This window comes from Callorhinchus milii, unplaced genomic scaffold, assembly GCF_018977255.1.
Source record: "Callorhinchus milii isolate IMCB2004 unplaced genomic scaffold, IMCB_Cmil_1.0 Scaffold17, whole genome shotgun sequence".
In the NCBI taxonomy this organism is placed as follows: domain Eukaryota; kingdom Metazoa; phylum Chordata; class Chondrichthyes; order Chimaeriformes; family Callorhinchidae; genus Callorhinchus; species Callorhinchus milii.
The window spans coordinates 3,540,519-3,610,623 of record NW_024704758.1 but is presented as its reverse complement, the minus strand read 5'-3'; the positions used below and the strand labels follow the sequence as shown (position 1 = coordinate 3,610,623).

The following is a 70,105-nucleotide window of genomic DNA, read 5'->3' as shown; positions in this document are numbered from 1 at the left end:
GGATTTAGTGAAGGAAATCAGTGTTTTGACACCACAAACGATGTGGGTGCTGGATTCTGCTGCAATATGTACTTGACTTGGGTATAATTTTATGATGTGACTGAGAGCAATTTCCATACAGTAGAATTTGATAGTAACAACAAGCTGAATTATTAATTTGTCCGCAGTCTCTCCTTCATGTCTCCACTTTGGCTTCACCTTCAGCTCACGAGTGCTCAGTTCACTCCTTCCCCTCTCTGTTTAAAGGGACATCCCCAACCCCACACATACGTAATGTCCTGGCCAACAATGCCTAGAATAAAATTGGTCACTCACTCTGAAGCTGTTTATGGAACAAACTATGCACAAACTGACTGGGACGTTTCACCCGCAAAATACACAGTCACTACAATTTACATGTATCCTGTGAAGCACTTTGAGACGTCTCGATGACATGATAAGGCGCTGCATGAAATGCAGGAATTGTTATAGAAGGTGTACAATGTTTGGTTTCACTTGTTTGGGGAGCAGGCCAGTAGTTACATCCGTGTCACACACATCATAGAATCATAGAATTATACAGAACAGCAGGAGGCCATTTGGCCCATCATATCAGTGCCGGCTCTTTGAAAAGAGCTATCCAAATCAATCCCACTCCCCCGCGCTCTCCCCATTGCCCTGCAAACTTGTCCTCCCCAAACTTCTCTCTTAAAAATTGTTATCGAATCGGCTTCCACTATCCTTTCAGACAATACATTCCAGATCCGAACAACTAGCTGTGTAAAAAAAAATCTCACCTACACATGTCATGTCTTCCATGTAGCTGATGTCATTCTGTGTTTACCAGAAGCCGAGATAGGATGTCCCTTTAACACCCATACATCCTCCTCAGCATAGTCCTGACGTTTGTCAGGCTCATCCCAGGATTAAGCACAAAATATACTTTGATCTAGCGCCTGTAACGTCAAAAAGCTCTTCACTGGGAATAACTATCAAGCGTAACTCTTATAGGTAAAACAATTTGCACCCTTCCCCATTCCCACCCTAGGATTCACAAACAGCCATGAAGTGAGTGAGTGATTTTATTTTGGGGGGATTGTTGGTCAGGACAGTGGGAGAGAAAAACTCCCTTCTCTTTTCGAACAGTGCCATAGGATCTTTAAGGGCCACCTGAAAAAGCAGACAGCACTCCCTGGTGGGCAACACAACTCAGCATGAAATGCATGAGAGCATTGCCACCATCTTCCTGCCACAGCTCGGACACACATCCCTTCCCAATGAGTGCTGGTTCCACCAATTGGAGTTGCGGAGCTTGAGAAGAGGCTGCTTGTCTCTCCGCAAACCAATCAATGTGGATTCCAGGCACTGGATGTACGAACATGTATTCACAAATTCACTCCAAGTAACGCCTTCCAGTAGCTGTCGCCCCAAGCCTCAGAGTTTTCTCATCAGCCGTATGGCTGACATCTGCCTTCAGCATGGTGGGAGGACCCCTCCAGGACAGCTTGTGACATGCTAGCCACCTTGATGTTCTCGAGGTTCAAGTCCAGTGCTGTGTATCAGGTTTCCTCAGCACCAGCTGCTTAATCCATGTCCTCATGTGAGGGGCTTTGGCAAATAGACGAGCCCACTGTGAAGCCAACTCCACCTCCAGAGTGCTTAGTGACAGACCAATGTAGGCCTCCCTTTCTGTACCCGCTTCTCGAGTTTGCCACAAATCCACCTCACTGCTTGATCCTGGACTTTGCAAATGGGTCGGAGGAAGCCTCTCCATTGCAACCCCAGGAGCTCAGATCGATAAAGGAGGACTGTTTGCACAAAGGTCTAAATGCTCCATTGTGCCCTTGCTGTCTTTGAAGAGAGACGAGCATGACCAGAGTGCCCTTCTCAACCCGGTCCTTCAGGACAGTGCCTGGGTGTCGACCACAACACCCAGGTACTGATAGGAATCAACAATTGGAACTGATGCCCCTTGTATTTTCCAATCAATACCCTCTATGTCTTCTATTGAGCTGTATAGAACCATGATTCCACACCTGGAGGCATCCACCACCATGTCATGTTGGCCCAATGTTCAAGATAGTGAATACATTGCAAAAGGTCTCCAGGTGAGTCTGCCAGCAATACAATATCATCAGCAAACAGAAGTGCTGCAATCCTGTCAGAGAGGCCTGGAACATGTCTCAAAGCTCTTTCTAAGAAATTATCATGTGAAATGACTGTGTGCTTTGTATGCAAACCGGCAAGTAATTTTCACAATGATCCACAAACAGCCATGGTGTGAGTGATTAACTTTATTTGGGTGAACGTTGTCCAGGACACTGGGAGAGAGAAATTCCCTTCTCTTTTGCAATGGCATCTTTAACAGGCATAGATGGGCCCTTGGTTTAATGTTTCGTCTGAAGGATAGCATCTCTGGCAATGCACTACTTTGGAGTGTCAGTCTGGACTGTGAGCTCCAAGACACCACTGTGGGGAGTGAACCCCAAAACAAAGAATGATTCCAATTGAGCCACAAACTCAGACCTGATGTCAGTGCTGTTTGCACTCAAACAATTGAAACCAAACCAATAAAATACTATCACCAATGTGTGTTTCTCTCTCTTCCTCCATCTCCCTCTTTCTTCCCACCTGTCTCTATATATGTGCCTCTCTCTCTCTATCTCTTCACCAGATCAGTCTCTTCATTTGTCCTTCAAAGGCTCCACATTCATGGAATGCACCGCCACCTAGTGGGTCTGTCTCGACTCGACACATGGACATTTCTCTGTCTTTACTGCTTTTTCCTTCCACCCACCACCTCCCCACCTCCCCCCAGGTGCTGGCCTACGTGCTGCCACACACTGGCCTCCAGGGCCTCTCTCATGTGATCATTCTTCATCTCTGATCCATATTGACAATCAGGAGACAGCAAAGTCCCCCAAACAGCCCTGAGGTGAATGAGCAATTTTACCTGGAGGATTATCGGCCGGCAAACTGGGAGAAACCCCCTTCTCTTTTCCAATAATGACGCAGGATCTTTACCATTCACCGGAACACACTGTTGGCAGCTCGGACAATGCAGAGCTTTGTCTCTAACCCATGCTGTGGCTGACCTGGGAGTGTGGCCGGACAGTGAAGAAGGAGCTTTACTCTGTTTCTGACAGTGGAGTGGGAGTTTTACCCTGTCTCTAACCTGTGCAGTTGTTGACCTGGGAGTGTGGATGGAATGAGAAAATATTCAATTTCTCAGCACTAACACACCTCAGTTTAGGATCAAAGTAATTTATAAAAACAAGGAAATAGAGAGGTACATTTACAAAGAATATGTTCAAAGTCCGCTTGCTTTAATGCGGATTTGCTGTTAAAATGACAGCTGTAACCATCTAGAACATAATGTCTCCTCTTGTCCTACGATGGTTACCCGCTGTGTTTGAAGTCACATTCACTGACCCAGTTTCTGTGTTGTAGTGTAAGATTGCTGGAAGCATGTTAAGCTGGTGCTGCAGAGAACCCTCACACTGCGGAACCACTGAGTGCCAGCAATGTGTGCCGTGCTTTCACAATGGTTTGCCTGATCAGGACTGGGACTGGGAGCAGGAGGCAGCCAGCAAGATGGTGATGAAGCCTGTGAGATGCTTATCACACTCCCCAGAGCTCTTCTTCAACAATTCCAGCATTGACTTCATTCAGGCTTAACATGTTCAACCGGCAAATATCTCCCACATTGCAGAGCAAATAGATCATTGAGTGCTTGAGAAATTAAAGGAATACAGCAAGGTTTCAGTTGTGATCTATTGGAATTCCTCTCTCTGGGGTGAAATGGTTTGGGCATTGAAATTCTAAACAATGGGAATGGGTTTGGGCCATTGGGAGTGTGTGTGCAGTGGGAGTGAGTGGGAAGAGGTTTGGGCCAACAAATCGCAAAATAATTTATTTGACCGAATGTTTGTGATTTCCTGATGCTGTAATCATTTAGTTCTGAAGCTTCTAAAGGATTGCTGACTAACAGGATATAACTATAACCTGGTGGTTCTAAGAGTTCAAGATGAGATGTGTTTAGACCAGCTCAACAACACAACAAGATTCCATTTGTAGAGCGCCTTTCACGTCGGGAGGACGTCCCAAGGCGCTGTACAGTTGGGCCAGGACACGAGCAGGGGGAAAATGTTCAGGGTAAGCGGACGGAAGAGATGGAGTGAGGAGGGAATCGAGAGTCGAGAGGGGAGCTGAAGACACGGTCAAAGAGAAAGGTCATCAGACCGACCTTGAAGGAAGAAAGGGAGGAAGCAAGGCGAAGGCACTGGGGCATAGAGTTCCAAAGCCGAGGGCCTGAGAGGCTGAAGGCCCGGCCACCGATGGTAGGGCGGTTGGGGCGGGGATGTGGACAGACCGGAGCCAGAGGAACGGAGGGTATGGGCAGGTAAGTAGGGGGATAGTATGTCAGAGAGGTAGGAGGGAGCAAGGCCGTAATGGCCTTGTAGGCGAGGATGAGAATCTTGAATTCGATTCTCTGGGGAATGGGGAGCCAGTGGAGACGAGCGAGGGTGGGAGTGATGTGGTCACGAAGCCTGGTGCGGGACAGTACACGAGTTGCTGAGTTCTGAATGACCTGCAGCTTGTGGAGGGAGGTGCCGGGAAGGCCGGCGAGGAGAGATTTCCCATAGTCCAGCCTTGAGGTGATGAAGGCGTGGGCAGAGTTGAGGCGGCGTGAGGGGTGAGGCAGTGCCGTAGTCTGGCGATGTTTCGGAGGTGATGGAAGGCGGTGCCAGTTGTGGCGCGGATATGAGGAAGAAAGGACAGCTCAGGGTCGAAAAGAACACCGAGGTTCCTGACCGGCTTTGAGAGGTGGAGAGTGCAGCCATGGATGCTCATGGTGTCAGCGCCAGAGGTGCGGAGGCGCTGACGTGAGCCAATCGGGAGGGCCTCAGTTTTACGCATGTTGAGCTGAAGAAAGTTGTCTCTCGTCCAGGACTCGATGTACGAACAGGCAGGATATCAGGACATCGGGGGTCGTGGAGTTGAGTGTAGAGGAGGAAATGTAGAGTTGGGTGTCATCCGCATAAATGTGTAAGTTATCCACATGTCTGCGGATGATGTCACCAAGGTGATCATATAGAGGGTGAAGAGGAAGGGACCGAGGACAGAGCCCTGAGGGACACCGCACGAGACAATGCGGGGGCTGGAGGAAAAGCCGTTCGTGGAAACAACGTGAAGACGCTTGGAGAGGTACGACCTAAACCACTCAAGGACAGGGCCTTGAAAGTTGAGGTAGGAGGACAAGCGGTGGAGGAGGATAGCGTGATCGACCGTATCGAATGCTGCCGATAGGTCGAGGAGGACGAGGAGGCACAGGGAGCCCTGGTCGCAGATAGTCAGGATGTCATTGGTGACCTTAACCAGGGCGGTTTCTGTGCTATGGGCAGCACGTAAACACGACTGAAGGGGTTCGAATAATGAATGGGTGCAGAGGAAAGAGCGCAGCTGGGAGGCGACAACTCTTTCAAGGACCTTGGACAGGAAGGGGAGTTTGGAGATGGGCCGGTAGCTTGATAGCTTCGAAGCATCAAGGGGTGGGGGTTTCACAGTGGGAGTGTTGTTTGCACTATTTAAGGGAATGGGAACAGAGACAGAGTTGAGGGATAGGTTGATGATGTCTGTGAGATGTGGGGCAAGGAGGTGGAGCTGAGAGGTAAGGAGTGGAGTGGGGATGTTGTCAAGGGAGCAGGTGGTGGTTTTCAGGGACAGGATGAGTTTCGTGACAGAGGTTGGGGAAACGGGTTCGAAGTTGTGCAGAGCAGGATGGGTAGGAGTCGGAGTGTGGGAGGGAAGGGTTGGGAGATGGGTGGAAGTTGGAGCGGGAGTGACGGCGGAGCGGATTCCCTTGATTTTGGATTCAAGGAAATCCAGTATCTCCTCGCAGTGATAGTTGGAGGAGATGACCTGCGCGTGGTGGCGGGGGGGACGGAGAAGTCGGGTTGTGGTAGAAAACAGAAGCCTGGGGTTGTTCTTCGCCTCCAGGATTATCCTTGAGAAGAACGACGACTTGGCCGAGGCTGGAGTGGAGCGGTAGATTTTGAGGAGGTCCAGCCAGATTTGTCGGTGGACCGTTAGGCCAGATTTGAGCGCTATCTCAGCCCTTGTGGGCATGCACCTATCTTCACACAGCACTCACACGGCACTCACTGGCTATCTTACTCTGGCTGAGAAAAAAGTCCTTCAATTGCCCTTCAATTGCCCTGATACATGACAATGATGAACTTGACAATATATCTGATTGGAAACGTAGCACGACAGAGCCATTGAAAGGCATATTTCACTCAAAACTATTACCGCCCTGTACTGGACCCTTGATTTCCTTAATTATTAAATTGACATTTACAAATGTAATTTTGTTATTGTTGTTGACAAGTAATACAAAAGAGAGCCTCAATACACATGATTTACACTTGGTCTACCTATAGCTTACCTATGGTTTACCCCACAGAATGCGTTTGGCCACTGGCTGCAGTGAGGGTGGCAGAGAGGCTCAACCTAGCCCATGGCATCAGCAAGGATTGATCACAAGCAGCAAACACCAGCTGATTACTAACAGACTTGTGCCCCCTGAGTTCACAGCACGTTACAAATGATCAGCCACAAGCCAAGTAATCAGACATCTGCTCAGCAAACACCCTGCTGGTCTTTCATCACTGCCAACCGTGCAGAGCTGCACCAACATAGCGTCACAACACACAGCCAGACAGATACCCAGCCAGACATCCAGGAAGACATCCAGCTAGCCAGACAGACACCCAGACAGACAGACGGACAGCACTAACCAGAAGACGCTCAAACCACACAGCTAGATAGACAGACACCCAGACAGACAGGCAGCAGCCAGAGAGACTCTCAGATACCAGACAGACGGTAGAATGGAGTAAAGGGCTCCAGTGATGGGAGCGAGCATCAGCACAGACATGATGGAGAGAGCAGGGAATGGGATTAGAGAGCTCCAGTGGGCAGGGAGCCCAGGGTGCCCTGATTGCCGTTCCCGGTTGATGTGGTTTGTTTACAGTGTTAACGCCCAGTGCCGGCCTGCTCCGCTCTCACAGAACGGAAACCATGGCAACAGGAGTTAGAGACTTTGATGCATGAGTGTGGCAGAGAATTGGGTATGTTTACATCACAGGCATGCAGAGAGTGAGCAGTGAGAGAGAGAGCATGTGTGAGAGAAAGAAAGGGAAAATCGAGTGAAAGGGGGAGAGATAGTCAACAGAGAGTGAGCGTGATTGTGTATGTGTGAGAGAGAGAGACAGTGAGCAACAGAGAGGAGAGGAAGGGTAATCGAGGGAAAGAGGGAGGAAGATTGCAGAGTGGCAGGAGAGAGAGGGGGGATATTGAGAGATTGCGAGTGCAGAGGCGAGGCAAATGATCCCATTTTAGGTGAAATAACAACAACAACAAAATTACATTTGTATAGTACCTTTCACGTCGGAAGGACGTCTCAAGGCCTGGACTAACAGAGTTTTGGACCCGAGCATGGGGGTCGGAATTGGGGAGGGTGGAGGGCAGGGGGTGAAGCTGGGAGATCAAAAGCATGGTCGAAGAGGAGGGTCTTGAGGAGGCAAGGGAGGGGGGTGAGGCCAAGGGCCTGCAGGATGGAGTTCCAGAGGGTGGAAACAGAGTGGGTATGAAGGCCCGCCCACCAATAGTGGGGCAAGTGAGGTGGGGACGTGAAGCAGGCAGAGCCCGCTGAGCGAAGGGAGCGAGCAGGATGGTAGAGGGTTAGGAGGTCACAGAGGTTGGGGGAGCAAGACTGTGGAGGGCTTTGAAGGTGAGGACCAGGATCTTGAACTGTATACTCTGTGTGATGGGACACCAGTGGAGTCGGGCGGGATGGGGGTGATAGGTCACCGAGCCTAGTGAGGGAGAGGACACAGGCTGCAGAGTTCTGGATGATCTGCAACCTATGGAGGGAGGAATTGGGGAGGCCGACAAGCAATGAGTTTGCATAGTCAAGACTCAATGTAATGAAAGCATATGTGAGGGTTTTGGTGGCCTGTGGTGTGAGACAGTGGTGGAGCCGGGCGATGTTGTGGAGGTGGGGGAAGGCAGAGCGGGTTATGGCATAGATGTGGGGTAGAAAGGATAGTTGAGGGTCAAACAAGATGCCAAGGACTGGCTTAGCAAGGTGGAGTGTGCAACCATGGATGGTGATGCTGTCAGCCCCTAAGGTGAGGAGCCGTGATGGAATAGAGAACAAAACAGGTGTTTCTTAACTTGGATAAAATAATAAATAAAAATAGTGACTTTCGTGTCAGGAGGATATCTTGAAACACTTCAATAGATAAACTGTAAAGTGTAATGACTGTGTATTTTGTAGACAAATACAGCAGCCAATTTGCACACAATTTTTTTTTGAGGATTAGTTCCCCCGGGAAAGTGATCCAACAATCGACCATCGACTGGGCTCTTACTTACAGCTAGGCAAAGAGAGGCGTGTGGAGTAAGGAAATTTGCCAAAGGTTTTGCCCCGCCCAGGAATTGAACCTGGGTCCTCTCGCTTGCGAGGCGAGTTCTCTAACCATTACACTTCAGGACTCCACATATTGTTACTATACCCTTATTGTTACCATGATATGCTCTTGATCGTACAGTTCATTGACTTATTTTGTAATCACTTGACACCCAAAAATATTGAGCGCAAACAATCTATCCTTTATATCACAAGCTGCTGTTCTTGTCACCTATTAATAATAATAATCCTTACATTTGATATAGGGCTTTTCACGTCTTCTAGAGTCTCAAAGCGCCTCACAGAATAGACTGTAAAGTGAATAGCACTTTACAGTCTCAATACCGTGATGTGATTGTGGTTCTTCACTTAGTTCTTCACTCACAAGCAATTTGTTTAGCACACGTAAACAATAAGCAATAACATTTGCAATGATCACAATCCTTTAGAGTCTCGAAACCAAACTGAAGAGCTCCACAGATGGAAATTCCCGTTTATTGGGGGCATTTATTGGAATGGAATGCACACTCTCATCTTGCTTAGCTAATTCTAGACAGTATTAGGCACAGGTTGGCAAGAGCCAAGCCTTGAGGACTCCAGAGTGTGCCTTGGGGTAAATGCTGGAGTCTAACCAGCTAAAACTGCATAGCTTGCCATTGATGTCACCGTCTGGCAAGCTTTCCCGTTGCTTGCCAGCTAGGACTACACTACCCGTCAGAGCTTTGGCTTGCAGGGTTAACAGTAGTGTAGTGGGAAGAATCTCTATCCCCAGTGACTGGTCTGTCCCTCCTAGTTCCGCCGATGAGCCAAGAAGGTCCTTCGGCCCATGCACACCACAGCGCTAGTTCAGCTCCAAGGAAACTCTCTTATCTCTCCTCCAATAAGGCGGTTTGATATAGTCAATTAGAATAAATGATTTCCATTGGTCGGTAATTAGAGGGTATGAATTTAGAATGGTTAGAAAGTGAGAGAAGGTGGAGATTAGGAGAAATGTTTAACATGGAGTTAGGATGGCCAAAGCTCTGCTAGGTGTGATGGTATAGACAGGATCCAGATTAGCTTTCAAGAGGGAGCGAGATAGACATCCAGAGAGGAACCATCTCCGGGGGGGGGCGGAAATGGGGAAACACGGATAAATAGAACTGAATGGATTCCTCTTTGAAAGAGCATCCCAAATGCGATGGGCCAAACAGCTGTCTTCGGTACTGTAAATGTCTACGGTTCCGTACTAGGGCAGAGAGGGGAACGTGCTGTACTCATCATTCCCTTGGTCAAGCTCAGACACTCAACTGCTCCTCCTGGGACTCAGTCCTGCGAGAGGCGGTTGTCAGCATCAAGCCTCGCCACCTGCTGGCAAGTCCCGGCATCACCTCAGTCTAGAGCTGCTTACTCCAGACTGAGAACATCATTCTTCCCACTCAGCTCCTGTTAACCCCGTTAGCCAAAGCCCTACCAGATAGGGTGGCCCTAGCCAGACAAGTAGCGGGAAAGCTAGCGATATCAATGGCAAAGCTGTGTGGTTTTAAACTGATTAGACTCCAGCACACTCTGGCGTCCCCAAGCCTTGGCGTTTGCCAATCTGCACCTGATACGCTCCGGAATTAGGTCAGCAAGGTGCGTCCCAACAGTGAGAGAGTGCAAGTTCTCCATTTGGTATTGGATATTCTTAAACGTGGTGATGGGTTTCCGCATGTGTCAGACCACCCGGCTGGCCAAGCAGTATCAACAGTGGGACGGGGGTGTTAGTGGAATTGGTGGGTTGGGGGAGGGGGGGGGTGCGCAGTGGAGTGGGGATGTCAGTAGAGCAGGGGTCAGTGCAGCTGGTGGGATGGGGGGCAGTGGAGCCGACGGCTTCAGTGGTCCGGGGGCTCACAGTAAGGATGGTGTTAATCTCACAGTGAGGTCTCCTCGGCTGTATTCACTGACAGCCTTGCCCTGCCCTGTCTTTGATGTGTTTGTTGTTGTTTCTCCTATAAATATCTGTAATGACTTTTATATTTTTACTTTATAACAGACTGTTTTTATGTAGTTTATGTAATTAAGTTGGGCCTGACTGGATTAGCACCCAGTGACTGGCTAGAGCAGGGCTTGGCTGGGAGTGAGTGTTAGTTTGGGCTGGGGGTGACAGGTTGGGCTGGGGTTGACAGGCTGGGCTGGGGGGTGACAGGCTGGGTGGGGGGTGACAGGCTGGGCTGGGGTGACAGGTTGGGCTGGGGGTGACAGGCTGGGCTGGGGTGACAGGCTGGGCTGGGGGTGACAGGTTGGGCTGGGGGTGACAGGCTGGGCTGGGGGTGACAGGCTGGGCTGGGGGTGACAGGCTGGGCTGGGGGTGACAGGCTGGGCTGGGGGTGACAGGCTGGGTTGTGGGTGACAGGCTGGGCTGGGGGTGCAGGCTGGGCTGGGGGTGACAGGCTGGGCTGGGGGTGACAGGCTGGGCTGGGGGGTGACAGGCTGGGCTGGGGGTGACAGGCTGGGCTGGGGTGACAGGCTGGGCTGGGGGTGACAGGCTGGGCTGGGGGGTGACAGGCTGGGCTGGGGGTGACAGGCTGGGCTGGGGGGTGACAGGCTGGGCTGGGGGTGACAGGCTGGGGGGGGTGACGGGCTGGGCTGGGGTGACAAGCTGGGCTGGGATGGGGGTGACAGGTTGGGTTGGGGGTGACAGGTTGGGCTGGGTGGGGTGACAGGCTGGGTTGGGGGTGACAGGCTGGGTGGGATGGGGTGACAGGTTGGGCTGGGGGGGGTGACAGGCTGGGGTGGGATGACAGGATGGGCTGGGGATGACAGGCTGGGGTGGGTTGACAGGGTGGGGCGGGGTGCCAGGCTGGGGTGGGGGTGACTGGTTGGGGGTGACAGGCTGGGGTTGGGGGTGCCAGGCTGGTTTGGGGTGCCAGGGTGGGGGTGACAGGCTGGGGTGGGGTGCCAGGGTGGGTGGGGTGACAGGGTGGGGGTGACAGGCTGGGGTGCGGAGCCAGGCTGGGGTGGGGGGGGGGGTGCCAGGCTGGGGTGGGGGTGCCAGGCTGGGGTGCGGAGCCAGGCTGGGGTGGGTGACAGGCTGGGGTGGGGTGACAGGGTGGGGCGGGGTGCCAGGCTGGGGTGGGGTGACTGGTTGGGGTGACAGGCTGGGGGTGGGGGTGACAGGCTGGTTTGGGGTGCCAGGGTGGGGTGACAGGGTGGGGTGGGGTGACAGAGTGGGGGTGCCAGGGTGGGGGTGCCAGGCTGGGGTGCGGAGCCAGGCTGGGGTGGGGTGACAGGCTGGGGTGGGGTGACAGGGTGGGGCGGGGTGCCAGGCTGGGTGGGGGTGACTGGTTGGGGTGACAGGCTGGGGGTGGGGGTGACAGGCTGGTTTGGGGTGCCAGGGTGGGGGTGACGGGTGGGGTGGGGTGACAGAGTGGGGGTGCAGGGTGGGGTGCCAGGCTGGGGTGCGGAGCCAGGCTGGGGTGGGGTGCCGGGGTGGGGTGCGGAGCCAGGCTGGGGTGGGGTGACAGGCTGGGGTGGGGTGCCGGGGGTGGGGTGCCGGGGTGGGTGGGGTGGGTGCCGGGCCGGGGGTGGGTGGGCTGAGAGGGAGGGACGGACAGACTGACAGAGTGACCTCGGGCTGAGTCACTCCACAAAGCGCAGTGAGCAGTAGCCATGAGGAGCTGCAGTTTGCTCACAGCCACTAAGTGCCAACTGCTGGGCACCAGCGCCGGGGTGTCGGTAAGTGCATCAGGACACGGCCTCACCGGGAGACACCGGGAGCTGCCGGTGGGCGTCATGTCTCGGGAGGAAACGGGTGATTACCGACAAACCATCGCGAGTCACTGCCCGTGTTTCACGCAGTTATTCTCCTGCCTCTGTGCGGGAAGTTGCAGAAGGTTTAATGTGTTTAATGTTCCGCGGAAGTTTGAAGTTTGTGAGATGTTTAATGACCATTATTTGGGTGTACAGTGGCTAACACCCCATACAGTGCTGGGGTGGGGGGGGTGGGGGGGTGGGGTGGGGTGTGTGTGGGGGTGGGGGGTGTGGGGTGGGTGTGTGTGGGGGTGGGGGGTGTGGGGTGGGTGTGGGGGTGGGGGGGGTGGGGGGGAGTGGGGTGGGTGTGGGGAGTGTGGGGGTCGGGGGGGGGGGGTTAAGGAGTTAGATCCTTTGGATGAGATGTTGACCCTTCGCCCCATTTGCCCTCTTCAGGTGGATGTTAAAGGTCCCATGGCTTATAGGAAAAGACACGGAAGTTTCTCTCCCCGGGAGTCCCGGCCAACAGTCCTCCCAAATAAAATTGGCCGCTCGCTCCACGGCTGTTTTTGGAACGCTGCTTAATTATGAGATCTCAAAAGAACCTGCAAGAAACCGCTGACTTGTGGACGGGTCTCGGAGGAGCAGACTGGGTCCATTCAGCTCCCGTTCACCCTCCAAGCCAAAGCCCTAGCAGGGAGGCAAGTCCTAGCTGCCCAAGCAGCGGGCAAGCTCGCCAGACAGTGCTGTCAACGAGAAGCTTTAGTTTTAGCTTGAAGTTGTTGGCCAGGACACAGGGAGAGAGGAACTCGCTTCTCTTTTCGAACAGCGCCATGAGATCTTTAACGTTGGTTAAACTCCCCGTTGAACACTCTGGAGTCTCCCCAAGCCTTGGCTCTTGCCAACCACCGCCTAGTATTCTCTGGGATGAGGTGAGAGATTGTGCATTCAGCCACAGGGAAACCAGACACGTGGGAGACCTCGGTAGTTTGGTTTGGAGACTGATGCACAGTGCTGGGTTTCCTCGCATGTCAGACACCTGTTGTACTGCTCCCCTATCGCGTTGAAATGTGTCAAAGTGCTTCACAGGGAAGTGTTGTCCAGTGAAGTGACTGTGTTTAGAGTCCTGTGTGAACACATTGCCCGATGACTACACTGCATTTTTCTTTCATGTACTAACTATTTCAGGAACGTGATGTATTAATATCCTCGGTATATGTTAAAAGATACATTTAGATGGTTCATTTCACAGACGTCTCCAGGAATTAGTCAGAGAAATGGTCGCAAGGACCTAAACTAGTCCTCAATCCCAATTGGAGCCGGGGAAGGGGGGGTGAACAGTGTGTAGTTTTGTGGTGGAGCGGGATTGAGTTCTAATCATGAATCCTGTTAAGAAATAATGCAAATTGGGGGCAGTTGTGTGACTGCTGATGTAAATGCTGAGGTATGGCACTATTATATTATTATTTATTATGTTGGTGGTGGTCTCTGGAGTTAGCAGCTGAAGCCCCCCCCACACTCACCTCATCGCTCTCCTCTGTCACAGAGTCTGGGCGTTAGTCTGGTCGTGGTCTCCTTGTGGATCTCCTTCAGCACCGAGTTCAGCGCCATCCGCAACGTGAACATAGAATACAACAAATACCCAGCCATTCACGACTTAGGTGAGTAACCACAGAGCACTGTAATATCACAGTGTCAGTCTGGCTCACTCACTCACACGCTCACCTCTGAGTCAGAAGATTGTGAGTTCAAACCCCACATCTCATGGGGGTTTTGAGCTCACAGTCTAAGATGATTCTTCAGCGCATTACTGTGGGTGTGCTGTGTTGTAGGAAGGGTCAGCCTTCGGATGAGACATTAAACCGAGGTCCCGTCTGCCTGTCCAGGTGGACTTTAAAGATCCCGTGGCACTGTTAGAAAAGAGAAGGGAGTTTCTGTTTTCCGATGTCCTGGTCAACAATCCCCCAGTTAAAATTTGGTCGCTCATTCCACAGCTATTGGACACATTCAACAAGAACAACAAAATTACATTTCGCCCACAAGTATACAGTCGATTCACTTTACAGTATAGTCTGTGAAACGCTTTGAGACGTCTAGAAGACATGAAAAGCGCTATGTCAAATGCAAGGATTATTAATATTATGACATTTGTTTAGCGCCTTTCACGTTGGGAGGACATCCCAAAGCGCTGGACAGACAGAGTTACGAACCCGAGCTGAGGGTCGGGGTGGGGGAAGGGTGAAGGCAGTGGGGGAAGCGGGGAGGGCCGGGGGGGAAGCGGGGAGGGCTGGGAGGGAAGCGGAGAGGGCAGGGGGGGAAGCGGGGAAATTGAAAGCACGGTCGAAGGGTCCAGGGAGGGTTTTTTAAGGATAGGAGTGGGGTGTAGGGATGGGTTCCAGGGAGCAGGTGGTGGGTTTCACACACATACATGAGAATTTCCATGGGTAGGTGGGATGCATCGAACTCTATCTGGTTTTGTTTTGCTGGCTAAAAAACGTATTGTCCCTGTGAATCCAAGGGGCCCCTCTCCACAGCCCTGACTGTGCCCTGATAACTGCAGTGGACTATGCTACAGGAAACAGTTTCCTCACAACTCGAACAGGCTGTTTGCTTCATCCAGGCTATCCAGAGTCACCGACTCTCCATTTCCCTTCCGCTGTGTCAGCCTGGCTCAGGCAACAGCACTCTCACCTCGGAGATGAAAGGTTGTGAGTTCAAGCCCCAGTTTGGGATTTTGACTTCAGGCTAAACCGACACTCCAGTGCAGTGCTGGGGGGAGCTGTATTGTGGGACTTTACAGTAAATCGTGCGAAGCGATTTGGAACGTCCTCCTAATGTGAGAGGCGCTGTACCAAACGTGATCCCTCTGCTATCCCGAGTCCTGGGTTAGGGCTCAGGATCGCAGGAGCTGTGGAGAAGTGGGTTGAGCGCGAGCGGCGCAGAGCAGGAAGTGAGTTATGCTAATCCAGCAGCTGCCTGCTGATAACCCTGAGCTGTCCGTGATAGGAAGTGCACCTCCCCCCCACTGCCGCAGGCCGGTTAGGCTGTTTATTCCTCACTCCCCACCTCCCCAGCCGAGGCCTCTGTCACTTGTCTCCACACCCTGTCACACTGTAATACTAGGGTTGCAGTGAAGCAGATCCTGGCCTCCCGGTGATCACAGCCTCTGGGCCAGTGTCTTAGATTATATAATAAAGAAATTAGATTCTATTTGAGGGGAAAATACAGGGTGGAGTGGGGGAAGGACAGACAGACATCTGTCCCACATTGCCCTGGCCGAGTCTCGCTGTGCCCAGTGTCTGGTGCGCAGTATATACAAGCCTGAGGCAAAATACTGCAGATGCTGGAAATCAGGAAATAAAACCGAAATGGCTGGGAATACTCAGCAGGTCAAGCAGCATCTATCGAGAGAGGAAAGCGAGTTAACGTTTCAGGTCAATGACTGACCTTTCGTCAGAACTCCTATGCAAACCTGTGCTGAGTTATTGAATTACACACACGCACAGAGCTGTGTGGGGGGAGAGGAGAGGTTGTGAACTGAATACCTTTAATGGAATAAAATTGATGCTGGAGTAAAATGACTCTCACATGTGGGGGGAGAGCGAGGGGTGTCAGCCAGGAGGTGAGCACTAGCAGAGACCTGTCTGTCTGTCTGTCTGTCTGGGTGGATGGGTGGCTATCTGTCTTGGGGAGATTACAGGTTAATCAGCCTGTCACAGCAAGCACGAGGCTTTCCTGAGTGAGTGTCCACTACTGTGAGACCATGGTGAGGGGGTGATAATAATAATCTTTGCATCCTTGCATTTGATATAGCGCCTTATCATGTCTCAAAGTGCTTCACAGAATACACTGTAAAGTGAATTGACTGTATTTTGTGGCAGCCAATTGCACGCAGCAGTGTTCCACAAACAGTCGTGGATTGAAGTGACCAATTTATTAGTGGTATTATTTTTTGAAGCAATTATTACCCCCGGAAAAGCGATCCGCCAATTTGGTTGGGGCTCTCACAAGCCAGCTTCCAGTCAGCTCATAGCACACATCTTGTGCATGTATAGAGGACTGTGTGAACAATGTGTGTAATTCTGTTGTGTTACAGGTGTGTAACACCTGTGTGGCTGTGTGTTACAGGTGTCTGACTGTGTGTTACAGATGTGTACAGGTGTCTGACTGTTGTAACAGGGGTGTGACTGCGTAACCGGTGTGTACAAGTGTGTGAATGTGTCACACCTGTGACTGTGTGTGACTGTGTTACAGGTGTGTACAGTGCATGACTGTGTGTTATAAACATGTGACTGTGTTGTATACAGGTGAGTGACTGTGTTGTATACAGGTGAGTAATTGTGTTGTACAGAGGTGTGTGACTTTGTGTTACAGGTGTGTACAGTTGTATCTCGGCCAGCGCATTCCTAATCCTGGTGGGGCTGCTGTGTGCGGTCGGTACCCTGAAGGAGTCGGAATATTTGCTTGGTATTGTGAGTATCGTGTGGGACAGAGCACTGTTCACCCTGACTGTGTGTCTATGCCCATCTCTCTCTCTCCCAGTGTGTGTGTGCATTTCTCCCCGTGTCTCTCTGGCTCACCGTGTCTCTCTCTCTCTGCTCATGTCTCCCTATCTACCTCTCCGTCTCTCTCGCTCCACATCTCTCTATCTATCTCTCCATCTCTCTCTCTCTCCCCTCATGTCTCTCTCTTTCTCCTTGTCTCTCTCTCTCTCTCTGTCTCTCTGTATCACACTGTTCCCGCCTCAGGCTTTGATCTGCCTGAATTGAGAGACTGTGCGATCTCCATTACTGTTAAACACAAACATCTCCTGTGTCACTGAGTGCTGGCAGTGAGTGGCAGAGGGCGACATGGCCGGGCTCAGTGACTCACTAACACAGCGTGCTAGGCAGTGGCAAACACCCACTGCCTCCGGCTCCTACTGCAGTGAAGCCAGTAGCCGCCAGGGGATGACAGAGGGCTGCAGTCTGTGTCCATGCTCCGAGCCTGACCCTGCCAGTCACCACTCACACAATGGTACAGTGCAGCAGTGTGATGCTGCCACTCTGAGATCACAGCCCGGGGCACGGTGCCAGCACCCATCCACACTCTGCTGCTGGCACCCCCGCACAGGGCGCCTCATGAACACATTTTATATTTTAGCTTCCAGAGATGCAGTGACTGGCCTTGCCCTGGGACAGAGGCTGCATCTCTCAAACTCAACAACATCAATTTACATTTACACGGCGCGTTTCACGTCGGGAAGACCTCTGAAGGCACTGGACAAACAAGGATTTGCACCCAAGCTGTGGGTTGCGATCAGGAGGGGTGGAGGACAGGGGTGGGGCGGGGTGGGGAGGGTGACCGAATGCGCGGTCAAAGAGGAAGCTCTTGAGATGGGCTTTGAAGGAGCTAAGGGAGGGGGCAAAGTCAAGAGAGTTCTAGAGAGTGGGGCAGAAAGACAGAAGGCCCTATTGCTGATGGTGGGGGAGGAAGTCATCCCACTCAGCTCCTGTTAACCAAAGCTCTAATGGATAGGGTGGACAAGCAGCAGGAAAGCTTTCCAGATAGCAATATCCATGGTAGGCTGTGCGGTTTTAGCTGGTTAGACTCCAGCAGTTACCCCAATCCACACTCCGGGCTCCCCAAGTCTTGGCTCTTACCAACCTGCACCTAATACTTTCCGGAATTGGGTAAACAGGGTGCGTCCCTCCAGGGAGAGAGCGCGCATTCCATTTCAATAATCTATCTGTGGGATTTCGATGTGTAGGTGGGATGCATTGAAATCTCAGCTTGGTTTGGATACGCTCAAGCATGGTGATGGGTTTCCACATGTGTTAGACACCTGTCTCTCATGTGAGAAACAAAACTGTCTCTCACTCACTTTCTCAACCTCTCGACCTCTCTGTTACTCTTGCACTCTTTGCCTCAGTTTACCTCGCTCCTTTTCTCACTCACTCTCTCTGTCTTTCTCACTCACACACTCTCTGACTCTATCTCTTACCTTCTTTCTCTCTCTCTCACTCTATCTCTGTCTTTCTCACTCACACACTCTGTCTCTCACTGACTTTCTCTGTCTCACTCTCTCGCACACTTTGTTACTCGCTCTCTCAAACTCTGCCTGTCTCTCACCCTCTCTGTTTCATTCTCTATCACAGAAACGTAATTCCCTATCTCTCTGTCCCACGTTCTCTCATACACACTCTCCCTGTCTCACACTCTCTGTCTCACTCCCTCACACAAACACACTCTCCCTGTCTCTCCCCCAGGTTTTCTTCTGTTTTGCTCTCCAGTTCTGTGGGGTAGTGCAGTTGATATATTGGAGATACACGTCTAAGGAGCTGGTAAGTTTCTGGGTGTAACAGTTCTGATCCTTGTGGTGGGACAGGGGGAAGGACAGAGGGGGTGGGAGAGTGGAGGGGCCTGGAGGCTGGAGGGGGTGGAGGGGGCTGGGGGAGAAGGAGGAGGGGGCTAGGCAGAGGGAGAAGGGGGCTGGGGGAGAGGGAGGAAGAGCTAGGGGAGACGGCGGAGGGGGCTGGGGGAGGATGGAAGGGGCTATGGGGGGGGGGAAGGGGCTGTGGGGGGAAGGGGCTGCAGGGGGAGGATGGTGATGGCTGTGGGGGAGGGCTGAGGGGGCTGGGGCTGGTAGGGGGAGTGTAGAGGGGGCTGGTAGAGTGGGGCGAAGAGGGCTGTGGGTGGCAGTACATTTCCTGTACACGGTTGGTGTCTCCACATTAAGGCAGTATAAAGGTGAGCATTGGCTATCTGGGGAATGTCTTAGGTCAACGATGTACTGTACATGGTGAGCTCTCTCTCTCTCCTCTATATCTCTCTTTTTGTGTCTCTCTCTCTCCGTCTCCCACCCTCTCTCTCTCTCTCTCTCTCTCTCTTTCTCTCTTCAGGTGGAGAATGCTGTTAAAGATGTCTATGATTTCCTTTATGAAGATTACATGAGGAACACGTCCAGCCCATCAAAACACCACTTGACATCACTTCACTCAACTGTAAGTACTGCCCTCCACCCCATCCACACACACACACACACACCGCGCACTCAATGATCCCTACTCCAGTGTCAGTCTGACGTCTCTCTGGTTTTCGCTCCAACACTTCAGACCATTCCAAATTATAATCAATTGTTACAGAGCCAGAGTTTGAAATCGATTTTGGATCCGTCTGGCGGAATCTGGCTAAATGTTCCTGAATTCAACCTGAATTCCTCAGATGAGATGTTAAGCCCAGGTCCTGTGCAGGTGGCCATTAAAATTCCTGCGACTCTATTTGAAAAGGGAACTAGGTTTCCCCACTGTCTTGGCCAACAGGCTAAGTGATTGACTGGTGGAGTATGATTTGTAAGGTGCTGCGGTAGTGAAGCAGGAGAGTGCTATTCTCTCTCTCCTCTCTCTCCTATCATCTCTCTCTGCTCCTGTAGTTTTCATGCTGCGGGAAAACCTCAGTGTTCAGCCTGTACAGTATCGTGGAGAATGAGACCTGCTTCACAGAAGGTGCGGCTTTCGTGGGTGAGCCTCAAAAGGTAAGGAATTGGTGTTCAATCCGGGGTACAGGTGGCACGGTGTGTCCGGAGTACAGGCGGCACGGTGTCCCGGGTACAGGCGGCACGGTGTCCGGGGTACAGACGGAGCGGATGGGAGCGCAATACCTTCTGACCCTATGTTTAACCCACCCTCCCCTCACCAGGACTGTCTGCGGGCGCTGGAGGAGCTGATCAACAGCCTCATGGTGATTCTCAGAAGCCTGACCCTGTGGATCGGGATCACCACGGTAACCACAGCTACTGTCAATGTCAGCCCAGCTCAGGCTCTCACACTCTTGCCTCTGAGTCAGAAGCTGGGGATTGAAGCCCTCTGTTAAGGACTTGGAACTCACATAGTCCCGGCCAGTGATCGCACTGAAAGCCCAAGACCGGTTGGAGACCCCTGGTCTCGGCTGACGCCCCAGTTCAGTGATGGAGGAGTGCCACATTGTCAGAGACAATAACCCTTGCATTTGATACAGCGCATTATCACATGGTTGAGTTATCTCAAAGTGCTTCGCAGAATATACTGTAAAGTGGATTGAATGTGTATTTTGTGGGCGAAACGCAAACAGCAACAACAATAATAACAAGATTACATTTGTATAGAGCCTTTCATGTCGGGAGGACGTCCCAAGGCGCTGAAAGGACATCCCAAGGACGTCCCAAGGCGTAAAACACCTGTGAGGCACTTTGAGATGTCCTCCTGATGTGAAAGGTACCAAATGTAAGGATCATTAATAATAATAATTGGCTAAATATCCTACAACTTGCTAACCAGCTGTGAACATGGGGCGGGGGGGAATCTCTCACACATACACACGGTGGGGGAGGTAGGGCGCTCAGTGATGAGAGCGTGAATATATCCAAATTGCCAGCCCCAATGACTGGCTGGCATTAACCACCAATTCTGAATAATACTCTTACTGTTCTGATTATGCTGATTGTACTCAGGTTATCATGATTATTACTCTGGTTGTAATGATGATGATTACTCTGGTGATGACTCCAGACTGGGTTGTGTATCTCTCCGCAGATCTATGGGATGATCCTGACCTCCTTCTTCTGTTTTGCTGCCTGTCTGAATGAGTCCTGGTACAAGAAAGGCAAGTACACACTGCCCAAAGCATAACTGCCCCCCCGGCTTTGACCACAGCCCCCCCACCCCCAGCACAGCACGACGCCAGCAAAGCCCTGAAAATCTCAGGTGGACGATGTGCCCATGGTCTCAGGCTGGAGGCTGGATCAAGATTTTCCCACTCGGCGTGTGTTTAAGTGTTAAAGTGATGGATACTGTACATTGTTGATGGGGAAACAGCACTGTACAGTTTGTGGAGCGGGTGGCGGGGGAGGGGAGGGCCATTACAGTGAAACCATTGTTTTTGTATATAATTACAATAAAAGCTGGAATCGTTTAAAGTAAGCCTGTGTAACTGACCTCACCAACACTGAGAGTTATACACAAACAGTGTGCCCTGACAGTGTTATACACACAGCAACAATAACAACTTGCAATTATATAGCGCCCTTCATGCAGGATAGCGTCCCAGAGCCCTTACCACCAGTCCTCACCTACCTGATAGCTGTTTACAGGCTGCTCTAAACAAGCTGGGATCCTCCTTGTGCAATTGTTCTAAACACATTTCTGACTTCTGAACCAATTTAACTCTTCAAGGTACACATACTATAATTTTCTCCTCACAATTTACCTAAATGAGTACCAACTTCCCCGTAACATATGTCACCCTTAGACATAAACTCTAGAGTTTAGCTGAATCTGATTAGCCTTATAAGTGTCTACAAACCATTTCAATAGGCACTGGCATGTGATAAACAACTTTCTCCTGATCACACAACCAATTTATTATCAAGATTGTCATTCCACTAAATAGCTAATAAACAAGCAATTCCAACCCACGCACAATAATATTTTAAGCAATAACATATTTCTGATTCCAACAGAGTGTCCGTAGTACTCCAGGGCACAGCCCAGACTGGCTCATCAGCAGGACTTGGAAGGGTAGACCAGTCACTAGGGATAAGGATTCTTCCTACTCTGCTCCTGTTAACCCTGCAATTCATAGCCCTTATTAACAGAATAGTCCTAGCTGGACAAGCAGTGAGAAAGCTTGCCAGACAATGCTTTCATTGGAAAGCTACATGGTTTTAACTGGTTAAACTTCAGCAATACCCCAACACACACGTCAATAAGGAAACTTTGTAAGGAAACTTTACTTTAATTATAAAGTAGTGTGCACACAATTTGGATGTTAAACAATTATTTCCTTTCTTATGGTTCCACAGTCAACGATTAGACAAAGAGCAGAGACCGACTACCACAAGAATGGGAATGATCAGGTTATTAGAGAATTCAGTATTGATCCTTTATCTATCCCTAGGAGTGCAGCAGGAAGTTGTCTGATCTGCATCTCACTAACACAGCTAAAACACCCTCAATTATACTCAAAATCTCAATCACATTTGCGCATGGGTTAGCAATGTTCCCACCACAGGAATAGTCCAAACCTGCAGATACATTAGAATATACAGCACAGAAACAGGGCGCGTTTCGCCCACAAATATACAGTCAATTCACTTTACAGTATATTCTGTGAAGCGCTTTTAGACGTCTAGAAGGCTTGAAAAGCGCTATATCAAATGCAAGGATTATTATTATTATGTTATTATATTCGGCCCAACTGGTCTATGCCGGTGTTTATGCTCCACATGAACCTCCTCCTGCCCTTCCTCAACTAAGCCTTCAAGCATAAACCTTCTATTCCTTTTTCCCTCATGTACCTATCTAGATTTCCCTTAAATACATTTATGCTATTTGCCTCAACAACTCCTTGTGGTTCAGGATGTTCCACATTCCCACTACTCTCTGTGTGAAGAAATTTCTTCTAACTTCCCTATTTGATCTATTTGGGACTATTTTATATTGATGGCCCCTGGTTTTGGTCTCCCCCACAAGTGGAAACACCTTCCCTACGTTTACCCTATCAAAACCTTTCATAATTTTAAAGACCTCTATCAGGTCACCCCTTACCCTCCTCTTTTCAAGAGAAAAGAGTCCCAAGCATGTTCAGCCTTTCCTGATAGATATAACCTCTCAGTTCTGGGATCATCCTTGTGAATCTCCTTTGCACCCTCTCCAGTGCCTCTACATCCCTTCTGTAATGTGGGGACCAGAACTGCACACAGTATTAGATGATAAGGGGGAGCAAGCCACATTCCTGTCCTGGTTCTATTGCTTTGTACAATAACAAGTGGTACGTAGCCACCCTATGTAATTCCAGTTTCTTATTTTTATCGCTTTACATGGTTGGCATTAACTCTTTCCTTACGGGATCCCCAAGCTTTGGCTCTTGCCAGTTTGCACCTAATACTTTGCAGAACTAGATAAGCAGGATGTGCGATTCCAGGGAAAAAGTGTGTATTCCATTCCAATACATGGGAATGGGTGACACCCAGGACACAGGTGGGAGATAGATTTGTGGTAAACAGAGAAGATGGCTGCATGAGGCAGAGGTCTTTCCCAAGGCGTCATTCCACATGGTGGGGGTAGGCTCAGATGCATTTTTATTGGAGCTTCTGGATCAAGCAGTTGTTATCCCAACAAGCCAGGTGGGTGACATGAGATGTGGATCCCTTCTGTCTCATGAGATGCTCTGCCTCATCGCTTCACTACACTGAAGGCAGATCTGATAAAGACTGATGAGGAGATTCTGAGGCAGCGATTTGGATGGCCTGATCACGCTGAGGGGCCAGGATTGGCTTGCAATGTGTCATAGAGGGCCTGACTGTGCTTGGGTTGGTTGTGGTCCATATGGGCAGCGCTCGCTGTGTCAGAATTGGCTATACTTGTGCTTGTATTGACTGAGCTGTGTGGTAAGGTGGGGGATGGGATTGACTTGTCCCACACATTGGCTGTGGGCATTGGGCAACTTGGTGTGGGCTGGGCAGGGCTGTGGGCAGAGCCAGGGCAGGGGTTGTGGGCAGAGCCAGGGCAGGGGTTGTGGGCAGGGGATTGCAGTGACTCAGGATCGAGTGTCACCATTGGCTGCCTCAAAGCACCCAACTAAGGTGTGAAGAGGCGGGCTCTGATTGGCTGGGCTTGGGTTGAGTGTGATTGCACTGATGATAAGGGAGTGACATTTGTGGGGCACTGCTGTGCGCAATTGGCTGCCGCGTTTCGCCCCCAAAATATACAGTCATTTCACTTTACAGCATATTCTGTGAAGCGCTTTAAGGCGTCTCGAAGACGTGATAAGGCGCTGTATCAAATGCGAGGATTATTGTTATTATTATTGGCTTGGGGCGGGAAGAGCTGGGATTGGCTGAGGTGGGAGGAGCTGTGATTGGCTGGGGGGGGACGGGAGGAGCTGCGATTGGCTGAGGGCGGGAGGAGCTGCGATTGGCTGGGGGGAAAGGAGCTGTGATTGGCTGGGAGGGCGAGAAGAGCTGCGGTTGGTTGAGGGCGGGAGGAGCTATGATTGGCTGGGGCGCGGGAGGAGCTATGATTGGCTGGGGGGCGGGAGGAGCTGCGATTGGTTGAGGGCGGGAGGAGCTATGATTGGCTGGGGCGCGGGAGGAGCTGTGATTGGTTGAGGGCGGGGGAGCTGTGATTGGTTGAGGGCGGGAGGAGCTGTGATTGGCTGGGGGCGGGGCTGGTTTTGGCGGGATGGTCGCTGCGCGCGGCGTCGCCAGCAGCAGTTGGTGTCGCGAGCGGCCGGAGTCAGTCAGTCAGTCAGTCAGTGAGGAGACCGCTGCACAGCCAGAACTTCAGCCACAGCCACACAGCGCCTCAGACACCACACACCCAGAGCTACAGCCATGGGAATTCAGGGCGGCATGAAGTGCATCAAATACCTGCTCTTCGTCTTCAACTTCCTCTTCTGGGTAAGTGGCCGCTCACAGCGCCCCGACACCCGCCTCACCCCGACACCCGCCTCACCCCGACACCCGCCTCACCCCGACACCCGCCTCACAGCGCCCCGACACCCGCCTCACCCCGACACCGGCCTCACCCCGACACCCGCCTCACAGCGCCCCGACACCCGCCTCACCCCGACACCCGCCTCACCCCGACACCCGCCTCACAGCGCCCCGACACCGGCCTCACCCCGACACCCGCCTCACCCCGACACCCGCCTCACCCCGACAGCCCGAGCCCTCGCTCTGACATTTAACAGTGTCTCCCCCTCTCTCTATAACAGTCTCTCTCTCTGACACTGTAACAGTCTCTCCCTCTCTCTCTGACACTATAACAGTCTCTCTCTCTCTCTCTGTCACTGTAACAGTCTCTCCCTCTCTCTCTGACACTATAACAGTCTCTCCCTCTCTCTCTGTCACTGTAACAGTCTCTCCCTCTCTCTCTATAACAGTCTCTCTCTCTCTCTCTGACACTGTAACAGTCTCTCTCTCTGACACTGTAACAGTCTCTCCCTCTCTCTCTGACACTATAACAGTCTCTCCCCCTCTCTCTATAACAGTCTCTCTCTCTCTGACACTATAACAGTCTCTCCCTCTCTCTCTGACACTATAACAGTCTCTCTCTCTGACACTATAACAGTCTCTCTCTCTCTGACACTATAAAAGTCTCTCTCTCTCTGACACTATAACAGTCTCTCTCTCTCTGACACTATAACAGTCTCTCCCTCTCTCTCTGACACTATAATAGTCTCTCCCTCTCTCTGACACAAAACCAGTCTCTCCCTCTCTCTGACACTATAACAGTCTCTCTCGCTCTGTCACGCAGGTTAGTGTCTGGTTCCAGTGGAGTAATAGCTTCTCTCCCTGTTTCCTGACACAGAGCAGCTTGAGGGTTTATAAATAATAATAATCCTTGCATTTGATATAGCGCCTTATCACGTCTTTGAGACATCTCAAAGCGCTTCACAGATTATACTGTAAAGTGAATTAACTGTATAATTGTGGGCGGAACACAACAGTCAGTTGTGCATATTGGCTTACTGTTAGCCCCTGTTTCTCTTGTTGTTGAGATCCAGCGATTTACAGCAATGCTCAAGCAGCTCAGCAAAGGAAATGAGGATTTACGAGCACAGGGTGGGGGGGCCATACTAGGGGTGTTTCTCTTGCAATGTGGAGAGTTTTAGGAATCTGGGTAGAAAGTGAACCAGAACTGGTAAATCCCCTTAGCTTCAACAAAGTTGATTGGAAATGATTCCCCTTTAATAAGGATTTACTAGAAATGTGCATGTGCCCCTGACCCTGGCAAAATGGGCTGGGAGGGGCTTGTACCTTGGGTGCTTGCCTGAATCACTCTGTTGTTAGCCCAGCCTTCGCTCTTCACCTTCTCCCTGTTCTAAGCAGCTTGGTGCTGCACTAGCACTGAGATAGCATGCTCGCCCTTTACTGAGCTACAATCCAGCTCTGGTTCCTGATCAACAATCCTCCAGATAAAATTAGACATTTAACTTGTAGCTGTTTATTCACATTGCAATGCACAAATTGTCTGCCATGTTAAGTACAGTGACCGCAATTTACAGTAAATCTTATGAACTGCTTTGAGACATCCTTGCTGTTATGTTATGTCAAATATAAGGATTATTTATTTAAAACTCCCTCTGCCCTGTCCACTCAGCAATGGCATAGGTTAGAAACAGTAAAGCTCCCCCTACCCTATCTGTCCACACTCCCAGGTCAGCAACATACTGGAAATAATATAGTGTTTGTGCTGTTATCTAACTGTAGTGTAAAGTCTGTCCAGTGGGTGTGGATCTGAACCAAGCTTTAGTTTGAGCTGCTGTGGAAGTTGGAGTTGTGTTAATCTCTGGGATGCTCATGCTCAGGTGTCAGTCACTCTCACTTTTACCTGTGCATCAGAAGTCTGAATGTCCAATATTTGATACTTTGAACTCACAATCTAGACTGGCACCCCAGGGCAGTATTGGCGGAGCTCCAGTGCTGCTTTGTCGGTGGTGCTGTGCTTCGGATGAGACGTTAATCCTTGCTCCCAACTGTCTGTTCAGGTGGACTTTAAAGATCTTGTGACACTATTGAAAAAGAAGTGTTAATTTCTCACAATCCTGGCCACCAATCCTCCAGATAAATTTTGTCTAAATAAATACTGCACTTGGCAGTAATAACTCTAAAGCATTTTGTTACATTTCAACCAAATGGGGTAATATTTAAGGTTCAAGGGATTTTTTTTTTTTGCAATTAGCGGTTTGGAGTGGGCTAGTGTGGGCTGGGTGAGCAGTGGGTAACGTGTGTTTTTCTCCCCTGGTAGCTTGCAGGAGGAGTGGTTCTGGGCGTAGCTCTCTGGCTTCGACATGACCACCAGACAACTAGCGTTCTGGAGCTGCATCTCGAGAACCGGGCTGCCCCCACCACCTTCTATGTAGGTAAGAACCCAGGACAAACATACACCCACTCCCGGTGTCACCACCCACCCCCCCCCCCCCCCGCTTTACACAGCTGGCGTGGAAAATGGAAGAATGCGCTTGAGACATTTACACACCACAAATGGTTGTGTTGTGAAGTGAAAGAATGTCTGAAACGCTCACCTGAACACATTCGGTACCTTTATAACCATTGGGTCCAGTATTCCATGATGGAACAGCTCTGTTGGCTTCAGGATTGATTCCAAAATAATGTTAATGCTGATGTGAGGGAGCCAGACCATGGCTATTAAAATAAAACCTTTCAAGGTGACTTATGTGAAGAGCAAAGCAGGTTGTTTAGACAGACTCAATCTCAAGCCCCAGACTTTGTTGTCGTATACTCTATATAAAGTAGTTTCCTCCATTACCTGGGAGCCCCAGCTGGGGTCTGGTTGTTTGGGAAGATAAATATGAAAGGCAGAAAGATCAACCCGGATGTTGTCGGAAATGTTTACGTAAAAAAGCCATGTTCCCCACTGCAAATCCTTTGCTAGAAGTGAAGTACTCCAAGACACTGCCCTCCGTGAAGGGCAGTATTTAAATGCCATTCATTGTTTTGGCGACGAGACAGATGATGGTGTGTTGAGACAAAAAGATCTAGCAATCCTTTGCCTTTACATCCAGAGGAATAGAGTACAGAAGTAGGAAAGTAATGTTAAATTATTTAAAACCTCAGTTAGGCAACATTTAGAATTTTTTTTGGTCATTCACGTATCCGACAAATGTGGAAACCCATCACCATGCTTAGGAGTATTCATGCCAAATTGAGAATTCCACACATCCCACCTACACATGTAAATCCCAGTGATAGATTGTTAGAATGAAATTTGCACTCTGTCCCTGAATCCTGCTCACCTAATTCCGGAAATTATTACTTTCTAATTACGGAAAATGCTCCTCCCATGGTCTCAGCTGACAACAGCCTGTAACATGGGCTATTCAGGAGACTCAGCTACCCCCGATCTGTCCCCTTCAGGTACCAAGGCACTGAGACTCCACTCCTCCCATGCTCTCTACTCATTCCTCGCAAGAGCCAAGGCTTGGGGACCCCAGAGTGTGCGTTGGGGTACTGGTGAAGTCTAACCAGCTAAAACCGCATAGCTTGCCATTGACAATGCTGTCCGGCAAGCTTTCCCGCTGCTTGTCCAGAGATTCCAGAGCTGTTCATTGGAATGGAATGTGCACTTTCTTTCTAGTGTGCAGCTGACTGGAAAGAGAGCGAACTGGATAGAGCATCAGTCACAGAAAGTGCCACCAACCATCCACTGGGCTGTGGTCTGACCCCACCTGGATTACTGGGTATAGTCCTGGTTACTGTGTAAACTTGTTTTCTCCATTATCTGGAAGTCTCCCAGCCTTGGCATTGGCAAGAGTACAGAGTAGGAAAAATAGATTGACAGTGGGAAGAAATGACCTGAGTAATGAAGAGAGGCTCAGGGAAGGCTCCGTTCAGGGGAGATGTTTTTAGAATCCCAAAAGGTGTAGGTCACGTGAACCTTAATAATATCTGTAACTTGTTAACTATCTGTACAAGGTGGACTCGGTCAGGGGTATGGGATGGTCAGTCCCATGGAGGCAGATTGTTAGCGCATTCAAGAGAGCGAACTGTAGGGGTATTTAGTGAAGAAATTGATTGAGAGATAGTCTTTGATCACAATTATTTATGATTTGCATTTTGTAATAAGCCTTTTCATAAGCTCCTTATCACAAATGTTTCTTCAAGCATTTCACATTTTAATTGCTGACAAGTGAAGTGACTGTTTTGACTAAAAACAAAGTGAGATTTGCCTTTAATAGGGATTTCAAAGTGGGAAAGAGGAGCCGAGGTGGAGTGCCTGAAGGATCTTGGCGAGGAGCTCTGATTGTGTTGAGGCCTCTTAGGGGAAGGGGTGGAGGCTGTTGAGATGCCTTTCTCAAACTCTTTAAGACATTGCTACTTCCAAATAAAAGGCCTCTAGCCCTAGGCTTCCTGCTGCAGTGTTAACAAAATGCTCCACAAGAGCCTTCTTCCTGAACAGGATGCAGGATGTCAGGGGAACAGCGAGGTCACAGTCCCAGACTTTGGCACACAAATAGGCCGGAAGGGCTCAGGAAGGACACTGCGATTTGTCCTGACCTATCTGGGATTGATCTCAGCTGCCAACAGGATACAGCCTGTAACATGGGCTATTCAGGGGTCTCAGCTACCCTCATTCGGTCCCCATCAGGTAGCCAAGGCACTGAGACTCCACTCCTCCCATGGTCTCTACTCATTCCTCGCTCCCTTTATCTGTTCATTAGCTCCTGTGCGTTGAGCCACCACCCCCACTCCTAGAAATAAATAACCCCATTCTAGGATCTTGGCTTTTGCCAACTCTCTGGAATAAGGTAAGCAGGGATGCGTCCATCCAGGGACAGCGTGCTATTTCCATTCCAGGCGCACAAAAATATCCATTTGTAAATAGCAGCACATGTTACTTGCGTGGGTATTCAGGAGGGATGTGGGTTGAAGGGCTTTCTTCATCCAAGACCACTCAAAATCTCAAATGGAATGGAATTATGGGCTGGAGTTTACAAGCTGATGGAGTCCAACGAACAATCCCTTAGTTTGGTCAGTGGGTGAGGAGGGACTGGGGTTAGGAAATCTCAGGATTGTCAGAATTTCAGGGGGAGGTTGTTGTTGTTGTTTGGAATTCCTCACCACAAATGGCTATTGAGGCTGGATTAATAAAATCATTTAAAAGGGAACTGGATAAGCACCTCAAATGTCAGTGCTCAAATGTACTGAGGTCCTTATCCTACGAGAGAGAGCTGTAAAAATAGATGATTTAGATGAATAGGAAGCAATGACTCGAGCACAATGGGCTAAAAGGCTTTGTACTATGCAAGAAAAGTGGAGTTTCTATCTTTTGGTCCTTTGGATCAAATGTTGAACTGAGGTCCTGTCAGCCTCTTCAAGAGAGGCTAAAGATCCCAGGACAGTGTTGGGAAAGAGAAGAGTTTCCCCTAGTATCCTGGCCAACAATTCTCCAGATAAATTAATCATTCACTTCATAGCTGTGCGCAAATTAGCTGCTTTGTTCACAAAGGCACTCACACTACTGCGGAATTCCTATTAAAACACTTTGAAACATTTCATAATTATAGGTGTTCTATCAAGCGCAAGGATTAATGTAAAGGAGAACTGCTGTGCTGGGGGCGGTGAGGAATGTCCTGTTTACAGCGCTCAGAGCAGGGCTGTTTTCATTGCTCACTGCTCTCATCAAAGCACAAGCGGAGACCCATCCCCTCTGTGTGTTTGAGGTTGTGTGGAGCTGTCTCCAGCTTCTGTGAGTGCTGTTCTGTTCCCCTCTGTTGCCAGCAATTAATTCATAACAGACAAAAGGGAATTGAGCTGAGAGCTGATCACGCAAACCACTGGTGTTTGCAGCATCGCAATGCAGGGCCATGAATTCACCATTCACACCCCCCACCCACCCACCCCCTCTCTTGCCCTCCCCCCCTCCTCACTTGCTCTCTCTCTCCCTCCCTGCTTCATTGTTTTTCTCTCCTCATTGACTTTCCTCTTTTATCGGGGTAGAGGGGGAAGGTAATTAGGGTATGCGTATAGCTGAACTGACTCTGGGAAGACAGGCTAGGCAACGAATGGTTGAAATCAAGGCTCTGGCAGTTCCGAACCCGTGTGGGTCTGTAGTACTCCAAGGCTCGGCTGATGTCAAACCAACCAGCCTGGCTCACTGGGGTTGGGGATTCTTCCCACTCAGCTCCCATTAACCCTGCAAGCTAAAGCCCTAACAGTGGACAAGTAGCTTGCCAGATAGTGCTCTCAATGGCACACTACTTGGCTCTAGCTAGTAGTTACTCCAACACATATATTAGGCACAGGTTGGTGGGAGACCACAAGCTTGGCCTCCCACCAACTGTGCCTAATACTCAACAACAACAACTTGCATTTATATATTGCACTTCATGTGAGGTAGAGTCTCAGAGCGTTACTCCCTGGAAATGAGTAGACAGAGAAGCTTCCTCCAGGGAGAGGGTGCACATTCCATTCCAGACACAGGGAAATTTCCATGTGTAAGTGGGATATAGGAATATCTAACTGGTTTGGATACTCTTAAGCACAGTGATGAGTTTCTGTGTGTGTCAGATAGCCGGCCGACCAACATAAATCTCTGAATCTCTTTGAGATGGACTTAAAAGTGCTTTTCTTTCTATGAAAAGCGCTCTTAAGTCCAGTTTTTTGTGTGTCAGATTGATCTTGGCATCGCTCAATGCTTGCTTATTATGGTACAATGCAAAACAATAATATTACCAGTTTAAATTCCCCCACTCATTCCCTCTTGAGACCTCCCGAAATCCCACCCATTCACTGAGACGCTCTGAGATGTTTTGATGTTCTGGCGATAACAGTTGCAAGGATTATTATTCCCTAAAGGTCTCAGAAAAAGATCGGCTCCAGCCACCAGTGAGGGCTTATCATGGGCTCAGAGGCTTGTGAATCTCCCCATTCCCTCCCTATCCAAACAGCCAGCTTCATTCAGACACTGGCTCCGCTGGGAGTTGTTACGGGAAACATTGGATTGCATCACTGGCTCCTCGTGCACCTTTCTGTCTCTGCTCCTTCCCCCCCAGTTGCATACACATTTAGATATGGACAGGAAATTATATTAAGTGGAAAGTATTTACTCTGTGCTGTGTCTGAGCAAGGGAGCCGTGCTGAGAGAGGAAAATAGTGTGTGAGTGAAGGCAGCCCTGTATCTGAGCCCTGCTCAGCACAACACTGGTGGTGGGTGGGGACTTGGTGGGGAGGGACTTTTCCTGGGTCAGGCTGCCAATTCAGGCCTCCCAAAGGTCCTGTGCTCCTTCACAAACATTCTTAGCCATTTCAATATGTTAGAATTTTTAAAATTTGTTGTGGCCCTCACCCCCTCCCCGTTTCCTCCCCCCCGCCCTCACAAGGCACCCACCAACCCCCGTTTTAGCGTATTACGGGTCACTTGCCAACTAGAAAGCACGCAGATAGCTGCCTGGCTGTTTGTGCGTGGTTTGGCTTCCTTCACTGCTTCCTTCATTATTTGATCTTCAGGTTAATGCTGTGCTTTTGATGTAGAGCACAATAACGTCACAGCAAGTCACAGGGTACTGTTTTCAAGTATATCTGTAGGCACATATCTGGTCCACTAGACTCTGCACTGCATTAGTAATAAACTTTGCATTTGATATAGGACACCCAAACTATCAAAGCAAGTCATAGGGAATTACTGTCCATCCATTACATGTTCTTCGTACTCCGATTACTCCAGTCCTTGTGAAACTCTACTGGCTCCCTGTCACAAAGCGGATCGACTTCAGGATCCTCACTCTAGTGTTTTAATCCCTCCATTCCTTGGCACCTCCCTGTCTCTCTAACCTCTCTCCCCACAGCAGTATACGCTGACTCTGCTCTACTGGGTCCAGCCTCCTCCGCGTCCCCCAAATCCTCCGCTCCACCATTGGTGGCCATGCCTTCAGCCACTACGCCCCAAAACTTTGGAACTCCCTCATTCAACCCCTTCGCCTCGCCCCCTCCTTCCCCATCCTCAGGTCGCATCTGAAGACCTTCCTTTTCGACCAAGCCCACGGTCACTTTCCCTCTCTCCCTGGCTCAACCTTGGGCTCCACCATTGTTAAGCGCTCTGAGACACCACCCGGACTGGAGAGTGCTATATAAGTGCAAATTGTTGTTCTCCTGCGCTTCCATTCCCTCTCCTGTGTGACTGAAACCAGCAGCCTCAGTCAGAGCCAGCTCCCCGCCACTTCCGCCTGGGGCCCCAGGACTGTGCATCCTGCTCTCTCAGCCCCACCCTCAGCTCCCAGGTTGTATTGTCACAGGATTTTCAGGACAAATGAGTAGAGGCTGACTTACTTCCCCTTACGTTTACTGGCTGTGCACTGGGTCTCCACTCAACAGACAGCCTTTCAGAGATATCTGAAACTCGGCGAGAGAGCCTTGAGAATGTGGAATTAACTACCCAAAAAAGAAGTGGAGAATTTGGGATTAAGGCGTATAGAGCATTGTTTTTGGTCAACTGGGTGTCTGACACATGTGGAAACCCATTACTGTGTTTAAGAGTGAGACTCGAGTTTCACATATGCATTGAAGTTTCCGTTGCTATGGAGTCTCCCAAGAGTGACGCATCCTGTTCACGGAATGCCGGAAAATATTTAGAACAGGTTAGCGAGAGCCAAGGCTTTGGGTTCTGGCGCCTGGTATTTTCACGTTAGTTGTTGGAAGTATAATAAATTCAGCTGTGTGTTGGCTGACTTGCTGAGTAGGCGTTCGTTCGTTCCTGAAATAACTTGCTTGGAATCATTAAAGAAAGCAGCCCTAGCTGGGCTCAGAGCACAGCGTGCTTCACTGCCAATCGAGCCTGCAAGCCAGGGCACACATGGAATTAGTGAATCATTGGCTCCACCAAACTTAGCCACAGAGGCTGGTGTGGCTGTAGTCCTACACAGAGCAAATCCTGACACACCATTACAGTTACCTCACAAATACATTCGGGAGAGACCCTGTGCTCTGGCTTTCTGCTGGCTCATTGCAGCTCCTCCAGTTCTCCCCAGCCTCTGGGATTATCTGGAATTTCCTGTCTTCTGGCTAACGTCCAAACACCAGGTGTTGGAATCGCACCAAGATATCAGTTTGGCTCCGTTCGTAGCTCTTGCCCATAAATCAGCCCTTGAGCATCAACTTAAACTGAGCTCGAGTCCAGTGCTGGGGGAAGCGCTGCAGGAAACTCACAGATCAATAGAACCATAAGGTATTGATAGATATCTTATAGATATCTGTAAAAGCAGACAGAGCTTTTGTTTAAGGTCTCATCTGAAGACGAACAATGCAGTGACGTATAACGTGAATCTGTTATCTTCTGTTATAGAGATGAGCAACTGAGGCAGCCTGACACCCAAGGGCTGTCACTGAGGGGCTAGTAGCTGGTAGCTAGCCCTGGACAGTACTGAGATTGCTTGTGTTTTGATTGTGCCTGTGACTCTGAGATATTGTGTCCCGTTACAAAAGGTTTATTGTGCTCCCCCGCATCCAAACACATGTCTATTGTGTCCTCCACACACCCTGCCGTGGCGTGACAGAACTTGGTGACTGCTCCCTTCTTCTCTGTGCAGTGGTGACATTCTCTCCACTCGCACAGTCCGTGCCTTGTCGCAGTCTCTCCCTCTACCACCATTGTTGGAATTCTAATGCTCAAAGTCCTTTAAACTCCCAATACTGAATCATTTTTTACAGGATCCGAGGTGGATTCCAAGTCTTAGTGGAGTCCAGTAACATAGTGGTTAGCGCACTCGGCTCACAAGCGACAAGACTTGGGTTCGATTTCCAGGCAGGGTGACAACGTAGACAAGTTTCCTTACTCCACGCAGTAAGAAGGAACCTGGTGTTTAATCGATTCGTGGATCGTTTTCCTGGAATAATAGTAGTCACTAAATCCACAGCTGTTTGTGGGACATTGCTGTGCGCAATTGGCTGCTGTGTTTCACCCATAAAATACAAAGTCAATCCACTTTCCAATATGAAGTGTAGTGCTTTGACACGTCTCAATGACGTGTTAAGGCGCTGTTTCAAATATAAGGATTATTATTATATTACATTAGAGACCACCTGCCTCTGAGTGCCAGGAATGTGGGTGGTAAATGCCATTAAAGAGATAATAATATTTCTTGCATTTGGTAGAGCGCCTTATGTTGTTGAGACATCTCGAGGCGCTTCACAAGATATATTGTAAATTGGTGTGCCTGTATGTTTTGTGGTTGGACCGAGCCAGCCAATTTGTGGTTGTTTTTCTCTTCATTGCAATATTTAGTGGGGGGGGGTTCCCCATCTCTCAAGCCTTATCTATCGAAACTACATTGTTTCCTGCCTCTGCACACATTAACCACTGTCTAAGTAGGGTTACATAATGTAGCCTGAACTGGCCGTTCGCTCTCCCTTTCCGAGTTTCAGCCCGTGACGCCTCATAGCAGATCCCTTGATTTCCTGAGGTGTGTCCCAGAGCGTGTGGGATCTGCTGTAACCTTGTTCTCTCCTCCCGCAGGAGTCTACATCCTGGTTGGTGTGGGAGCGGTGATGATGATAGTGGGATTTCTCGGATGCTATGGAGCCATTCAAGAATCCCAGTGCATGCTGGGCACGGTAAGAACAAAACTGCGTGACTCTGCATTGTACCCTGTGTCACCACACCAGCTGCACTGGCACACTTGTCACTGTGCCAGCCTGCTCCTCCCTCCTCAACCCTTCCAGCCTCTATTTCTATCACAGTTCTCTCTCCAGGAACCTGCATTCTCCATTTACATTCCATCTGCCTTCCCTGTGTCTTTCTCCGAGTTCATCCCCTCCCACTTTTATATTCACCTCCTCGTCCCAAATTTGTCCCCAGCTCATAGGAACAGGAGTGTGCACTCGGCCCATCGAGCCTGTCCCAACACAAGATCATGACAGACCCACAACTCCATTCCCACTCCCGCCCTCTCTCCATATCCCCGATACCGTGTCTATCAAACATTTATCTATTTGCCTTTTAAATTCTTCAAGTGACTCTGCCTCCAGTGCCCTCTGGGAGAGTGAATTCCACAGTCACACCACCCTCTGTGAAAAATGTTCCCTTACTTCACTTTTAAACGGTTTAGCCTCAAGTTTAAAACAATGACCTCTATTCCTTAATTCTCTCGTTTTAGCAACTAAAACAGATGATCGTTATTCAGCTTGACAAACGCTTCAGAATTTTAAACACCTCGATCAGGTCACCACTCGAACTTCCCGAACTCGAGAGAATTCAATTCAAACTTTTCCATCCTTTCATCCTAATTTAGGCCCTTGACACGAGGAATCATTCTAGTAAATCCACATTGCACACTCTCTGAGGCCAATATATCCTTCCTACGGTTTGGTACTCAAAACGGCACAGAAAACTCCAAATGGGGTCTGACCAGTGTTTTGTACAAGCTGTAACCCCACTTGTTGACTTTTGCATTCCAGCCCCTTGTGATCAATGCATTAGCCTTTTTGATAAACTCTGCACTTTTTTTGTAATGATCTATGAGGCTGAACGCCTGCTTTGCTCATTTCCCCCGGCTACTTAGCTCATCATTTGTGGCATTTCCCTGATCTAGATCCGCTCCCGTGTTTCCCTCCATCATTCACTTCAATTCTAATCGATTCTATTTTGTAATATGAAGAATGCTGTATATATTCGGGTTGTTATTGTGCCCATCCTCCCATTGTCTCCTTGCAAGTCAAAAATGTAACAGCAGTAAGATTGCATTGGGAGTGAGCCGAACCAGTGAAGTACATTCTCTCGTGTACGTGCTGAGTGACAGTGGGTCTGGCTCATTTTTACCCTCTGCCTCCATTATCTGTGGGTTTTATAGTGCCGCATAGCATCAAATCAGCTTGAAGCCCTCCACAGATAATTACTGAACAGTCAGTACACTAGGCAGGAATTACACTTTGAGAATGTTCACAGATGAGCTGTAAAACTGCAAGGTCTTTGGTCCTGTCGAGTATAGTGACTGTGTGTTTGTAGGTGAACCCATCAGCCATTTTATCCACTGTAAAATCCTGTAATCTGGGGGATTGTTGTTTTGGACACTGGGAGAGAGAATGGATCAATTTCAAGATCCTCAAACTCATCTTCAAATCCCTTCATGCCCTGGCACCTCCCTACCTCTCCAACCTGATTACTTCCCAACCTACTACCCGCTGCCACCACTCGACTGGCTCCAGCCTCCTACTTGTCCCTCGTGCCCTCCGTTTCACCATCGGTGGCTGAGCTTTCAGCCATTAAGCTCCGAAACTGGAACGCTCTTCCTCGATCCCTCCACCTTGCTCACTCCTTCCCCCTTCCTCTTCGATTATGCCTACAGTCACCCCTCCCTCCCTGGCTCGGCATTGTGCTCCTCTCTGAGACGCTACCCTGCGTGAGGGGCACTATATAAATGCAGGTTATTGTTGTGACCTTTTTGATAAAGATTAAAAGTTGTCTAAAATGTAATGCTGCTGCTGTTATACCCAGGCCAGAAGTGCAGTGAGCCTTAGAGTAAAGGGGTGGCTGTGGGCATACTCCTATAAAAACTGTTCATCATCCCTCTTCCAGTTAATCTAATGTAGTGACTGTGTGCCTTATCTTGCAGTTCTTCATCTGCCTGATTATCCTGTTTGCCTGTGAAGTGGCTGCTGGCATCTGGGGATTTGTGTACAGAGAAGAGGTACGCTTGCCTCACTTCCCCACACACACACACACACCCTGTCCCGCACTCATTCACCTCCTCTGCAGGGACTGGGGGTAGATGTTGGTATGGCTTTTTTAGACGGTGTGGAGTGGGGACTTAGTGTGGCTCATGTTGGGGGGGGTGTGGGGGGGCAGTGTGTCTGTTGTGGGGGGAAGGGGGTCAGTTAATGCTCTGGGATATTCCGGTTGTTGGGACAGAGGGTAGATTCAGAGTTGGAAGGGTTGACTCTGATTGATGCTCTGCTCCTTTCTCAGATCTCGGACCAGGTGAAGGATTTCTACGACTCCTCGCTGACCACGTATAAGACCTCGATGCTGTTGTCAGACCGCCGAGCCCGGGCCAAGGCCGTGCTGCTCACCATGCACGAAGCGGTGAGTGCACAGACCAAGACGAGGGACGGGAATGCGGGGAGTGGGAGGGGGGGGGCAATCATGTTTGTGGTTCATGTTGGAAGGCTTTCAGCCTCTTTGCCCCCCACACTCTGGAACTCCATCCCACAGTCCCTTTGCCTCGCTTCCTCCCTCGCCTCCTTCAAAGTCTCGAGATCCTCCTCTTCGATCGTGCCTTCGGTCGCCCTCCCACCTCTCTGCCTTTCCTCACCCCTACCCCACCCCTCCACCATGCTCGGGTCCTGATCCCTGATTGTTCAGCGCCTTGGGACGTCCTCCCGAAGTGAAAGGCGCACTATAAATTTAATTTTGTTGTTGAAGGTCGGGTCAGTGGATGTCAAGCGTTTGTGGGGTGAGGGGGGAAGTCGCTGGGTATCTTGGGTGGGGGTTGTGTCATGGGTGTTTGTGGGGGGTCTCGGGGTGGGGGGGGTGAGTGTCTCGGTTGTTTTGTGGGATTGTGGGGGTCTCTGTTGTGAGGCTGGGCTGCTGTTAACTCTAACCCTCGCTGTGGCCCTTTTAGCTGGACTGCTGTGATACCAGTGTGTTCCGGTCAGACGCCTGCCCCAAGAGAGATCCCACCACATTGAGTATGGTGAGTGAATACTTCAGTCCATCAGCTCAGGCACTTTGCCATCCTCTCAGGAAGGATTTACCGGCTGTTCTGTACGGCTGAAAGCGCTGGGGCTGAGCTCGGCTGCTTTCCCCGCACTGCTCGAGGGCGCCCTCTGGTGTCAGGCTGGCAGAATCCTGGGAGCAGGTAGGAAGGCCCTTGTGGAGCACAACTTGTGGAGTCCCGTAGCGTAGTGGTTAGAGCGCTCGCTTCACAAGCAAGGCGACCCGGGTTCGATTCCCAGGCTGGACGAGACCTTAGGCAAGTCTCCTTGCTCCTCACGTCTCTGTTTCCCCAGCAGCAAGTAGGAACCCAGTTGGGAGCAATTGCCGGATTGCTCTCTGGGGGATAATAATTCCTCAAAAATAAGTTTGTCCACTCAATCCATGACTGTTTGAGGGACATTGCGGTGCGCAATTGACTACTGCGTTTCACGCGCAAAATACACTTTACAGTATATTCTGTGAAGCGCTTTGAGAAATGATAATGCACTGTATCAAATACAAGGATTATTATTAATACCTTACTTCACATGTGGCTTTCTTCACATAATTCCTCTAAAATACTCCCAATCAACTCTGCTCCATTAGCCACCTGGCATTTCATTCCACATCCTGACATAGAGGAAGATAAGCTTCCTACCTTTTCTTTCACACTCACGTATAATCCTACATTCAAACTCTCTTGTCCTCGCATCACCTACTCACCATTTATTCTCCAAGCCTTCCATTCTCTTCGCATCCTCCTGATGTGAAAGGCACTTTTTGTTGTCATCTTAAACACATAAATCACATGGCCTCTTTCTCCATTATGTCCGTGCCACTGGAGCCCTTTCCTTTAACCCTGCACTCTCTCCATTGTGTTTATTGTTGTGAGGTGTGTCACTCAGTGTTGTGAGATTGTGTGTGTGTCACTGGGGTGTTGTGAGGTGTGTGTGTGTCACTCTGGTTTTCCCGCTTTACCCACAGGATTGTCATAGGAAGATCAACGAGCTTTTCTTTGGGAAGCTGTACATCATTGGGATCGCTGCCATCGTCGTCGCAATCATCATGGTAGGAACTTTAGGACCTATCCCACATCCCTGACTGGGTGTAGATGGGGGATGGCCGCCTAGACTATGGGGGGGTAGGGGAGGTGGGGGTAGTTGCCAGGTGGTGTGTGTGGGGAGTTGCCAAGCTGTTGGGTGGAGACTGCATGGCAGTGGTGGGGTGTGGGTGGGGGCATAGACAGGGGTATGTCTCTCACTCACGGTGGGGGCTTTCTTGTTGCAGATTTTCGAGATGATTTTCAGCATGGTCCTGTGCTGTGGGATCCGGAGCAGCAGTGTGTACTAACCTCACTGCCTGCCGCTGCCCTCAACTGGCTCCCAGCACAGCAGCAAAAGCAGCTTTGTTGTGGAACAGCCCGACCCACTTATAAAATAACCCCTCCCCTCCCAACTAACCTCAATGATGGTGCTTCTCACAATGTTTTGTATACCCCCCCACCTCGCCCAACCCCCAACCCCCGACCTCACCAACACTGACAGTCGATGTAACAGCAACTGTTTAACCAAAGGACAGTGTGCGGGGAAAGGGAAATGGATCGCATTGCCCACCCCCACCCTATGCTGGTTTTTGACGCCTCCTCATCTCCTGAACGGGCATCAGTTGCTGCCCAGGTGTCACAGTGAAGCCTGGTGTGAGTTACCAGCTCAATTCAGATTTGAAGCCATTCTTCAGTGAGGGAGATGGGGGTGGGGGGGCGCGCGGAGGAAACTGCCAGTGGGGTGGGGGGAGTGGAGGGGAATGTCTTTCTGAGATTTTTTTTATATAATTGAACAATGCTGTGTTGGGGAGCACGCTGACACAGTTCCAGAGCTGATTTACTGATGATGATATAATGCTGTCTGTCTCGCTGGCCTGGCCAGTGCTTATCATGTGTATAATAATGAAATGTAACAGTAGCCTGCTGATGCCAGGCCAGTAACCAGTTAATGCACCGCCCCTGCCCCCTGTGCCACCCTGTAAGGTGGTGTGTCATCGCCCGCTGGCATTCCTCTAGGCTGCATTTATATAGCCCCCTTCACGCGGGGCAGTGTCTCGGCTCTGCCACTGTTAAGTGCTCTGAGACGCCGCCCCGCGTAAAGGGCGCTATATAAACGCAAGTTGTTGTCTCTGTGCAAGCAACAACATCTTCCTGGGTTTAGTTCAAACCTACCAGGGTGGGCTACGCTTCCTCCTGCCCTGTGCACAAGCCCAGCCAGAGCTGGTTACACTCACAGCCCGCAGCTCACCATACAGTGGACTGACTGCACACATGTTATCCAGACAGCAGTCTGCGCTGAGCTTGGGGGAGATGAGCGTTGTGTGGTCACTTGCGGACGGGGACGGGGGTGATTCCTAGCCTGATGAAGCTCCGATCACCCTGCTCCAACATGCTGCCTCGTTCCAGCAGCGCTAATGAAGGCTTCTGTATTTGGAGCTGTGTGCGCGCTGGTGCCTGCTTTCAACTGTCTCTGAAGTGCTTGTTATGTGAATATGTAACAATAAAGACCACTTTCTTTAACACAGCTTTGCCCCGCACTGAGTCCCTTGTGTGTGTGTGTGTGTGTGCGTGCGCGTGCTCACTCATGTCATCAGCTGTAATATGAAGATCCAAGTTTCATGCCATCGAGACCCTCATTCACGAATTCATTACATCTTGGTTCCACTACGCTAAGTAGCCTGTGATTTGTGGGCAAAACGTGGCATGGAGTAGATTTGTTTGTGTTTTGTGAAATTAAATATATTGCTTATAAAATGAGAAACAAACAGATTAAAAACCTATATTTCACTTTAACAAAAATCAACAAAATCTGGAATCAATTGTCACTATTTACACTTAAAAAAATGTAAAAAAAATTAATATTTCATTTCACTGCAATTAAGATTCAAGCATGTTATCGTCAACAGTACATAGTCTTCCCCCCCCCCCATCTCCAAGCTGGCCAGAGCTCCAGGTCCCGTCAGCCTTTTCAGATGGATGTTAAAGATCCCATAGCACTATATGAAAAGAGAAGAGTTTCTCCCGCTGTCGTGGCCAACAACCCCCCAGATAAAATTGCTTAGCTACTCCATGGCTGTTTGTGGCAACAAAGTTTTTGAAACAAACTGGATGAACATTTGAAGCAAATCAATACAAAAGGGTACAGGGAATGGGATTAGAGTAGAGAGCTCCAGTGTGGAAGCGAGCACCAGCACAGACACGATGGGGAATGGCCTCTTGTGTTGCAATTTCCATGGTTGCCATAGATTAGCAATTTCTGACCTTTACCGTGTCGAAGCTGCAATCACATGAGGTTCATTTCCTGTGGTCGAGGGAAACCATTCCCCCGTTTCCTCTGTATGTAACCAGCCCTCTGATACCTGGGCTTTCGAATGCTCGGAGCTGGTGCTCATTGCTGCAAGTGCTCCTTGTGTCTGCATTGATCCGGAACAAACCCAGAACTGATTTGCTGTGAGACATATTCTCTGGCGTTGCTGTGCTGCTGTGATCGGAGGCATTCTGTGGCGGAGAGTCCAGTGCCGTGATGGGAATCTCGAGACGTCACCTCAGCACACATCACACACGCCTCACACATCAGTGGATCGCACGTCACTATGCAAGTTAACCAACAGGGGCCGCTGATTCTCATTCAGCAAATGCCTGCAAGATACAACACAGAATACGCTGCTCAGCTGATACACTCACAATCAATGGTTTTCACTTGAGCCAGACTATTTTCCAGTGTTCAGTGAGTCAGTCACACAAGAGGCCACACACCTAGGGACAGGTTAGAGACCTGGGTTTACACAGAGCAATCTTGCAGCATAGTGCTTCACTCCAAATAGCTCTTAATAGTCGTTCAAAAGGAATTGGATAAATACTTGGGGGAATGGGGTTAGATAAGAGAACGCCTGTGGGGAGCGAGCACCAGCACAGACACGATCGGGAGAGCAGGGAATGAGATTAGAGTAAAGAGCTTCAGTTGGGGAGCGAGCACCAGCACAGACATGAGGGAGAGAAAGCAGGGAATGGGATTAGAGCAGAGAGCTCCAGTCCTGTGTGGAGCCACAAGGGTGTGTGTTTATATGAGTAAAGTGCGCCCTGGCATGTGGACGAGGAGTGCTGTCTCCCACTTACTTGTGTCTCTCCTCCAAACGACTGTTGGTCCGTGTCAGATATTGATTTTTCACCGTAATGGGAACATCAGGCACATACCACGCAGCAATGTACTTAACACACAAAGCCACGTTCTGAGGGGACATGAGCAGAGACAGACTAGGTCACTGAGCAGCGACAACCCAAACCAGGCTACATTGACACACACACCTACACCGACACTGACACACACACACCTACACTGACACACACACCAACAATGCCACTCGACTACACTGACACACACCAACACTGACGCGACGCACACCAACACCGACATTGACACACACCGACACTGACAGTGACACACACCGACACTGACAGTGACACACACTGACACTGACAGTGACACACACTGACACTGACAGTGACACACTGACACTAACTTACACTGACACTGACAGTGACACACACTGACACTGACTCACACTGACAGTGACACACACTGACACTGACCCACACCGATACTGAGTGACCCACACCGATACCGACAGTGACACACACCGACACCGACATTGACACACTCTGACACTGACACACACCGACACTGACACACACCTACACTGACACACAATGTACAAATTCCCAATGTGAGGAATGGACACACATTCCCGGTGTGGGGATGAGGGAGCATAACCAACCTCAAATAAGACGAGGAACGCCAAGCGAGCTGCCAGAATGTGCCAGAACTGCACTGTGTAACCATAATCCTGGGAGTTCCTGTAATCCCGATACCTGCAGGACATACAAAGTGAGAGCGCAGCAACATCAACAACAGCAACACCAATAACAGCAACAACAACAGAACAACAATTCTCCCAGAGCAGCACACGTCCCAGCGTTCTCTCTCCCTCTTGCCAGGTCCCCGTCTAATTTACTGATGGCTGCTAATCCAGTTCCCTGTGGGATGCGTCTGTTGACCAGGCCTCAGTAACCAGACGTAGGAATGAATTCCAGCCACTGACAAGCCTCAAAATGAAGAGATTCCCTCTAACCTCTCCCTGATTTGTCTGCTAACAGACCTAAGCCAAAGTCACTCACCACTAAAGACATTGTTTGCCCTCTGTCCCCTGCTGACACTCACTGTCAAGGCTCAGACATGGCAAAGTAGCAACAGCAACAACAACTTCCATTTATACAGCGCTCTTCATGCAGGTATTGTTTCGGAGTGCTTACTAGAGGCAGATCCTGATGCCAAGCTGTGGGGGGTGACCATAAGCATGATTGAAGAGGAAGATCTTCAGTCATGATTTGAAGAGGCAAGGTGGAGAGATCGAGGCATGGAGTTCCGGAGTCTGGGGCGTAGTGGCTGAAAGCACGGACACTGATGGTAGGGTAGAGGGGATAAGGGACAAGCAGGAAGCCAGAGCCCGCCAAGCAGAGGCGGTGGAGTGGGGAGAAAGCAGATTGGAGAGGTTGGGAGGTGCCAGGGGGTGAAGGGATTTGTAGATGAGTGTGAGGATCTTGAAAACGATCCGTTCTGTGCAAGTGTAGCCTGGTGAGGACTGGGGTGATGGGATTACAGGTGATGAGTTTAATGTGGGTGAACATACGTGTGGCAGGGTTTTGAATTAATTAGATTTTATGAATGGTGGAGCTGGAGAGACCGGTGAGCAGGGCATTGGAATATCCAGCCAGGCTGTGCTGTCATCAGCAGTGCCCTGGAGTATTGTAGATCCACATGGCTCAGGAACTGGACTAGAGACCGACATAGATGTTGGGCTCGATTATGACAGCCCACTGCCGGGAATGTCCTGCCCTGTCCTACCTGCAGTACGTGATCTCCAGCTCGGAGTTGGTGATCCTCGGCTGTGTTTTGTTGTCCATCTTGTTCAAGTAGAACACAGACAGGCTGTTGTTAATGTAGCCCGTCAGACAGCTGCAAACACACCACACCAAGCACAGGTCAATACAGAACAGCACTAAAGCAGGATAGAGCAAGTGAGCGAAGGAGGGAATGAGGGAGAAGGTGAGTGAGGAAGGAAGCGAGTGAAGGATGAAGCAAACTGGGGGGAGGGAGAGGAGAAGCGAGGGAGGGAAGGAGCGGGGGGCAGACACGGAGGGAAGGGGGGAGAGAGAGAGAAGCTGTGTACATGAAGGGTTGGTGTCTGGTTGCTGGGACACTTACTCTTCTGTGCTGTGTCCTCTTGCACACGGCCCATACTGATACTTGTAAACGAGGCGAGGGATGAAATCGGATGTGATGGAGATCACCAGCCCGTTGCCAATCACAGCCAGAACGCCGATGGCCTCCAGCACTGGCAGCCAGATCCCTGCAGGACAGAGCAGCTCATCACTGCCCGTTCCCCCCATCACGATCTATCTCCCCTTCTCACTACCTGTTTCCCTGTCATTGCCCGTCTCCCCATCACTGTCTATCTCCCCGTCACTGCCCGTCTCTCCCCATCACTGCCCGTCTCCCCCCGTCACTGCCCGTCTATCCCCGTCACTGCCCGTCTACCCCCGCCCCCGGCACTGCCCGTCTACCCCCCGTCACTGCCCGTCTACCCCCGTCACTGCCCGTCTACCCCCGTCACTGCCCGTCTAGCCCCGTCATGCCCTACCACCTCCCTACCTCTCCAACCTGCTTACTTCCCACTCCACAACCCGCTGCCTCCACTTGGCTAGCTCTGGCCTCCTGTTTGTCCCTTGTGTCCACCGTTCCACTATCGGCATTTGTAATTTCAGCCACTACCCCGCAGCTCCATGACCCAATCCCTCACTTTAATAATATAAAAATGGGGCTCAGGGTGGGGGGGGGGGCGGGGTCAGGGCGGGCTGGATCAGGGTGGTGGGGGCGTCAGGGTGCCACTCACCGATGTCGTTAGCTTTGCGTGGCACGGCCCGTTTCTGCAGCACCAGCATCTTGCGAGCGTCCAGCCTGATCTCCAGCAGGTTGTTGATCAAAGCCAGTAATGGAGCGAGCGGGAATGCCGCCACGAAGATGGTGGTGAAACCGTACTGGATCACTGTCACCGAGAGAGTGAAACTGTCAGACATGCCAACAGGCAGCAAGATGGGAGGCACGACAGGCGGTGAAACAGGAGGAAAGTCAAACGGAGAGACAGGCAGCAGGAAGGGGGAGGCAGTGAAAGACAGCGAGGTTGACAAGCCGAGAGACAGGGGGATGACAGGCCGAGAGACGGGGGGGTGACAGGCCGAGAGACGGGGGGGTGATAGGCCGAAAGACAGCGGGGGTGACAGGCGGAGAAACGGGGGGGTGACAGTCGGAGAGACGGGGGGTGACAGGCCGAGAGATGGAGAGACAGACAGTGGGACTGGACACACCCATTTCCAGGAACTCTTTGAACAGGCTGAAGGAGCCGACTGTGTTCAGGCTGTAGTTCTGCAGCCAGTGAGCCATCGTGGGGTCCGTGTTGCTCTCGTCACTCGTCACTCGCCGATGATTCCACTTACGTTTGAAGGATCTGCCGGTCAGAGAGGCAGTCTGTCACTGACACTCGACAATCAGGTGATTCGGAGGTGACACGTTACATGGGACAGACAGCGACAGCCACAGTAGTGATCCTGAGAGGCCAAGAGAGACTGAACTCCCAAGTGCAATATCTCAATGCAGTGAGAGCTTTACTCTGTCTAATCTGTTGCTGACCTGGGAGTGTGGACGGAGAATGTAGAGGGAGCTTTTCTCTGTCTCTAACCTGTACTGTGGCTGGCCTGGCAGTGGGGAGGGTGTAAATGGGTGACTTACGGGATGCAGTACTCCAGGGTGCTGCTCAAGATCTGCTTCAGAAACATGATCATGGCCATCTGGATGAAGAGGTCGGTCATACAGCCACTGGGGTGACACTAAAGTAAAAACACACACAGTCAGGCATCTCCGTGCACCGGGCGGTGGGGTGGGGGGAGAGTGAGTGACGGACAGAGCGCGAGTAACGGACAGAGCGCGAGTGACGGACAGAGAGCGAGTGCAGCTGAGAGCTCACCTCCTCAAGTCTCCACTTGCTGGCTATTCTCACATAGTTGTTGGGATGCCCGTTAATCCTGAAAAATAAACACACGTCATCACACGCACTGCACCACGCACCAGGCTCCTGATAATCCACGTTTGACAGCCATATGTGAAAATTAACATGTCGCTCAAAATTGTGGTTCTGTTTCCCATGCCCCCACACCCCCCATCCCACACCCACCCACCGGGCCCACGACACTGCCCCCATCCACTCCCCACCCACTAGCCTGCCCGGTGCGGGTTGCGGACTCACCGGCCCAGGAAGAAAGCAACGTAGACGATGGAGGAGAACATGGTGAAGAACTGGAAAGTGAACATTTTCACTGTGAAGTTGTTCTCTCGCGCCAGCTCCGTCCGTGGCTTCTCTGTAACACACAGAGGAGAGAATGATCCCCCCCCTCACAGAGCCGAGACTCACCCCCCTCCCCACACACACACACACACAGCACTGCAACCCCCCACACAGACACACAGCCCTCTCCCCCCTCATACACACACAAACCCCTTCCCCCCACACACAGTACTGCAACCCCCCCTACATACAGACACACAGCCCCCTTCCCTCACACACACACAGCCTTCTCCTTCCTCACACACACTAACAGCCTTCTCCCCCTCACACAAACTCACACACACACAAAGAGCTGAGACCGCCCCACCCCCGACCCGTGTACACAGGCGTTGTTGAGGTGTTGCCATGTATGTTGCCGCTGTGAGTGATGGAATCATACCTAAATCACACAGCTTCAGAGCCACAAAGTGGTTCACCTGTAACACAGTAATAACATCGCTCAGTGTGTGCGCACCTGTGATTGTGTGTGTGTGTGTGTGTGCATGTGACCAGGTTTGTGTGACTGTGTATGTCTGAGAATGTGTATGTTGTCTGTGTATAACGATGTCTCTGTGTGTATGACTTAAACGCTCCGAGAGGCTCCCCGTGTGAACGGCGCTATATAAGTTTGTTGTGTGTGTGTGTGTGTGTGTGAGAATGTGCGTGTGTATCTGTCTGTGCATGGGTGAGTCTGTATGTGTGGGTGAGTATGAGTGTGTGTGTGTCCGTGTTTGGGTGGAGGGGGGAGAGGAGGTCCCACCTTGGTCATGATGATGATGGTGAGGAAGTGAAGCAGCGCCCCGATCATCACGGCTCCGGTGTTGGCGTGGTCACGCAGGAACTCCAGCCCGGAATTGGTGAAAAAGATGGTGACGACCACACGGCTGATCACAATGGCCAACGCGATGCCGATCATCAGTATGATCTGTGACATGCAGTAACGTAGCTCATGCTGGGAAGATACTGATCGGCTTGTACACTGACACGTTCGTACGCTGACACATGTGAGCGGCGAGGCGGGGTTGGGGGGGGGTGGGGGGGACAGTGTCCTGATCTCTCGCTGGCTGGAGCACTCACCATGAGACAGCTGAGCAGCAGGACCAGGCTGGTGCGAGTGTACGAGTGCCGGTACCGCCGCAGTGCAGTCTCGGGGTTGTAGATCTGCCGCAGAGCCAAATCCTCCTGATACAACATAATCCCCATCACCCTGGGCTCAGCATTGCACACACCTATTACACACTACTGTATAACACTGTCACACACTATAACCCTATCACAGACTATAGACCAGTCACACACTGTAGCACAGTCACGCACTCCTCTATAACGAGAGCCAAGAGAAAATTGAAAACTCTTAGAGAAAGAAACACACTCACTGATACAGAGAGAGAGAGACACATTCACTGACACAAAGACAGAGACACTCACTGTCATACAGAGAGAGACACTCACTGACACAGAGAGAGACACTCACTGACACAGAGAGAGACACTCATTGACACAAAAAGAGAGACACTCACTGACACACAGAGAGACACTGACACACAGAGAGACACTCACTGACCCACAGAGAGACACTCACTGACACACACAGAGAGATATACACACATTAACAAAGACACACTCTCACAAATGCCCCATCACTCTCCCCCACCCCCCCACCCCAATCGACCTCCACCCCCGACCGACCCCCTCCCCCGCCACTCCCTGACCGATCCTCTGCACCCCAGGCTCACTCCTCTCTCCTCAGTCACATTCCAACTCTTCTTATTGTAACGCTCTGCGACCCCTGCCTTCCACCAACTCGCCTGCTCTCACATGGTTAAGTCAGTTAAACCGGTTACCTCATCCTCGTCCCAGTGGTACAAGTTCCATTGGTGGACTATGCTGGCTCGCGACCGCTTCCAAACCTCCATGAAGATAGTGGCTGGTGATGGAGAACATTGACAGAGTTAGTGTTCACAGGTGTAACCAGCAGCCACACTCACTGTGACACACACCGTGGTGCTGTAGCACGTTTCATGGAGTATTTACAGGATTTACTGTAAAGTGCAGTGACTTCACATTAGTATAATTGTGGGTGAAGCGTGGCAACACAATTGCTCACAGCAATGTCCCTCAAACAGAGATGGAATGAATGACCAATTTTATTTGAGGGACTGTTGGTCAGGACATCGTGAGAGAGAAATTCTCTTTCTTTTCGGATAGTGATGAGGAATCTTTAACATCCACTTGAACAGGAAACCTCGGTTTAACACTGATGACATGATAAGATGCTACATCAATTGTAAAATTCATTGGGGGGTGGTGGGGGGGGAGTGTGGAGGTGGAGGGAGACATGGGGGTTGGTTACCTACCCCAGATGGCCATAAACATGGCAAAGAAGACGGTTATTTCATGGTCGAACAGTTCTGTGACCTGTCAGAGGAGAACAAGACTGGTTAGTTAGTGTAACTAGCCCCACTCTGCACCAGTTATTTAGCACTTAACGTAGAGCCAGATTAAGGGTTCTGGGGCTGTAAAATAGATCACTTTTGGGGGCCCTGTATAATGTGCAGCAATGCCTTATTGTGCTCGACAGACACATGTTGCTATTTAATTTGAGATTTTATTTTAATATAGTTAAAAGTACTTATAGGTGAACATAACAAGACATTCTTAAAGTATGTAAAGGTGTAACTAATCGCTCTACACACTGGTTAGTTAGTGTAACTAGTCGGTGTGCATTGCACTGAGCCAGGCTGTGTGCAAGGTGGGACGGGGTGCGTGGGGGGTGGGCTGTACCTTGGCATGTGTGCAGGTCTCGGAGAGTTTCCACAGCGGGCATCGCTGGTCACACAGCGGGCACATGATGGTGGTGTTAGCATTACAGATCTCCTTACTGAGACAGAGAGTCACACACACATACACACACACACACAGATTGAGACAGAGAGAGATAGATAGAAAAAGAGGGTGAGACAGACACACACACACACAGACAGGAGAGACGGATGGTTAAATTGTGGCCATGTTATTGTGTAGTGATGTCCCTTTACATTAAAAAGACAAGTTTTACTATTTGAGACTTTTCTGGAAGACGGATTGGGTAAATTCACCACTGCCCACCTTGCCCCCCCCCCCCCCCCCCCCACGCACTCACCGCTGGAACCCTCGGCCCTCAACTCTGATCCCTCAACCCTGACCACGCAATCTGACCTCTAATCTTCAACCTTGTCCCCTCAACACTTGCGCCTCACCCTGACCCCTCAATCCTGAACCCTCATCATGAACCCCTTGCTTGCCAGGCCTGTACCTAATTTGATTGTTGAAGAAGACGAAGGCACACAGAAACATGAGAACTCCAAAGGCAGCAGCCGGAATCAGCATGGTGGTGTACCAGCCCAACCAGGCAAAGTACAGAGCTACTCGCTCCCCAAAATACTGCCTGTAACAACACAGCACACAGCACTGTCACCATCACAACAACAACAAATTACATTTGTACAGCGGGAGGAAGTCCCAAGGCACTGGACAGTCATGGATTTGCACCCAACCTGGGACTTGGGATCAGGAGGGATGGAGGGCAGGAAGCGTGGGGTTAGAAGGGTGACCGAAGGCGCGGTAAAAGAGGAAGATCTTGAGATGGGCCTTGAAGGAGGCAAAGTAGGGGGTGATGTGGAGGAACTGTGGTATGGAGATCCAAAAGGTGGGAGCAGAGGCTGAAGGCCCGGTGGCCAATGGTGGGTGGGCCGGGCGGGTGACATGGAGCATGCTACAGCCTGCTGAGCAGAGGGAGCAGCAGGTCGGCATGGGATTAGCAGGTCACAGAGGTAGGGAGCAGGAGGGCGGTGGAGGGCTTTGAAAGCGAGGACGAGAATTTTAAACTCTCTCCTCTGGGGGATGGGAAGCCAGTGGAGTCAAGTGAGAATGGGGATGATAGGGTCATGGAGCTTTGGGCGAGAGAGGACATGAGCTGCAGAGTTCGGGATGATCTTCAGCTTGTGGAGGGAAGAGTTTGGGAAGGCCGACAAGCAGGAAGTTAGTGTAGTCGAGCCTAGATGTAATAAATGTGTGGATGAGGGTCTCAGGAGCTTGAGCGGAGAAGCAATAGCGGAGACGGGCGATGTTTGGAGGAGATGGCAGGCAGAGCAAGTCAGTTCATGGATGTGGGGTTTGAAGGACAAGATGCCAAAGTTTCCTACTGACTCAGTGAGATGGTAGTGTGCATCCATGAATGGTGATGTTGTCAGTGCCTGAGGTGTGGAGGCGCTGACCGGATCCAAGCAGGAGGGTCTTAGTCCTTGTTGACATTCAATTGGAGAAAGTTAGCTCTCATTAGGACTTGTGCCAGGCAGATGGTCCATTAGGACAGCAGTGGTCCTGGAGTCGAGGATGGAGGCAGATAGATAGAGTTGGGTGTCATCCGGATACATGTGGATCAATGCCATGACATCACCTAGTGCGAGCATGTAGACATTGAAGAGGATGGGATCGAGGACAGAACCCTGAGGAATGCCATTCAAGACGGTGCAGGGGCTGGAGGAGAAGCCCTTCATGGACATGAAGTGAATACGATGGACCAGACGAAGGCAGCACCATGAAATTGAGCTGAGAGGAGACGCCATGGAGAAGGATAGAATGGTCAACAGAGTCGAAGGTGGCGGAGAGGTCAAGGAAGATGAGGAGACAGAGGGAGCCCTGGTCATAGGTGGACCAAATGTTGCTTGTAACTTTGACCAAGGCTGTCTCTATGCTGTGGGCAGCATGAAAACCCGATTGGAGGGGTTCATACAAGGAGTGGCAGGACAGGAAGAAGCAAAGCTGGGAAGCAACAGCTCATTCCAGGACCTCGGAAAGAAAGGGAGATTGGACATTAGGCAGTAATTGGAGAGCAGGAAGCTCATCCAGGGAAGCTTTTTTGAGGATGGGGGTGATGAGGCAGTGGAAATGGTGCCAGAGGACAAAGAGAGGAGCACAACCATCACCATCACCTCCAATTGCTCCAAACTGTGCAATTATTTTGTGCACACACTCACACGGGGACTCGCAGACTCACCTGATCTCATTCACCGGCTGCTTGTGAAACAGACGGCCCCAGCGGGCCCAGCCATCCCATAATTTCTTCTCTCTCTCCGGGAGATTTTCCTACCACAGTGAGCAAGAGTCACAAATACAGCTGGAGTGGGGTCGGGGTTGGCAGGGTCGATGCGGGCGGAGCGGAGTCGGTGCGGGCAGGGCGGGGTCAGTGATGCCGTCGTCAGCGTGGGGCATGGTAGGATCAGTGAAGTGGCAGGGTCAGCATAGGGAGGGGGCCGCGCTGGGCGGCGCGATCACAGCCCGGGGTTGGGTCAAACTACATCCGCAGTCTCTGCGAAGGAGAGAGAGCACGAGAGTTCATGCGGAGGATGGAACGATGGAGCTACCTGGCACTGTTAAGCCAAGGTTTGGTAGGTGCTCAAGCAATGATTTACGTCTTGTAGTGTGACAATTGCCCGGTTAATTAGGGCAGAGACTCCCAACTGTCTCTGACCAAACAGTCACCTCCTTTGACCCATCAGTGATGCAATAATAATAATTCTTACATTTGATATGGTGCCTTATCACGTCTTTGAGACTTCTCAAAGCGCTTCACAGACTATACTGTAAAGTGCATTGACTGTATATTTTCGTGGGCGAAACGCGGCAGCTAACTGCACACAGCAGCGTCCCCACAAACAGTAGTGGATTGAAGTGACCAATTTATTATTATTATTATTATTATTACAGCCGATGTGGGGTCAAGATAAACTGATGGATTGTTGATTTTAACTTTTAACCCCACTCGTTATCATAAAATCAACAGGTATTTAGGGGAAGAACATGACTGACACGGGACAAATGAGTTCTCTTCGATACCTGTCTCTCTGCACGTAGAAGTTAGACTTTTGGGGTATAAAAGGGGTTTTAGTCGGTTTCTCTGAGAAGCAGTTTTGACCAACTCCCAGTTGCCCGCTGCTCTCCCAGGGATAGGTAACTGATCACTACTGTCCTCGGAAACCCGTTTGCTACCATTATCGTATCTTGCGATAGTCGGTTGTTGCTCATTGTACAATCATTGACTGTTCAACGAAAATAAAGGAAACAATTGCTTAACATCCAAATCCAATTTCGTATTTATTATTTAATGATGAAACAAAGAAATAATTCATTATTTCACTATTAATTAAATAATAAATACAAAGTTTCCTTACGGGGTTAGGTTAGAGCTGGGATCGGGGCTCTGTTGATGGTGCCATCGTTGTGAGAATTGTCGCTCACCTCGTGTAGCGGAAACGCTGCCACGAACGTCTTATCTTCCAACAAAGACCTCAGCACGTGGCATTCTAACAGAGAGAGAGAGAGAGAGATTGTGTGTTACCCCAGAGGGAGAGAGAGAGATTGTGTCAACCCAAAGGTGAAAGAGAGAGAGAGTGTGTCACCCCAGAGAGAATGTATGACCCCGAATATGAGAGAATGTGTCACCCCAAAGGTGAAAGTGAGAAAGCCACACACACACAGGGTGATACTCACTGCAGTCACGGTCAGCGTAACAGTTTGTTGTCCTCAGGATGAAATCAACAATTCGAATTCTGTAAAGAGACGTTTAGAAAGTTAACCCTTTGTGTGCTACCAGTGATTGGAGGGAACATGCCAACGCCCAAAAAACTATCAGTGGCTAATGGGGGTCTCCATCCTTCTCCATCTCTCTCGCACACTTAATCCGTCTCTCTCCCTCGCTCTCTCTCTCCCCCACCCATCTCTTTCTGTCCCTCTGTGTGTGTGTGTGTGCGGGTGTGTGTGTGTGTCTCTCTCACTCTCTCTCGCTATGCACTCTTTATTAACAAAACACAAAATACCGCAGGTATTGGAAATCTGAAAACAAAAACAGAAGTCCCTGGGAACACTCAGCAGGTCAGGCAGCATCTATGGAGAAAGGAAAGTGAGTCAACGTTTCGGGTCCACGACCCTTCATCAGAACTGGGCTATGTTGGGAGGGAGAAGCTTTTAAGGGCTAACAGAGAGGGGAAGGCAGGGCAAGGAAGACAAAGAAGAAAATGGGGTAAGAAGACAGGTTATGATGGATTAAAGAGGTGTTAATACTGCAGAACAAAAGGTGGGGGTGGGAGGAAGATTGCAACACAATAGTAATGGTCACAGAAGAGAGGGAGGGGGAAGGTGAGCTGCTATGGTCTGAAATTGTTGAAATCAATATTGAGACCAGAGGGCTGTAAGGTTCCTAGCAGATAAATGAGGTGCTGTTCCTCGAGCTTGTGCTGTGGCTAATTGGAACAGCGTAGGAGACCGTGGATGGAGAGGTCAGAGTGCGAGTGGGAGGGAGAGTTGAAATGGCAAGAAACAGGAAGCTCAGGGTTGTGCTTGCGGATAGAACGGAGGCGTTCGGCAAATCGGTCACCCAATCTGTGTTTCGTCTCCCCATTGTAGAGGAGACCACATCGTGAGCAGCAAATGCAGTAAACTACACTCTTATTGCTCTTTGTACAGGGTGTGTGTGGGCGCTGTGTGTGTATACAGGATGTGTGCTGAGTGCATACAGGGTGTGTGCTGGAGGCTGTGTGTGTACACAGATACCTGGTACACCGGGTTGGCTCATTCTTGTCCCTGCACAGCTCAGTATTGGCCAGGAGCCGTGTGTATTTCTGGAAGATCTCGTCCCCAGCGTGAATCCCGAAGAACAGCCTCTGCTTGTCACTCTTTTCCTGGAAACAATCACAATGAGAGTAAAAACTTACTGCCATTTCACACACTCAACATTAACTCAACTGATCAAGAAACATAGTCCAGCTTCCTGTTTGTCTTGTTTAATGCTGCCTCACACTATTTAGACACAATAAGTGATGACTAACTAACATCCATTAACTCTTGTGGTTCTTAAGCTTAGATCCTATATGCAGCAGCTTGTCTTTATCTGTATTAAACTTCATTTCACAGTTATCAGCCCATGTACATCCCCGTCACACTCTCTGTGTAGGACCTTTGCTGCCTCCTCTGGTTCCACACTCCCCCCCCCCCCCAACTTAGTGCCACATGTATATGTGACTATCTCACATTGGGTCTGTGAATCCAGGTCATTAATATATGCTATCACCACTACGACAACTTGCACTTATATCGCAACCCTCCACAGGATAGGGTCCCGGAGTGCTTGATGGGGGGGGGGGTGGGGAATATGAAAAGCAGGACAGACCTTTGAGGCACCTGCCTACGTTGTACCCCCAGCCTGCACCCCTTGGACCAGCGGTAACCCTTTATCAGCAACCTTTCACTCCGTCAAAAGCCTTTTGTAAATGAAAGTGGAGGGTGTCCATTTGTCCAGTGCCCCCGGTCCAAGTTGTCCACTGCGTCCATCCCCCCACCCCCGCATACAATGGTTCGACCCACATCTAGGAACAGAATGTGCTGCCATCTTGGATTCCCCCGGCATCTGCGGTCCGTTGTTCCCAAACCATAACAACTGGCGCTTCGGAACAACGATTTGCGCAGGAACACCGGGAGAGGGGAGTGACGAGAAGGAAGTGAGGCCCAAACACTGTGCCAGTCACGGGCGGGGGAGGGGTGGCACAAGCCGCCCTCAGAAATGAAGGGGAGAATGCGATGTTGCAGCAGGTTCTGTGTGAAACCTATCACATCTCTCAGGGAATGTTGCATTTTTCACCGGCAGCAGTTGGAATCGAACGCGAACAGATGCCGGCCAATCTTGGTGCAAGCCACTCACCGTCACTACAAAGCCCTTCTGCCTCAGCAGCTCCAGGTATCGATTCCGCACATCGGCCTTCCCAGTCCGCTTTGCCACAAGAACATAGTAATAGACGAGCTGTAACACAAGAACATCCCACTGACAACCAGCTTGGAGCCACCACGAGTGTGGACGGACAGTGTAGTGGGAGCTTGATTCTGTCTCTAACCCTGTCAACCTTGTCCCCTTCCTCGGGTTGCACGGTCAATGCTGAACAACAGATGTACGTGAAACGTAGAGTTTGGAATCAAAGTTTATAGGTGATCAGTCTACACAATGCAAGGGAGGCAGGTGGATTATCTGACTGTTCTGCTCCAACGATTACTGAAAAAACCTCATTCTTGTATCCTGAACTATCTTAAAACTAGTTATCTACAGAACCATGAGAGCCTCATGATCTCATTCCTACAAGACCCCAAGTTATCAATGTTGGCTTTTTGCCAAGGCCATCTTTATCTTTTCCTTAAGCCTCCGTAACTAAGTCTCTCTACACATTCTCTTTCACACATTCCTCTGGTGCCTATCATGAATGAGCTGGTCAATAAAATGGTTTAATTTATTTAGCATGGCCTTCTCCGTGTTCGTCTGTGCCGATACATCTGACATATCCACACTATTTTGTTCTCTATTTCAAAGGTAGCTAGTCTTCTCTCTGAGTCGTTTGTCACATCTGTCTCAGCAAACCCGTGCTGTTCCTGAGTGAGGGAGTGAGTTACCTTGTCCTCGTTGCCCAACAGTGGTGCTGAGTGCCCATGGACTAGGTCCGTCAGTTCATGCTGCAAGTAAAGAGTCAGACAGTGGAGGTCAGACACACATCACATCAGCCTCACATCCCTCAGTAACTGCCGCACATATAGCACTCACAGGATGACAGTGTGCTGTTGCTGTGAGTGAGAAGCTCAGGGAGCCTGGGCACAGGTCCGGCCCCCACCAGTCACGGCCTGGAGCCACTTTCTGCCCCGCGCATGCCTCACCCCGCCACCCCTCTCCATGCTCCAAACTCTGCAGTAGTTTATAAAATCTTTAAATGCTGTCTATCCTCTGGGTCTTTGAATACTGCTACTAATATGATAACCCTTACATTTGATACAGCGCCTTATCACGTCTTCGAAGCATCTCAAAATGCATCTCAGAATACAACAACAACTTGCACTTATATAACCCCCCCCCCCCCACGAGGGTAGTGACTCAGAGCGCTTAACAGTGGCGGAGCCTGACTTCAAGCTGGGGGGAGGGGGAGGTGGCTGTAAGCACGGCCGAAGAGGAAAGTTTTCAGACGGGACTTGAAAGAGGGGAGAGAGGGGGCAAGGCGGAGGGATTGAGGGAGAGTGCTTCAGAGTTTTGGGGCGTAGTGGCTGAAAGCACGACCTCCGATGATGGGGCGGAGGGTGCGCGGGACGAGTAGGAGGCCGGTTCCGGTCAAGTGGAGGCGCCGGGTGGTGGGTTGAGGAGTGAGGAGTGATGAGAGGTTATAGACTGCGAAGTGTACTGACTGTCTATATTGTGGGTGGAATTCAGTAATTCTGCACAAGTTGCACAGGTTGTCATCCTGGCTTCAGTCACTCACTCTTGCTATGATTCAGAAGGATTGGGTTCAAGTTCAGACTTTGAGCGCATATTCTAGACTTGCTGGGGGAATGCTGCATTGTCAGAGGTATGCTGAGCCGGGCCTGCGTGCTGAGTCTGTGCTGTGTGGGGCTGGGTTGCTGACAGCAAGAGCAGGTTACGGTGATACACACACTGACTTCTCTCTCTGTGACTGACGCAGAGGACAGAGGCAGTCTGAGCTTTGCAGAGGTGGGTGGGAGGAGGAAGGGTAAAAATATTCCTGGGCTTTACTGCCTGCCGCGCCCCTTCCCAGATGTGTCAGATAGGACAGAACATGGCAGGCAGTTGAGATCAGAGGCTGTGTTATAGGGTGGGAGGGGGTTTGCAGCCAGTCTGAGGCTGCGACTTATTTTATCATCAGATGTAAGACGAGACAGATGACCTGGGTGTCAGATGGGATCATGGGGAGAGGTCAATGCTGACCAAATAGATTAGATGGGATGAGGGGACGGGAATAAGTGGGGACAGCCACACGTTTGCCCACAAAATACACAGTCACTACAGTTTACAGTAAATCCTATGAAGCATTTTGAGATATCCTTGCCATGTAAAAGGCACTGAACCAAAAGTAAGCATGGGGGGAGACTATTCCCCATCGTGTGTGCTGGTGCTCGCTCCCCCACTGGAGCGCTATACCGTAACCCCATTCCCAGTGTCACCGAGCAGTGAGCGTGTTGGATGCTTATTCCGTCTTTAGATCAGAGGTTTTTTATTTCCTGTCAAAACTTTGATAAATCAGCTTCTTTTCAGCATTTTTCACAACCTCCTCCCCAACCACCGGGGGGGAATAACCCAGACTGAGTCTGAGGCAGCAGCAGTGTGGGCGGGTGGGAGGGAGAGCGCTAAGTCTTGTGCTCCTACAGCCCCCTCCCGTCCACTCACAGCCCCTCACACCCACACACACAAGCCCCCTCCCACACATACACGACCGCCACCACACACACATACACGTACCCCCTCTCCCCCCCCACACCACCCCCCCCCCACACACACACATGCACCTCCCCCCACACACACACAGACCCCCCCCACCACACACACACAGACCCCCACCCCCACCACACACACACATGCACCTCCCCACCCCACACACACATACACACAGAACCCCCCACCACATACACACATGGCCACCTCCTCCCCCCCCACACATGCGGGCGCCCACTCCCTCCCTCCCCCACCCACACACACACACACAAACACAGCTGCCCCCCCCAACCCATCGTCACCCACACACACACATGGCCGCCCCCCACCCACCCATCCATGGTCGACCCCCCCCCACCCCCCAGAATGTGATCACAATGATTGTGTCAGATTCCCTGATCACAGCCATCATCTCCGCCACCAGCTGTTTTTCTCACTGTGGGAAAGTTCCCGTCCCAGCTTTTATCTGAAGTGAGATTCAGTTCCCTCTTGACCACCTGACCATTCGAAGCAGAGAAATTTACACTCAGAAGGCAACCATTTGGCTTATGGTGTCTGTGCCACTCCCTCAAGATCAACAACAACAACAACCACTTGCACTTATATAGCGCCCTCCACACAGGGTAGCATCTCAGAGCGCTTAACAATGGCAGAGCCTGACTCCGAGCTAGTGGGAGGTGGCCGTAAGGACAGTCGAAGAGGAAAGTCAGGCAGGACTTTAAAGCGGGGAGAGAGGGACAAGGTGGAGGGGTTCCAGAGTTTTGGGGCGCGACCTCTGATGGCAAGGGACGAGCAGGAGGCCAGTGCCAGTCAAGCAGAGGCTCCATCTTAAACTCTGGTCCACGCCTTTATCACCTCAAGGCTGGACTATGGGAACTCTCTCCTCGCCGGCCTTCCCGGCACCTCCCTCCACACTGCAGGTCATTCAGAACTCTGCAGCTCGTGTACTGTCCCGCACCAGGCTTTGCGATCACATCACTCCCACCCTCGCTCGCCTCCACTGGCTCCCCATCCCCCAGAGGATCGAATTCAAGATCCTCATCCTCACCTACAAGGCCATTCACGGCCTTGCTCCCTCCTACCTCTCCAACCTACTATCCCCCTACCTACCTGCCCGTACCCTCCGTTCCTCTGGCTCCGGTCTGCTCCACATCCCCCGCCCCAACCGCCCTACCATCGGTGGCCGGGCCTTCAGCCTCTCAGCCCCCAGGCTCTGGAACTCCATCCCCCAGTGCCTTCGCCGCCTCCTCCCTTTCCTCCTTCAGGGCCGGTCTCAAGACCTTTCTCTTTGACCGTGCCTTCAGCTCCCCTCTCGACTCTCTACCCCCTCCTCGCTCCCTCCCTTCCCTCCCTCACCCTGACCATTTCCCCCTCCTCGCTCCCTCCCTTCCCTCCCTCACCCTGACCATTTCCCCCTCCTCGCTCCCTCCCTTCCCTCCCCTCACCCTGACCATTTCCCCCCTGCTCGGGTCCTGACCCAACTGTCCAGCGCCTTGGGATGTCCTTCCGACGTGAAAGGCGCTCTATAAATGGAATCTTGTTGTTGTTGTTGTAAAGTGCATCAAATAATATATTGTAACGTATCAGTTATCTCAGTTATATATTCAATCAGAATTCGTTAATTGTGCAGAGTAAATGACTTAATATATTGGACAAACAACGCAGAGCGAGGAGGCGCGTGTGTGCAGCTCTCTCCCTGACCCCCTGTGTCTGTGTGTTTGTGACTGTGTGTGTGAATGTGCGGGTGGGAATGAGTGTGTGTATGCGACTGTGTGTGAGTGCGTACATGTGAATGAGCGTATGTGAGTGTGAATGAGTTTGTATGAATGTGCGTATATGTGAATGAATGTGTGTGTGTGTGTGTGTGACTCCTTGTGTGTGTGACTCTTTGTGTGTGAATGAGTGTGTGTGACTGTGTGTGTGTGACTCTTTGTGTGTGAATGAGTGTGTGTGACTGTGTGTGTGTGTGTGAATGAGTGTGTGTGACTGTGTGTGTGTGTGAATGAGTGTGTGTGACTGTGTGTGTGTATGTGAATGAGTGTGTGCGACTGTGTGTGTGACTCTGTGTGTGTGTGAGTGATTGTGTGTGACTCTGTGTGAGTGACTGTATGTGTGAATGTGAGTGACTGTGTGTGTGTGTGTGACTGTGTGTGTGAGTGATTGTGTGTGAGTGTGTGACTGTTTGTGTGACTCTCAGTATGTGTGACTCTCTGTGTGAGTGACTGTGTGTGTGTGACTGTGTGTGTGACTCTGTGTGTGTGACTCTGTGTGTGTGACTGTGTGAGTGTGTGTGTGACTGTGTGTGTGTGTGACTCTCTGTGTGTGTGAGTGTGTGAGTGACTGTGTGTGTGTGTGAGTGACTGTGTGTGTGAGTGTGTGAGTGACTGTGTGTGTGTGTGTGAGTGACTGTGTGTGTGTGTGAGTGACTGTGTGAGTGTGTGTGACTCTCTGTGTGAGTGACTGTGTGTGTGTGTGTGAGTGACTGTGTGTGTGAGTGTGACTCTCTGTGTGAGTGACTGTGTGTGTGTGTGTGTGTGTGTGAGTGACTGTGTGAGTGTGTGTGACTCTCTGTGTGAGTGACTGTGTGTGTGACTGTGTGTGAGTGACTGTGTGAGTGTGTGTGACTCTCTGTGTGAGTGACTGTGTGTGTGTGTGAGTGACTGTGTGTGTGTGTGAGTGACTGTGTGAGTGTGTGTGACTGTGTGTGAGTGACTGTGTGAGTGTGTGTGACTGTGTGTGAGTGACTGTGTGAGTGTGTGTGACTGTGTGTGTGAGTGACTGTGTGAGTGTGTGTGTGTGACTGTGTGTAGACCTGGTCCCCACCTGCTCCATGGCCGCTGCGCTCCGCCGCTCTCACTGTTCAGGTGCGGTTGAAGTCCACTCGCGGAGCGCACTTCCGCGTCTGAAATCCTCGGGTCGCCTCCCGTCTCTCACTGTCTCCTATATACCTCCCTCCCGGTTTGCTTTACACTCTCTCTCTCTCTGTCTCTCTCTGTCTGTCTGTCTCTCTGATGCTCTACTATACACCATATATATATATATATATAATCTATGTCCCTGTGGGTCTGGGCGCTGCTCAGGTGTCAGATGTTCGGCTCAGGTAGCGATCAGGGAGGCGCTTCCAGCAATCGCGTCACTGCCTCTCCTTGTGTGCACACAGCCCCTGGTGTGTGTGTACACAGCCCCTGGTGTGTGTGCACACAGCCCCTGGTGTGTGTGTGTACACAGCCCTTGGTGTGTGTGCACACAGCCCCTGGGTGTGCGCACAGCACAGCCCCTGAAGTGCACACAGCACAGCCCCTGGGTGTGCACACAGCACAGCCCCTGGGTGTGCACACAGCACAGCCCCTGGGTGTGCACACAGCACAGCCCCTGGGTGTGCACACAGCACAGCCCCTGGGTGTGCACACAGCACAGCCCCTGGGTCTGCACACAGCACAGCCCCTGGGTCTGCACACAGCACAGCCCCTGGGTCTGCACACAGCACAGCCCCTGGGTCTGCACACAGCACAGCCCCTGGGTCTGCACACAGCACAGCCCCTGGGTCTGCACACAGCACAGCCCCTGGGTCTGCACACAGCACAGCCCCTGGGTGTGCACACAGCACAGCCCCTGGGTGTGCACACAGCACAGCCCCTGGGTGTGCACACAGCACAGCCCCTGGGTGTGCACACAGCACAGCCCCTGGGTGTGCACACAGCACAGCCCCTGGGTGTGCACACAGCACAGCCCCTGGGTGTGCACACAGCACAGCCCCTGGGTCTGCACACAGCACAGCCCCTGGGTCTGCACACAGCACAGCCCCTGGGTGTGCACACAGCACAGCCCCTGGGTGTGCACACAGCACAGCCCCTGAGTCTGCACACAGCACAGCCCCTGGGTCTGCACACAGCACAGCCCCTGGGTCTGCACACAGCACAGCCCCTGGGTGTGCACACAGCACAGCCCCTGGGTCTGCACACAGCACAGCACAGCTCGCAGAGAAACTGCAGACAGGTAAGTGTCACTTACCCTCCCCACCTCCCATGTCATCCACACAGCTCTGTTCCTGCCATTCTCGTTGCCTATTTGTGCACCTGCAAATTTCTGGATTAAATGTAGAATTTACAGTTAATCCAAAGGGGGGAGTGGGTGGTCTCGGTTGTCCGGTTCCTGAGTCAGGCAGATTCGCTGTATTCCAGGGCACAGCCGGCCCGGCTCATCGCCAGGACCTGGAAGGGCAGACCAGTCACTGGGGGTAGGGAATACCTCCCACTCAGATCCAGTTAACCCTGCAAGCCAAAGCCTTAACGGGAAGGGTGGTGTGAGCTGGACAAGCAGCGGGAAAGCTTGCCAGACCGCGATATCAATGGCAAAGCTACGCAGCTTTAGCTGGTTAGACTTCAGCAGTTACCCCGATGCACACTCTGGGGTCCCCAAGCCTTGATTCTTCGGACACCCTCCCGACCTGAAAGGCGCTGCCCCGCAGGAAGACGCTATATAAACGCAAGTCGTCGTCATTGTATTGCTCTCTGAAATTAGATTAAACAGGCTGTGTCCCTCCAGAGAGAGAGAGAGAGAGAGGGTACACCTTCCACTCCAACAGTGGATCTCTGCATGTGTAGGTGGGATGCATGTAGGGTTGCCACCTCCCAGACCCAATTTTGCTTATCCTATCCCATGTTTTCACCATGTTGACTTTTGTATCCCTCTTCATTGGTGCCCAATTTCCGATTCCAGTTTCTTTATAACATAGAGACTATTTTAAACTACTTACAACACTTGAAAAATACTTTCAGACTTGGTCATCATCCCATATCTTAAGTCTACAGCTTGAATTTGTATCCGATTTTGCTGCTGCTAGCAAGTTTTTTTTTATGTTTAATAGTCACGTAACTTGTCCCCTCAGGTCTTTCCCACTTTCACTGCTCGGGTGCAAGAGGAAGCGCCTTGCCTGATTGAAACCGAATGTATTGGTCGCGGAATATGCAGCACAGACAATTTGAAACTCACTGAAAAGCAACTACCCGTGTTCTGACCAAATGTTTCAGTCAAGCAAGTTTCTTCATGGTTCATTCACACGTTATCAGTACCTGCCGCCCAGCCACATTCCTGCCACTGAAATGTGAATGATGGTGGGAGACAGGCACTTACATGTATGTTTATGCAGTAAGTACAGCGTGTGACAGACACTGACACTGACACTAACCCCGCAGCGCACACTCCCATGCCCCCCACCAAATTGTCCTCTTTGGCACCTATTCCTCACGGGAAGACACCATATAAACGCACCTCGTTGTTGTTACCTCCCTCCCTTGCGAGAGTGCCGATCTCTGTGGCTGACAAGTCAAACAGGTCTGGCAGAGAGGGATAGAGAGAGGCAAGCAGCAGCAAGCTAGTCCCATATAACATATCTCAGAGTGACTCACTGCCCAGAGTCCTCACCCCTGCTCCCTCCTGGGGATTGCCTCCCTCTCACCCCATCCATCCATGGTGACCACAGAGCTGTGGAGACACAGGAGAGACACACTGACCGTGTATTAATACTATGTAATATAGGGTGACCAAAATGTCATAACTACCATGATGCCATGATATTAAAAGTCATGATATCTAAAAAACACAAAAATATCATAAGTCTTTAAAGACTTATTAGACATTGTAATGGTCTCATGACTTTTTGATCATCCTGTATATATAATAATGAAATAAGATAATAATCCTTTTTATTGATTTGTTGGGAGGATGTCTCAATGCGCTTCATGAGATTTATTGCAAAGTGTAGTGACTGTATTTTATGGATGATCAAGGCTGCCAATTTGCACACAAAACATCCCACAAACAGCCGTGGAGGAAGTGACCTATTCTATTTTGGGGATTGTTGGCTAAGAGACTGAGAGAGAGAAACTCTCTTCTCTTTTTGAATAGTGTCATGAGATCTTTAACGTCCACCTGAACAGGTAAACAGGACCTCAGTTTTAACGCCTCATGCACTGGAGTGTCAACTTAGACTACATGAGTTCAAATTCCCGAAGTGGGGCTTGAACTCACAAAATTCTGACTCAGAGGCGAGAGCACTACCACTGAACCAGGCTGACCCACAAATCGCCTCTGATGTCTCTAAGCCCACACAAGTGCATTGGGGTACGGCTGGAGTCTAACCAGCTAAAACCGCATAGCTTACCGTTGAGAGTCCTACAAGCTTCCCACTGCTTGACCAGCTATCAACCCGCTGAGCTGGCTTGCAGGGTTGACAGGAGCTGAATGGGAAGAGATTTTAAACTTGTATACTGTAAACTGATATTCCAGTGTGGTGCTGGGGGAGTGCTGCATTGTCAGAGGTGCTGTCCTTCTGAAGAAATGTTAAACTGAAATCCCAGCAGGTGGACTTTAAAGATTCCATGACACTACTCGAAAGAGAAGGGAGTTTCACCCAGTGTCCTGGCAAACAATCCCTCAGATCATGGCTGTTTGTGAGGCATCGTGTTTCCTTACTCCACACGACTCTGTTTACCTAGCAGTAAGTAAAAACCTGGTTGTTAGTCGATTGGCAGATCGCTTTTCCAGGGGTAATAATCCCTTCAAAACAATAAATATTTTGTTAAAAAAAATAATAATTTGGTCACTCAATCCATGACTGTTTATGGGACACAACTGTGTACAATTGGCTGCCACTTTTTGCCCACAAAATACACAGTCAATACACTTTATGGTATATTCTGTGAAGCAGTTTAAGACGTCTTGCTATGTGCTATATCAAATGCAAGGATTATTATTATTAGAATATCTTGATTAATTGTTTCAAATACAAGAATTGTTTATTTATTAGCTGGTATGACTCTAGCTGTTTGTGACTCGCCCCAATGGGGAGGGGGTGGTGGGAGGTGTGGGGGGGGTGGTCTCAGTACATCTCCACAGTTGTGGTAACAGCAGGAGAACGACACAATAATAATAAACAGAGTGAGGTGTGGTCAATAAAGTAATAACGATACAGAAACAAGTTATATTTTATGGCATCTTTATCATCGTAACCGCTTCACAAGTTACCTCTGCCCCCGACACCAATTGCTCTTAGGAAAACACCAGTCAGTGTACACACAGCGAGGCACACAGGGAGCCCTGCAGTGACTGGCCCTGTGTATTTGTTGGCCAGGACACCAAGAAAAATTCCCTGCTCTTTTCCGATAATGTCACAGAATCTTTGAGGTTCACCTGAACAGGCAGCTGGGAGTTTGTTTTAACAGTTCATCTGAAAAGAGACACCCCAGTGTTGCATGGTGATGGGTTTCCCCATGAGTCAGAAACCCGGCTGATCACAGTGATGGGTTTCCATGTGTGTCAGACAATCGGCTGATCACAGTGATGGGTTTCCATGTGTGTCAGACAATCGGCTGATCACAGTGATGGGTTTCCATGTGTGTCAGACACCCGGCTGATCACAATGATGGGTTTCCAGTCCTCTGGTGGTGGAGGTCAGGTTGTTATGACTCATTCAATAAACAGCTGAATGCTACAATGAGAAAAAGATAGGATGGGTATCAGTGAAGGATGAGATCAAATGGGTGAAGGGACATAACTGTCTGAACCACTTCTGTGATACTGTCAGCCTGGCTCAGTTGTAGCACTCTGAGTCAGAAGGTTACAGAAGTCAGAAAGGGACTTGGATGACGCTCCAGTCCAATGCTGGGGTAGAGTTACACTATCAGAGATGCAGTCCTTTGGATGAAACTAAAGGTGGATGTTAAAGATCTCGCGATTGTGTCCTGGCCAGCAATCCTACAGATAAGTGGGAGGAAGAATGAGAAGAGGCAATATAAGTTAGATGCTACAATCTTAAACGGGGTGCACGAGCAGAGACCTGGGGGCTCACGTAAGCAAATCTTAGAAGTTGACAGGACAGATAAATAGAGCTGTTAAAAAAGCACGCAGGATTCTTGGCTTTATAAAAAGGGACATAGAATACAAAAGGAGGATATGATGAACCTTTATAAAACCCTCATACATGTCCTCATTACATCGAGGCTCGACTATGCAAACTCATTGTTTGTCGGCCTCCCCAACTCCTCCCTCCACAGGTTGCAGATCATCCAGAACTCTGCTGCCCGTGTCCTCTCCCGCACTAGGCTCTGCAACCCTATCACCCCCATGGGAGTCCTGTAGCTCAGTGGTTAGAGCACTCGCTTTGCAAGTGAGAGACCTGAGTTCAATTCCAGGCAGAGGGCGAAACCTTGGGCAAGTTTCCTTACTCCACACAGAGCCTAATAATAATCCCTCCAAAACCAAAAACAATAATAAATTGGTCATTTTCAATCCACGACTGTTTGTGGGACATTGCTGTGCGCATTTGGCTGCCGCGTTCGCCCACAAATATACAGTCAATTCACTTTACAGTGTGTTCTGTGAAGCGCTTTGGGAAGTCGTCCCGACGTGAAAAGTGCTATATCAAATGCAAGGATTATTATTATTATTATTATTATTATCCTTGCCCAACTCCACTGGCTTCCCAACACACAGAGGATGCAGTTCAAGATCCTGGTCCTCACCTTCAAAGCCCTCCACGCTCTTGCTTCCCGCTACCTCTCCGACTCCTAACCCCCTACCATCTTGTTCGCTCCCTCTGCTCAATGGGCTCCGGCCTGCTTCACGTCCCCCGCCTTGCTTGCCCCACTATTGATGGGCAGGCTTTCCGCCCCTCTGCCCCCATCCTCTGGAACTCCATCTCATAGTCCCTCCACCTCACCCCCTCCCTTGTCACCTTCAAGACAACAACAACAACAAGATTACATTTGTATAGTGCCTTTCACATCGGGAGGACGTCCCAAGGCGCTGGACAGTGTACAGCATTTCAGACCCGAGCTGGGGTCGGGGGGAGGGGAGATGGGAGGGGAGGGGAAGGGGGGTGACCAATGGCATGGTTGAAGAGGAGGGTTTTGAGGCGGGACTTGAAGGAGGGGGCAAGGCGGAGTGATTGGGGTATGGAATTCCAGAGGTTGGAGCAGAGTGGCTAAAGGCTCTCCCGCCAATGGTGGGGAGGATGGGTCGGGAGATGTGGAGCAGGCCGGAGGCGGCTGAGCAGAGGGAGCGGGCGGATTGGTATGGGGTTAGGTCACGGAGGTAGGGTGGGGCGAGGCTGTGGAGTGCTTTGTAGGTGAGGACCAGGATCTTGAACTGGATCCACTGAAGGATAGGGAGCCAATGGAGTCGGGCGAGAATGGGGGAGATGAGGTCCCGGAGTTTGGTGTGGGAGAGGCCTCAGCTAGAATACGGTGTTCAATTCTGGGCACAAACTTCAGGAAGGATGTCAAGGCCTTGGAGAAGGTACAAAGGAGATTTACCAGGAATGGTATCAGGAATGAGGAACTTGAGTTATGTGGAGAGATTAGAGTAGCTAGGATTGTTCTCCTTGGAGCAGAGAAAGTTAAGGGGAGATTTAATAAAGGTATTCAAAATTATGAAGGGATTTTGATAGAGTGAATGAAAGGGTTTCCACTGGTAGGTGGGTCGGTAACCAGAGGACAGATTTAAGATAGTTGTCAAAAGAACAAGAGGGGAGATGAGTTTTTTCACACAGCGAGTTGTTCAGATCTGGAATGCACTGCCTGAAAGGGTGGTGGAAGCAGATTTGATAACAACTTTCAAGAGAGAAGTGGATAGATATTTGGGGATGACAAATTTGCAAGGCTGTGGGGAGAAAGCGGGTGAGTGGGATTAATTTGGATAGCTCTTTCAAAGAGCCGACACAGGCACAGGCCAAAACACTTCCTTCTTGTGCTGTATAATTCTGATTCAATGATAAGATTGGTTTGGCATTGCTGCCAAACCACTGGGCAGGAATTATCTGTGCAGCCCCTTGATGTGGTAAGCTGTTATAAAACAACTCTCACAATGTATCAGCACCAGCTCAGGGTCATGATTGCAACTAATAATTTTTCTTAGCTTAAAATAAGAGTGGTGTCTGAGGAGGCTGAGTGAAAGTGAAACACCCTGAGGCAAGGCCGATGGGATCAGAGTCCCCTGTATAGAGAAGTTACTGATTGAGCCACACTAGGACTAAATAGTAAAACACAAATAACCTTAGACTTGAGAGATTCAAAACAACATTATATGACCACACTCTCAGGTCCATGACAGCACAAATTCGAGAAAGAGGAAGCTCCCTCTAGGGCTGGTTTCACTGAAGCTACGAAGATTGAGGGGTGACCTATTCAAGGTCACGACAGGGTAATTCAAGGTCAAATTGGCCATCCAGTCAGTAACAAGAGGCACAAATTTAGGATCATCACAGAAAGGAATTAAAGGGGAGTTTGAAAGTTTATGTTTACACAGAGGATGGTAGGAATGTGAAATTGACAGCCACGAATCCAAGTTGAGGTACTCTTGTCAATTCTATAAACGACTGGAACAAGGTTAACAGGGAGATGACACTAGAACTGGTCACTGGACTAATTTAAAAAACAGCTTGATGCAGTGATGGAGGGAGGGTGGGTGTGGGAGGGATGAGATAAGATGGGCTGAAGGGCCTTCGTTTCTGCCACAAAATATACAGTCAATTCACTTTACAGTATATTTCGTTAAGCACTTTGAGACGTCTCAAAGACGTAATAAGGCGCTATATCAAATGCAAGATTATTATTATTATTCATTCAGACCCATCTTATGATCCACAGACCCATGTTGCGCTCCCTCATGGGTGCTGACTGGAGCTGAAGCCCAGCACAATTCAGATCTCAGGAAGTGGGAATAATTACAGGAAGGAATGAGGTTTATAGAATAACAGAAATATCCCAGACATTAGCACAGCACAACCTTCTAACCCAGTGGTGAACAAAGTGAACTAACAGCTTGTAACTAGCGTGAGTGGACATCTCAGCTGTGGTTTTGGATTTAACGCGCATCACAAATGGAGCACAGTATAAATGTCACAATAATCAGCGTTTATTAAGCAGGTACATTCTAGCCTCACTGCAGTTCAGTGGCTTTTGTTTTCCATCCACCTCCCCACAGACTGTGGAAAGACATTAAAAGAACTCTCCCCCAAAAAGCATCATTCAGTTGGAAGGGATAAAGCCAGGCAGTCGTGTTCCTGTACAGTGTAACCACAGCTGTCAGTGTGAGTGAAGACAAACCCTCTACAAACCTTCTGTCTCTCAGAGACTCTAACTCGGGCCTCGGCTTCTTAGACTAATGGATTTACAATGTAAAAGATTGGCAGGCTGGGGAGTTTAGTTCTCCTCGTCGTTTTCAGCTGTTTTTATCCGAATGTTCTTTCGGTTCCTCTTCTTCGCGCTGTGAAATGCTGCTGGCTCCCGGAACGTCTCCCCTTTGGCCACCTGCTGGCCTCCCCTCCCCGCCTCACCCACTTTCCCCTCGTCCGCTTCGCCGGATTGTAGATGTGTGAGCCCCACCTGCCCAGCCTCCCTGGGTTCCAGCTCGGCTCGGTGTGGCCTCTTCCTGAGGGCGCTGGGCTGCCTGCCTGCCTCAGTCCTGCCCGCTGTCCTCTCCCGCTCGGCAGGCGGGCTGCCCCCCACGCTGGCTGGTTTGCTGAACAGGATTTTGCTGGCTGCTCGCTCGGCCTGGGCATGGCTGAGAGCGGGGCTAACGATGCTGCTCTCCCTCTGCCTCTTCAAGCTCTCCATCAGCTCCAGCGCCACCGCTGTGTTCTTCTTGTTACTGGTCTCTGCCACGTCCTCCAGGCTGTACCTGGTCCAGCGCTCAGGGTGCACCAGGTAGTCGGGCAGGGTCCGGGCTTGCTGTGAGCCGCTGCCCTGCCGGGTAGGCCTGGTCTGATTGGAGGTGATTCTATTTCCTGCCAGACACTCGCCAATCACTTTCCGCTGGGGTTCAGGGGTGAGGGGACGTGTGAACTCGCCGTCAGTGGTGTCCTCATTCCCTGGGGAGGACGGCTCTCGTTTCATCGCATGCTCTAACCCACTGAATATGTTCTGGCTGCGGGAAGAGAATGTGGAGCTGGTGCCTCGGAGCTGGAAGAGCTGGGAGGGTGGAGTGCGGCCCACGGCAGCCAAT

The 70,105-nt window shown here is 50.4% G+C and overlaps 4 protein-coding genes across 9 annotated transcripts in view; 2 read left to right on the top strand and 2 right to left on the bottom strand.

Annotated features, from left to right (window-relative positions):
- Nucleotides 1-12,002: 12,002 nt before the first annotated feature.
- Nucleotides 12,003-21,102, top strand: LOC121850334 (tetraspanin-32-like). Of its 2 annotated transcripts, none has more exons than XM_042341531.1 (8): nt 12,003-12,151; nt 13,713-13,827; nt 16,541-16,638; nt 18,415-18,489; nt 19,048-19,149; nt 19,578-19,679; nt 19,844-19,927; nt 20,716-21,102. In XM_042341531.1, the coding sequence occupies exons 1-8, from the start codon at nt 12,086-12,088 to the stop codon at nt 20,809-20,811; spliced, it is 738 nt and encodes a 245-aa protein (XP_042197465.1). In that variant the 5' UTR covers nt 12,003-12,085; the 3' UTR covers nt 20,812-21,102. The 2 variants fall into 2 exon arrangements, with proteins under 2 accessions (XP_042197465.1, XP_042197464.1); XM_042341530.1 differs by lacking the exon at nt 12,003-12,151 and adding an exon at nt 12,692-13,098.
- A 3,293-nt stretch (nt 21,103-24,395) lies between these two features.
- Nucleotides 24,396-40,901, top strand: cd81a (CD81 molecule a). Its single transcript, XM_042341529.1, has 8 exons — nt 24,396-24,581; nt 26,935-27,049; nt 35,158-35,255; nt 37,253-37,327; nt 37,606-37,722; nt 38,261-38,332; nt 39,319-39,402; nt 39,622-40,901. The coding sequence occupies exons 1-8, from the start codon at nt 24,516-24,518 to the stop codon at nt 39,682-39,684; spliced, it is 690 nt and encodes a 229-aa protein (XP_042197463.1). The 5' UTR covers nt 24,396-24,515; the 3' UTR covers nt 39,685-40,901.
- Nucleotides 40,902-41,146: 245 nt separating this feature from the next.
- On the bottom strand, nt 41,147-61,107 carry ano9b (anoctamin 9b). The gene is made up of 24 exons (XM_042341625.1): nt 60,926-61,107; nt 56,284-56,343; nt 55,547-55,645; nt 54,403-54,530; nt 53,344-53,402; nt 53,092-53,156; nt 51,851-51,939; nt 50,108-50,239; nt 49,597-49,693; nt 49,170-49,230; nt 48,657-48,739; nt 47,890-47,994; nt 47,573-47,737; nt 47,213-47,249; nt 46,735-46,846; nt 46,456-46,513; nt 46,221-46,318; nt 45,800-45,939; nt 45,328-45,480; nt 44,640-44,784; nt 44,280-44,390; nt 43,153-43,246; nt 42,494-42,606; nt 41,147-42,016 (listed from the first exon to the last, which is right to left on the bottom strand). The coding sequence occupies exons 1-24, from the start codon at nt 60,932-60,934 to the stop codon at nt 41,944-41,946; spliced, it is 2,286 nt and encodes a 761-aa protein (XP_042197559.1). The 5' UTR covers nt 60,935-61,107; the 3' UTR covers nt 41,147-41,943.
- A 7,893-nt stretch (nt 61,108-69,000) lies between these two features.
- tssc4 (tumor suppressing subtransferable candidate 4) overlaps nt 69,001-70,105 on the bottom strand; it is a 6,831-nt gene continuing 5,726 nt past the window's right edge. For all 5 annotated transcript variants that reach the window (XM_042341509.1, XM_007887388.2, XM_007887390.2 and 2 more), the window contains one exon: nt 69,001-70,105. This exon is cut by the window's right edge and continues 290 nt beyond it. In XM_042341509.1, coding sequence (XP_042197443.1) covers nt 69,304-70,105 — 802 coding nt within the window. In that variant the 3' untranslated portion in view covers nt 69,001-69,303.

Coding starts and splice junctions, on each gene's coding strand:
- LOC121850334 (XM_042341530.1), top strand. CDS start 12,754: ATGAGATCTCAAAAGAACCTGCAAGAAACCGCTGACTTGTGGACGGGT. Junction 16,639..18,414: donor CGGAATATTTGCTTGGTATT/GTGAGTATCGTG, acceptor TCTCTCCCCCAG/GTTTTCTTCTGTTTTGCTCT. Junction 18,490..19,047: donor GATACACGTCTAAGGAGCTG/GTAAGTTTCTGG, acceptor TTCTCTCTTCAG/GTGGAGAATGCTGTTAAAGA.
- cd81a (XM_042341529.1), top strand. CDS start 24,516: ATGGGAATTCAGGGCGGCATGAAGTGCATCAAATACCTGCTCTTCGTC. Junction 37,723..38,260: donor TGCTCACCATGCACGAAGCG/GTGAGTGCACAG, acceptor TGGCCCTTTTAG/CTGGACTGCTGTGATACCAG. Junction 39,403..39,621: donor TCGTCGTCGCAATCATCATG/GTAGGAACTTTA, acceptor TTCTTGTTGCAG/ATTTTCGAGATGATTTTCAG.
- ano9b (XM_042341625.1), bottom strand. Junction 44,785..45,327: donor ACGCAAAGCTAACGACATCG/GTGAGTGGCACC, acceptor TCTGTCCTGCAG/GGATCTGGCTGCCAGTGCTG. Junction 42,017..42,493: donor CGTTTGGAGGAGAGACACAA/GTAAGTGGGAGA, acceptor TGTATCTTGCAG/GCATTTGCTGAATGAGAATC.